The sequence below is a fragment of the Apium graveolens genome, chromosome 7 (genome assembly GCF_009905375.1).
Source record: "Apium graveolens cultivar Ventura chromosome 7, ASM990537v1, whole genome shotgun sequence".
In the NCBI taxonomy this organism is placed as follows: Eukaryota; Viridiplantae; Streptophyta; class Magnoliopsida; order Apiales; family Apiaceae; genus Apium; species Apium graveolens.
Window position 1 is genome coordinate 201,163,302 of NC_133653.1, and position 72,089 is coordinate 201,235,390.

Below are 72,089 nucleotides of genomic sequence, written 5' to 3' on the forward strand. Positions count from 1 at the left end.
TAAACGATCCCTACGTTTTTACCATGATTTATATGCTTTTATTTGGATTTTGTATGTGTAAAAGTGCTTTTACATGCCTCCGCTGCGATTAAAATCCAACATGAGGTGATAAGGAAATTGTTGTATTTCTTTCAAAATCATTTTTCCCTCAAATTTTATTTTCTGAATGAGACAAGCAGTGTTATGATGTGACACGTTGTTCAAATGATGAGGAGTTTGGTGGGACGCCACCTAATCATGTGTTGTATGGCATATATTATGAAAGACTGGCCATCTTGAGTACAAATATGGTTGTCTAACTCATATCCAAATCATCATTTATTCTTTCCAATTGTTTTCTTGTACTCTTATTCCTTACAAAAAGGGTTTCCAGTCAGAATCATATACACAAATTCCTTCATGTGTAAGGTCTATTCTTTGAATATTTTAAAAGGAAGTTAAATGAACCCGTATAGCAGATGGAGTTATGTGGATAATTGCAAGCCAATAAAGGGTGGACATTAATGTGCAAAGAAGAACCATTATGCTGATAATGTGTTTGTTATGAGGACATCAAATCAGAAGCGGAAATCTTTATACATGATACGTTGCAAGTATGAGATTTAGCGTGAATTGGAGTAATTAACTAATCGTATGAGGTAAATTAACTAGAAGAATAAGAAAGTGAAGCAGTGTATATCGGATAAGGCAAAGAATTGATTGGACAACGGAGCGAATGAAGAAATTCTTAATAATAACAAGATAATCGATTATTACATTATGAAAATGAAACATACATCAATCATGTGAGAGATATTTTTCATGAAGATTCAAGATCGAAGAAGTTCTAGTTACGAATAAACTTCAAGGGTATTCTTCAAGGAATGGTTGGGTTTTCCCACTAAAGTAAATGAGTTATGGAAAATTTGATACTCATAACCGAACCGGTGAAGGAAGTTCAGTATAAAAAGGCATAAGTGGAGATGAAGGTATGGTGGTTTAACTGTAATAATTTTTAAGAAATGATGCTTTAAAACCAAATAAATTCTTTTATAAGATCATGATAGGTGAGACCATGTGTTGGTTATCAAAAGTTGAACAAAGTTAACAAATAAGAATAAGTGTATGTTTTCAATGATGGATAAATTGTTAATTAGAAAGCTTGAATCGAAACACGAACTAGAAGGATTCTAGAATAATTTATAATTGTACTCACTAGTTAGATTTTGTTATAATCGGAAGATATGAGAAAAGGTATGGTATAATAAGAATTGTTCGCTATAATCTTAAGTTGAACTAAAGATATGAGTTATACGGGTTAGTAATATGTATGGTGGTGAAATGGTGAGTTTAGAAGGCGGAAGTTGATTGGTCTACTTCTGGGTTGATTGTTGGTTGTGTAATTGATTGTTGGTGTCAGTTTGAGTCCGACTTGTAGTCAATAATATAAAGGAGATACTACCCAAATTTTCATAAAATACCCTACTCTTAAAAATAGAAAGTATACTTCCATGTGTTATTGATATTCATGTTGATACTCCAAACAATTGTGATCTCGGCTCTTAAAAAAGGGTAGTTATAGCAAATCTGACTATATATAATTGGTCTTTGATTTCATTTAGCTAGTCATCACTTGGTGTAATTGATCAATTAAGTGAGATAATTGGCTAATTTTACCAATTAATGGTAAGTTAGATGGAAATCAATTCCAATTAGATTAAGTCAAATTTTGATATGACTTTCAAATTCGAAATCAAAGCAATGAGAAATTTGGAGAAAGTAAGGAACAAGTAGAATTCATACATTGCTGCAAGTGTGTGAAGCTTTACTTGAATGAATATTCCCTTATTAATGGACAAGAGAAATCAAAAGTTAGTTGAATCGACTAGTGAGAGAAATGTTCTCATGAACTAAAGGTTTAAAATAGAGCAAATAGAAGGAAGGAAGGAAGGAAAGGAAGAAGGGAGGTGGAATAAACAAGAGATTAATAACTACACCAATACGGATTTTATTAGACAATTAAAGAGATTTTATCATCTATAATAAAGTTTATTAAAGGACGTCATGTTTCTAAATTGTTTTGATAATCATACAATAAATGATTTACCAAGTATTTCTATTTTGGATAAAATGTGAGATACAGTTTTAATTCAGTTTCTTATTGATGTTGATACTTAGGTTGTTGTTAAATATCGAAAGTGGTATTAATATAGGTGATTGATGTTTACTCTAAAATTGGATATTGTGAGCATCAAAGTTTGTATTGATATCTAATTTAATATGACAAAATTTCACTAAGAGCGTACTGTGAAATTTAGAATTAAGTTTCGTTACACTTTATTTATTAAAGTAATCAAGTTCAAATGATTGAAAATTCTTAAAATTTTGGGTTTAACATTTTTTTCTAACCATTTTAACATATGCACAGTTGGATCATTCTCTATCTATTCCGAATAAGTGGACCTTTCACTACAAGTAACCCCATAATTGTGTTGCTATATATAGGACCAAAAAAAATGTTGTTAAAGACCCAAAAAGGGCTAAGGAAACCACAGAGCTATGTTGACTAGTAGCTAATTAATATAGATATCTATAGCAACATAGAAACTACTCTATTGCAACATACTAATCTCTGTTACAATAGATCTCAATAGAAACATATTTTGGACTCTATAGTAACGTACTTGGTGTGTTGCAAAAGATCTTAGAATTTCTTTCAGAATTGTGGGGCTCATAGGGGGCCTACTTGCGGGGCCTATTTGTGGGGCCCATATGTGTGACCTATATGTGCGGCCCACATATGGACCTAGTTATTTACCTATGGCAACACACCTGAAAAATAATTGAAATACACCTCCAGAGTATTGCATTTCCCAAAATAAATATCAAGCAATTTCAAGAAATATTCATTCATACAACCAGTTATACACATCAAATTCACTAGTACAAAATCAAACTTTAATGTCTCCTAATTTACGTCGCACATAGAAGAATCCGACGTATATAAGACTTCATACATCAGGTTTTTTAAAAAGGCGACGTATATTAACCTTCTGAAAGTACCATTTATGTTGGTTCAGTAAACAACCAATATATAAGGGTGACATATACGTAGTCTCTAAATTGATCTACGTATAAAAACTCATTTACGTCTGGTTCGGTTCACCATCGTATAAGATCATTACAAATACTTAGCATATACGTCGGTTTTTCAGCACTCGATATATATGTGATTGAATATACGTTGGTCGTCTCTAATCCGACGTAAAATCAATATTTTAATTATTAAAAAAATTGTTTAACTAAAACTTAATAGTGGTCGGGCCTATTTTAGTCTATTCTTCATTATTCTATCAGAGCAATTTCCTAAATTACATTTTTGGTATGAAGTATGTCAATACTTACGATTGAATATGTATACATAAATAACCATGTAACAAATTTTTTCTTGTTAATTTTCCGATCAGTTCTACCTAGACCTGGAAATTCAGATAACCAATTTGGTTTCGGATCGGATCAATTTTGGATCGGATCAATTTTGGATCGGATCTACTTTCAGATTATGATATATTTTAAGACCATTCGGATCGGATCGGATGTGATTCGATTCGGGTCTAATTCAGATTAAAATCGGATAAAATTTGGATTAAAATCAGATAAAATTATGTTCGGATTAAATTCAGTTCGGATATTTTCGGATCATAACTTATTTATTTTTTTAATTTTTAAGATTTAAAAAATATATTTTTTATTTAATTTAGTATTTTTAATATAATATAATGTACTTTTACAAAAGAATATGATTAAATAAGTATGTTATCATAAACATAAAATAGTTTAAAGTATAAATTTTGCTTATTTCGGGTCATATTCGGTTCGGGTAATATAATATTCGGTTTTAATCGGTTCCAAGTTATAATCAAATCTTGTATTTAGGATCATTTTCGGTTAAATTTTTGGTTCAGATATTTTTCGGATCGGTTAAAATCAGTTTTCGGATAATTATCGGATTGTATAATTCGGATCTCGGATCGGATCTCGGTTTCATGAATTTCGGTTCAGTTCTTCGGATCCAGACCCATTTTTCGAGGTCTACCTAATTGGGTTTGTTAACTTCTTTATCCCAGACAGTTGCACTCGTTGTTGGTAATCTCCCTTCCCCCTCTCTCCCACTCCCTCTCTCCCTTCTTTCTCTTCTCTGCTCTTTTTTTACCTTCCCATTCCCGTCCCTTTATTTTCCCGAATCTATTTATGTTACAAACAAATATATTTGGGTGTTTATTAAAATTTGATATGTAATCCTTATTATTTTGACACAATATGGAGTTGTAATATGGAGTTGTAAGAGTAAATAATAAATTTATTATTTAGTTGGATCATTCATTATCTATCGGGGACCTAGTTTCTACGGATATCAACTCCTAAATTCAATTTTGTATAAATAAATAATATTTGTATACTTAAATTAGTTGATTTTTTCGGGTAAACTCTTTACTTTTGAGAATAATCACATCCTTAAGGTTGGATTATTTTTTAAAAAAATTTAAAAATTCTAAATTCTAACTCTAATCCATACCCTAAATCCTAAATCCATAACTAGTAAATTATATATCTAAGAATACTAACTATTCATATGTACCCATTTAAGAACAACTTTATTATTAACTAAATAATTCTTTTCTAAAAAAATTATAGTGTATGAAGCACATAGATTTGAAACTCTAGAAATTTTTCTTAATTTTTATATTAAACAAATATTTAAACTTTAAAATGTTATCAAAATAAAATGAAAATTCTCCTATAATATATGATATTGTTTAACTTTTTAAGTTTTTCTGTGTTTTTTGTTCGCTAAATACAACCGCTTGCAATCACTTTTATTAATTCAACATATTTAGGTTGAAATCATTTTTTTACATTTGGCTGTTTCTTTTTTCCCATTTCAGCAAATTCAAACAAAATAGAAAATTGGGCATCTTAGGTTTAGTAGTTAGAGGCCCTACTCTAAAGACTACTACCTTCTCTTGTTGAGTTTAATTTTCATTTATTTTTACTTTCAATTTTTTTTATGAAACACTATTTTAGTAAATATACATATGGAGAAAACACAAGCAGGGTGGATGCACACATGTTTGCAAAGACTAAAAACATCTTATAAACAAACAAAATTTAAAAACATTTGTTTGAAAATGGTGTATCTTCTAAAGTTTGTTGGACATGCTGTATTTTGAAAAAAATGCTGAAAAATGATGTAATGAGATTATGTTGTATGGTTTTATGACAAATTAACTTTTGCTCTATTGATATTGACTTAGTATTTAAGTTATTATTTGTAGACACATGTTTTAGTACATTCTAAGTTCAATTTTTGACTAATTTTCAAAGGGGTTAAGCAAGGATTTAATGCTTGATCAACTATAACATATCAAATATTTGTCTATTTTTTTATTATCATGGCAGGGTGGAGTAAGCCATCTTATAATATAGCCAAAGTAAACCGTAAGGGTGTGTTTGATAGGAATAAAATGAGCTTCTATAGGTTGCGCGATGAGAAAAAGTCGAGGGGAATAAATTAAGGGAACTAGGTATGGTAGTGCCACTCTTTGTGGAACTTTGGTCCATATTTTTTGTGATAAGGTTGGCTTGGGAGATAAGTGATACAAAAACATGTTGTCGTACAATTTGGTTCTCAAAAGGCGGTAAATGAAATTAATAATATGAATCCAAAATTTTGCCTTGCGGAATTTGGTGGTGTTGATCAAAAATCTAGGGAATGAGGCTTGAGAGTCATGTCACATTAAGCATATTTCCAAAGCTAACAATGAGGTTATTACTACTCTTGTATGAGAATGCTCTCAACTTGATGTTAAAGGTGGAGTCATGGAGCCTGCTAGCTGTTGTCCCTGCTTTCATATAAAAACCATTTTTGTTGTTGATTTTGCTTTATTGCCCTACTTCTCCTTGTTTCTTCATGCCCTATTTGTTAGTTTACCTTTCATTCTAAGTCTCTGATATGGTGAAACAAGATTGGAGTGGTGTATTGTTAAATATAATCTATTACCATTTATGTTATTAAATAACTAAATCTATTCCACAGTGAAAGATACTCGTACAATTAACATGAAAATGGTTATAATATTAAGAGGAATGAACAATAGAAACATAATGCTTTATTTCTCAACAAGAGTAATGAACTAGATAATTTCATGTTTTTTAATAAATGTGTTAATGTGCACAAATGAGCATATTATAAAAATAAACAAGGAAATTACTCCTTTACACTTAGCCTATATATTTCATGGCTCAATCTTAGCCATTGAATCTTAACCGTTTCAATCTCCAACGTTCATTTCAAACGTGCCCTAAAAGAAGCTTCTTTTGGAACCCAAATCCATTTTGGGGGGCCTATGTAAAGAGTCACAGTACACAATTTTTTTGTTTTTATCATTTTTCCGCAACTAAACACAAACAACTTGTAACGCCCGAGAAAAATTCTAGGAAAAATATTGTTGATATAGTAATTGTTGATATAGTTAATTTGTTAGATAAGGGATCATCATCCCGCAACTAGTATGACCATTGGGTTTGAGTAATAAATAATGTTGTTTCCGATATTATTTAATCAGTCCACAATCTATTATTTTTACTTATGGGACTCAAATGAATATTCAACTAGTATGGTTAATTTGATAATTGACTAGTGCTATTTTAATAAATCCAATTGTTATGCTAATTGTTCTAATTTTTTTAGCTTTTGTGTAATAAAGGGTGTATATGTAATTATAATCAGTACTTTCTACATTTAAAATTTTAGTTGATATTCCCTTAAGTAGTAAATTAATTCTTTAAAGTGATAAGAAGTGTTACATTATTCTTTTGAGAAAAAGAATAATAGAGGAATAATTTGGCATAAGTATAGATACAAAATCTTGTCATCATTTTATTTTATTTTATTTTATTTCAACCTTTTTATTATCAAATTATTCAATTTTTTTTAAAAAATTAGTTTTCAAAAATTTATAAAGTTTTTATTTCATAAAAATATTTCCTAAATATATTGGGACTTTAGTTAATTTTCTTAAAAGGTGAGTATTTAATTATTTTCATAAATTGTATTTTCTTTTCTATTAAATGAGTAAATAGGAAATTATAGCTAAATTATAATTAATTAGAAAACTCTAGATTTATGTAGGGTGTTCTAGAGAATACTAACCTGTATGGTTAGCCATTAGATTAATGTTAACTATAGTTAAATTTGTGTGTAAAAATGTGGGACTCCATACCCATTTCACTTCTCTTATAATCAAATTTTAAAAAAAATTAGTAAAATAATTATCATAAGTAAAGTGCAGATTGGGTAAAAGAGAAGAAATAATTAAGTGAAGTGTTAGCTATTGTGTTGGGTGGTGAAATAGATTCTATAAGATCTTGATAATTCGTTCTTGTAAAGGTAATCCTAATCTCGTTGATTTCATTTTCGTTTGTTTTATTTATTTATTTTAGGTATTTATTTGTAGTAATTAAATCACCTGATTCACTACGACATAAGTGCAAATAGGCAACCCCTACTATACAGTTGCATAAGGCCTAAATTGTGTTGCATAAGGTAATAGGCAACACCAGGAAGGGGTTGCCAATGTGGACGTGGCCGTAGAGCCCTAAGGCAATGAATTATGCAACACCAAAAAGCGTTGCATTATGCGTCTTTTGCAATAGTAAAAGCTTACAATGACAACAACACTTAGTGTTATATAAAATGAAGCCACATCACCACTGTGTCCAATGTGGCAAGTGACACATCATTTTGCCACATCAGCAGTGGCCCTTACTTTGACACGTCAGCAAGGGGTCCCATATTTTCCAAATCATAAGTGGGTCCCACAATATGTAATGCAACACTGATTTTAGTCATTTGCAACACCATTTTTATTCATATGTAACATCATGTTTAGTCTTATACAATACCATATAGAGTCAAATGCAAAACTTCAAAAATTAAAAAAATTGATATAGTTATACTGCTTTTACATTATTCCTGCCAAACAAGGCATCCAACAATCAATACAACAAATAAGCAATGAAACTTAAAACTTACTAAACTGTTTCTAAAGTCTTATTAACAAGCATTTGGTTCTAACTATCTAAGTACCAACTTCTAACTTTAAATATGGGTTGAACAAATAACAGCAACAGCTGTAGAGCCAACAGCATCAGAAGCAACATGTTCAGTAATATGTTCCTCTGTATTAACATTATGCCAGTCGCATGCATAGACTCCTTCAACCTCCATATCAACTTTTCTGAAACATCTCAGAAAGGCGTTCTCCAACTGCTCCCGCTAATTATTCCCAACATCTTCACATTTTAAATGCTCTTTTGCAATATTAAACTCTGCCAATTACATGTGTTGCGATTTCCATCCCATCAACCTCATCATTTTTAATCAATCGAACAAAATATAATATAAACCGGAAGTTAATCACCTGCAGAAAGTTCAATAAGAATTATTGGTTATTAGATATAACTGAAAAAAATAATTACATAAAAAAGGCACATATATAGGAGTACAAACCAAAATATTTGAGTACAGACCAAAATAAAAATTTATGCTTTCCATTATCCTCTATTTTCAGATTTTCGAGCCATATTAAAATCTTGTTGTAGTTATCCGTTGTAGTAAAATACCAGAGAAGGGACTAAAGCAATGTTAGCTTCAAGTCCTGAAAGAGGGTAAAGTTTCTTGACTGCATCCATTTTAATGATCTGTCAAATTAAGTATCATATGATTGTAACGCCCTCCAGACCCGGGGTATAAGTCTGGGGGTTACTAGCTAATCACCAAACCTGTGCAATCTGTATAACAAATAATAAAAAAATGTATCTAAACCCCTTTAACACTAACCATGATCTTTTTTGGTTGAAGTATGAAAACAAGAACGACTAACTACTTTATTACAAACAAAATTCAAAATCTTACAAACTCTCTTTATTACAAACCATTGTCTAACCAGTTTTAAACTACTTTCATCTTTTATTCAAACACACACAGTAACTATCTACCCTCCACCTGTTCGGGCAACTCAAAGCTTTCTTCCTGGATTGGGATCAACACCTTGGATATGAGAGGATCCCGAGGCTTGACCCGCTTCTTTACCACTCGAGTCCTGATGGGTTTCATATTCCTTCTTAACTGCAAACAATAAGGTGAATAACAACAAAAAGGGGTGAGCCAAAAATTGCTCAACAAGTCCGCAAAATATAGACAGTATTAAAGCAGTATAAATGAATCTGTAATCTGGGTATATCTGCAAAGATATCACCCCGTGCGAATAGAAAGAAGGCCATTGCTGGCGAGTACAAACGAACTAACTGGACACAAGTTCGCATCTATACCCTGCTGATCAGCCAGGATACAGCGTAGATCTATATCCCACTATATAGATCCTGTCGGGCACCTAGGAACTATGACCCATCTCAAGGATCCGGTTATGTTTCGGTCCTTAGGTTTAAGTAAGCTTAGTCCCCAAAAATATCACTATCCAGTTCATGGAGTAGCAACCGGAACAATCGGTATGCTTTGATATATTCTAATCACCAGAATATACCAATGTATATGCGTATCAATTGAAATAAGGACAATGGATTCAAAGGAAAAGGCGAAATCAAGAATCGAAATAAAATATGAACAAGAAAATAACAAATGTGTATCAGTGTTTATGAACAAGAATTAAAAGAGTGCAGCGTGACAAGAATCTAAAGAAATATCACTATTCTGAAATTAGAATAGGGGAAAAACTTGCCTTCTGTGTGACTCAGTTCAATTATATCACCTTCGTCTATCACCGACTCAACCTGCCATGCTGGCTTAGCTTCTGTTAGAGAAATAGACTAGTTTAGTCAATTCGTACTTCAATTGCGTCTTGAATCGACTTCACATCGTTCCTATTGTCTACCCATACGCTTATGACTGACTCGTATATCATTTATTAAAAAGTAAGAGACGATTAACCACATAATACACATAAGCACATAAGCACATAATCATTTTTATAGTTAAAATAATTTTTAGAATTAAAATCGACTCGCTGATCGCTCAAATGATCAGATACTTATCATTATCTGACTCGTTTCATATTTTTCGGGATTTATCAGACTCTTCTCGGCACGCGAACCGGCTGATAATCAAACAAATAATTAGGTTTTAATATATTTTTTATGAAAATAATTTATTTTTCTGAGTCAAAGGGCTTTTATTTCGCTCGAATCGGACTAACGGTCTAATTATTATCAATTAAATATAGATAAATCAACTTATTATTCAATATAAATAATTATTACAAATTTTTAAACCAGAAAATAAATTTTAAATAATTGTTTAAGTAAAAATGAGAATTAAACATGATTTTTCTAAAAATTTTGGAATTAAAATGAATTTATTATGATTTATTGAAAATAATTTAATTAATTATCAAAATAATTAATCATTTTTAAATAATTATTAAATAATTAATAATTAATAAATAACTAATAATTAATAAAAATATATTAAATAATTGAGAAAATAATTAAATCTGATTTTTGGAAAATAATTCAGAATTATTTATAATATAAATCAATTAATTAAATAATTGATTAATTTATTTATAAAATAAATAAAACTGATTTTATAATTAAAATTAAAATTAAAATAAATTAAATTGCAGAAACATTTGTCAGAAATTAAATTCTGACAAAAACAGATCGAAAAAATATTACAGATCGGGTTGCAAATCGGGTTGCAACCGGGTCACCAAGAACATCTCGGGTCGGGGATGAACTCACCGGAAAATTCCAAGATTCCGGTGCGTTTCCCGGACTCCGGCGACCTCTGTTCCTGGCCAAACGAGCACAGTTTGGTACCGTTTTTGATCCCAAATTATTCCAAAATACTTCTCCAACTTCATTGAACTGAAAAACAATCAAAATCATCCCTGAACAACAATCTCTGATCAAACCGACTTAACTTTCCGGCCAAAATCCTATCTTTTGATTCTGTACATGAAACTTGATGATTTATAGTGCAAATCAAAGCTAAAGAACAGTATAATCAAACCCCAAACATATCACGAACCAAAGATTCACCAAAATCACGAAGCTATGTTTTGAAAATCAAGCATAAACCCTAGTAACTGAATATTACTATCCAAACATCGTTTATGCAATTAAACACCATAAATCGATTGCAAATAACATCAGGAAGCTATATCAATCATAAAAACAATATAATAACCCAAGAATAAAAAACGATGCATTAAATCATGAAATTGATGCTAGAAACAGAAAGAACACATCAAAAACTTTGATTTGGGTACTGGAATCACTTGATTTGATGCAGTAATCTGCTCAAAATCATCGGTTTAATTCTTGACCCGACCCTGTTCTTTCCGACCCGATTTGCAAAGAATTTTGTAATTTTTTGATTTTTAATTACTTAATTAATAATAATTAAATAAAAAATAGGCTATTTATAGTAGTAAAATTAATACTCCTAGTTAAAATTAAGGACTTAATTCTACATCTTTTAAAATTAATAAGCCCCTAATTTTATAATTTTTGAGTATTAAAATTTAATTTATAAATATTTTATATATAAACAATATATATGCCAAAATTTCCCAAAAATTGTGAACAATGCAAAAATACAAAGAAATGGTACAAATGAATGTCCTATAATTTTGTAAAAATAAAAATGTGAATTTTGTGGGGTTTTTAACACCCAATGGGGCCTGGAAAAGTCATTTTTTGCGAAACGAGAAAATTTGTAAAATATCTAGATTTCAGAATAACGCAATGGTAAAAGTCTTTTGATGAAAAATAGGGCCCATTATTTTATTTGAAATATCAGCTATAAAATAATGATTCGGGTCGTAAAACTTTTGAAATGAAAGCTATGAATGCAAAATAAAATATCTGAAAAATATCTTAAAAATACAGGGACCACACAGAATGAACAAAACATATAGCATAGCAATTAGGGTTTGACAGTTAATTACACATATATGACATATTAACACACATAATTCATTATAAACATGTTATAATAAAGACGTAATTTCCTAAACGTTACACATGATGCTGGTGAATATAACCATATAGTATCTACTCCTGCTCTGTTTATTCAGATTTCTTTATCATATACTTAAAAAATCAACCCAAAATTTCATGGCTGACATGACAAAACCTGACAAGGTGGCCTGATCTGTGTCGCATGTAGACATGCCACCTTGATATTCTTTATATATTAAGACGTGCTTGCCACTTGGCCAGATATGTGTTGTCCTTAAATTGATCATGCAGCAGATCTTATCAACACCACAAATGTGCCACCTTGCAGAGGTATTTACTACGCAAAACTATAGGGGTTTTATGTTTTCTGAACTCAGGAATCACAAATAGCCTTACTCGGAAGGAAGTGTGAACAAGTAACATTTTAGTGACCATCGAGAACATGGGTAATTATCACAAGCTTCAAATTTATGCAATTAATCATATTTTGAAGAAAATAGCTTACTAGAAACCATTCTTTCGTGGCAGGATCAGGACGGTCACGTCCTCCACTTGGTGTAATCCATTTGATTTTTAATCCACTCCTGCAATTTGAATTTAATAAGAACATGTCTTTGGAGTAAACCTTGGCACTGAATAAACTATTCCCTAATCTTTTTGTATGTTTAAGATCATGAATTCAGTAAGTAAATCTCGACCATTTCATCATTTATTAAACTGCAGCGTTTGTTGGAAAACCTTAGAGAAAAAAGACACCTACATTTTTGCAGAAAACTTGTACTGCTATATTTCTTGTTTTTCTTTTCCTCTTATAACTCAAGGTAAACTAGCCATTATATAGGTTTTACAAACATATTAAAACTAAATATTACTAAAACTAACCACTACTAATTAATGGGTAAATTACATGTCCATAATTTACTCCATAACTCCACTACCCCACTACTAAACAATTCTAAAATAATATTTTTCTCTAATAATTAATCTATTGCTAAATATCTAATAATTAAATAAACAAATAATTAATAACTAAATTTAAGATTATTCCAACATTCACCCCCATAATCTTAAATTTACGAAACACTTTCTCTTCGCCTGTGATGCACTTCTCACCACCATCAATTTTGATGCACTATCTCATCAAAAACACTTTGGAGCACTTTCTCTCCAAAAACACTTTGGAGCACTTTCTCTCCACAACTCTAAAGGAGTGGTTCTCCCTCGGTCAATTGTGCAATCCTTTCTTCATCATTCTGAAATCTACAATTCTTTGCCAGATGCCCATATTTTTTGCATTTGTAGCATTGTGGCTTCCTTTTGTACCAGCAGTCTTTTTCTTCATGTCCCATCTTATGACAATGGTTGCATTGAACTTTGTTACCTGTGTCTTTTGAGGATGAAGGTTTAGCTAATAGCAGTCCCTCATTTTTTCCTCCAATTTCTTCCTCCCTCATTGATCTCCTCTCAGGAAGAGTCACTAAAAGTTTGTCCACTACTCTTTGACTTGAGAAATCTCCACCAAGTAGTTTGATTTGGTTAACAATGGACATCAACCTACTCCCATATTCCTTGACGCCTTCATTATTTTTCATTCTCATCATCTCAAACTCTCTCTTGAGGTTCAGAATTTGCATCAGTTTGGTTTGTTGATTGCCTTCAAATTCTTCCTTAATTTTTGTCCATGCTTCTTTAGGAGTATCACAACTCATAATAGTTGTAAAGATCTCTTCCGACACAGCCGAATGTAGACATGAAAGTGTCTTTGCTTCTCTAGCCACTTCTTCATCACGTTTTTTGATTTGGGCTACTGTTGGATTTTGTGGAAGAAGGGTTGGCTCAACATCACTCTCGATTGCTTCCCACAAACTCATAACTTTCAAATATGATTTCATTTTGATAGCCCATGAATTATAATGATCTCCTTTGAATAATGGAATAGAGACGGAGAAATTGTTTGATACCATGAAAAATATTAAGGATAATATATATATATATATGTATATGTGTATTTTTATAAGAGTTTTATAAGTGCCGGATCATATGGCTCTGATGCCAATGTTGGAAAACCTTAGAGAAAAAAGATACCTACATTTTTGCAGAAAACTTGTACTGCTATATTTCTTGTTTTTCTTTTCCTCTTATAACTCAAGGTAAACTAGCCATTATATAGGTTTTACAAACATATTAAAACTAAATATTACTAAAACTAACCACTACTAATTAATGGGTAAATTACATGTCCATAATTTACTCCATAACTCCACTACCCCACTACTAAACAATTCTAAAATAATATTTTTCTCTAATAATTAATCTATTGCTAAATATCTAATAATTAAATAAACAAATAATTAATAACTAAATTTAAGATTATTCCAACAGCGTTCTTGTTGATATAATAAATTAATAATAAAAGTATGTAAGAACTACAGTTTGAAAGTAACAAAAACAAGAACGTACTCAAACTAATTGCCAACTGAAAGTACCAAAATACACTCTACTCCCCTAACCAACGGAAACTCCTGCTTATTATGCAGCACATGAGTAATCGCAGCAGCCGTCGGAATTCTAACAGTGTGCATTAATATAAGCAAACTAATACCAAGTAAAAGATAACAAACAAATAATAGTTAGTTTAGGACTCTACAAAAATACACACAAAGCAATATTATACAAAAAACTGTAAAGTATGTGCTAGTGTGAGTAGTTCTAGGTAATAAGAAAAGCACCTTGCTTTTCCCTCTTCTTTTCATCATTCTTGGCTACTTTCTCGACCTTGGCTTCTTCAACCGCCTTTTCAACATGAACAGCTTTTGAAATCTTTTCGAGCTTCTCAACCTTTCCGTTATCATCAACAAGTTTCCGTCCATCACCAAACCTCCATCCAGCCTAACACACCGCGTCGCGCCATCGACCGACTTCTCCACTGGTTCCAACAATCCCGGTTCAAGTGACGAGGTGGAGAAAATGGTTATGAACCCGAATTCCTCGAACGGGTCATCTTGTCGATGTCAGGTTCAGAGGGGCTTCATCGTATAGAAAAACAAAATATACACACGCACACTCTTGTATGTATATTACTTGAGAGAAGATAAACAAAAAAACTGCAAAAGTCTATCAACTTGAACGGTACAATACAGAATATAAAGATGATGTCCACACGGATAGGAACTACCCTGAACAACACTCCTAATACAACTCTACTGCTCCTATTTTATTGCAATGACTGAAAGACTAAATCAGATAATCCTAACAACTATATTTATTTAATAAAACATGTTTAGATTAAATATCCAACACATGCCCCCCTAATCTAAACATTTTCACCAGCTTGCAGAACTTGGCGTAAATGCAGCAAGATTCTCAACTCCAATCTTCTTTCTCATTTCTTCAAACTTAACTCGACCCAAAGCTTTAGTTAAAATATCTGCTCTCTGCTATAGTGTCACAACATACTTAACCACCAGCTTACCATGTTCAATGCATTCGCGAATGAAATGAAATCAGACATCTATGTGTTTGCTTCTTCCATGCAGAACCGGGTTTTTCATGAGTTCTATTGCCGATTTATTATCAACATGAAGCACTACAGGTCCAAGTCGTTGTCCCAGAATTTCTTCCAATAATCCTTGATTCCATATGCTTTGACAGGCGGCCGTAGTAGCCGACATGTACTCCGCTTCACAAGAAGATAGAGCTACCACCCTCTGTTTCTGCGATGCCCATGATATCAAGCTTTTGTTCAAGTAAAAGCACATCCCCCCAGTACTTCTTCTATCAATCACATCACCTGCTAAATCACTATCTGAGAATCCATACAATATATTTCTGTTCTTCTCATTCGCATACACTAAGCCGTAATGGACAGTACCCTTCACGTACCTTAATATATGTTTCACAGCGTGCTGGTGTTTTTCCGTGGGATTTTGCATAAACCTGCTCACTACACCCACGGCGTATGAAATATCCGGGCGAGTGTGAGTTAAGTAGCGTAAACTCCCCACAATGCATCTGTATTCAGTTGCATCTACCAATCTGCCCCCCTCATCCTTGTCCAATTGAAGTTTATGTTCCATTGGGCACTTTGTTGAGTTGCAACCCAACATATTAGCTTTTTCCAGCAATTTAATAACATATGCAGACTGCTTAAGAGTTGTGAACAGGCCTCCTTGATGCACTTCTATACCAAGATAAAAGGACAACAACCCCAAATTGCTCATCTCAAATTGTCTGTTCATTTGAATCTTAAAATCTTCGATTTCTTGCTTATTAGAGCCAGTCACCAAGAGATCGTCTACGTATACACCCACTATAATTATATTCACATTTACTGATCTTGTGTACACTGCTTGCTCGTGTAAACATTTTTTAAAACCCAATGTACATAAACATTTGTCAAGTCGTTCATTCCAGGCCCGGGGTGCTTGATGTAGCCCGTATAAAGCCTTTATCAGCCTATAAACCTTATTTTCTTCCCCTTCTTTCACAAACCCTTCAGGCTGCATAACGTATACCTCTTCATGAAGCTCCCCATTCAAAAATGTGGATTTAACGTCAAGATGGTGTACTAATCATCCCTCCTTGGCCGAAAGGGCTAACAACAATCTAACAGTATCCAGTCGGGCCACCGGAGCAAAAACCTCGTCGTAGTCTATTCCCTTACGCTGAACATAACCCTTCGCGACAAGACGCGCCATACATTTTATCACATTCCCTTCTGGATCCCTTTTTTGTTTATATACCCATTTCAAACCAATGGGCTTATGTCCTGGTGGAAGATCAGTAAGGACCCAAGTGTTATTCTTTTCTATTGTTTCAAACTCCAGTTTCATAGCCTCGTCCCACTCTCTTTCACCCGCTGCTTCCTTGAAACATATTGGCCCTTCAATCTTTAGCAGCATCAGTTCATCAATCAACTCTACTATCTCAGTTTCATTATAAATATCATTCAGCGATCTGAATCGCTTTGGTGTACTATTTTCTGCAGATGAGGCCTCTGTGACTTAAGTTGTTGAGGTTTCGCTGGGTACATTACTTGTTGTAGTTGACATTTCTGCATTACTCCTTTGTGAAATGAATGGTGAGACTGATGATTGCATAGGTGTTGCAGGCTCCTGGTCTGCATCTTGCACAGAATCTTCAACTTCTGGGAAGCTGGGCATCTCGACATAATTACCTGGAATGATCACATCCTTTTCTTCTCCTTGATCCCATGCCCAGAAAATATTTTCTTGAATCACCACATCCCGACTTACATGTACTCTTCCAGTTTTGGGGTCAAACAGTCGATTTCCTTTTGTTCCTGGTTCTTTACCCAGGTACACTACCAGTTTACCACGATCATCTAGCTTCTTAATGTGTACAGCAGGAAATTTCATGTAAGCCGTACTTCCAAATACTTTCATGTGTCTCAGATTTGGTTTGTCTCCACTCCACGCCTCATATGGTGTTCTCCCATTTAAGATACGGGTTGGCAATCGATTTAGGATATAAACCGAGTGGCGTACTGCCTCCCCCCATAGAAATGCTGGTAGTTTTGCCTCCTTTAACAAACTTCTTGTCATTACAACAACAGTACGATTCCTACGCTCCACCACCCCATTTTGTTGTGGGGTGTATGGCGCAATATAGTGCCTCTGAATCCCTGCCTGCTCACAATACACATTAAAATCATTTGAACAAAATTCTCTTCCCCGATCCGTTCTCAAAATCTTTATCTTATTTTCAGTTCCATTTTCCACGAACGCCTTGAATTTTTTAAATATTTCAAATGCACTGCTTTTATCTTTCAACATATATACCCACATTTTCCTACTAAAATCATCGACAAATAGAAGAAAATATCGATTACCTCCGGGAGTCACGGGAGATATTGGCCCACAAATATCTGCATAAATGATCTCCAATGTCTTTCTCGAAATGAATTTAGCCTGCACTAGAAACGGTTTCCTGGACTGCTTCGACATAAGGCAACCATCACATCGTGTTAATGGCTGCATTAACTTCGGGAGTCCATATGCCATCTTATCCTTGGACATGAGTTCTAACGCCTGGAAATTAACATGGCCGAGTCGGGCGTGCCACAGCCAAGTATCCTCCTCCACTTTGGTGATAAAACACGTTGGTTTGCTCTCCTCAAGACTGATTTTATATAATCGGTTCTCTGTTCACTTTACTTTCATTAGTAACCTGCCACTCCACTCATACACCCACAGGTAATCATCCTCTAGTATTACTTTGTTTCCAATTTCCGAAAGTTGACCCAAGCTAATGATCTTGTTACACAAACTCGGAATATAATACACATCTGTTAGAGTTCTCTCTTCTCCGTTTTTGCACTGAAATGACACCGTTCCTTTTCCTTTTATTGATACAGTGGACCCATCCCCAAATTTTACATTTCCCGTAATTTGTTCGTCTAGTTCCTTGAATTTTCCACGCTGCCCAGTCATATGGTTGCTAGCGCCATTATCCAAATACCATATATGTGACTCCCTTTGTGCTCCTGTGTTTGCACATAATTGTGGAATCATCATGTCTTCTTTCAACAATACAGAAAGAGTTTCTGACTTTTCGACTTCAGCTATCAGTAACGTTGGTTCATCCTCATGTGTCTTGGAGAGGTTTACTTCCTTCGGGTTTGCCTCCCTTTCCCTGCGGGGCCTGCCGCATTCTGCTGCAAAATGTCCAAGACCCTGGCAATTAAAACACCGCACTCTGCTCCTGTCCCGCACTGCACGATACCCTTCCTTTGCCCGATATTCTCCATTTCCTCGAGCCCCATCTCTGTTTGTTCTCTTTAGCCATTCATCATGCGTCAACAATAGCTGACCCTCATTATTTTCCTTCTTCCTCCATTCCTCCTCGGTTAGAAGTAATTGTCCATGGCTAGTCTCAGTTCCCCCCTTCAGCCTCTCTTCGTGAGCTGTGAGTGACCCAATGACCTCTTCAACCGACATGGCCTCGAGATTCCCAAATTGCTCGATGGCCGATGCTATTTGCAGAAATTTTGAAGGAACCGCTCTGAGAAGTTTTTTAACCACATAAGCTTCCTCAACCGTTTCTCCCAATGCTCTAATATTGGTAACCAAGCTATTTAATTTCAGATAAAATTCATCCAGCTGCTCATTCTCCTTCATACGTATTGATTCAAATTCACATTTGAGTGTCTGTGCTTTAGCCATCTTGACCTTTTCAGCTCCCAAGGACATTGTTTTGATTGCATTCCAGGCCTCCATAGAAGTCTTCTTTTCTGCGATTGACAAAAGTATATCTTCTGGAATGCCTTGATAAATTACTGCCAAGGCACGTTTGTCCATCTTTTCGTCAATGGCAGCTTTAGGATCCTTTGGAGCGATAGCATCCCATACACCGTGAGCTTGCATGAACACCCTCATCTTTAAAGCCCAAGCAGTATAGTTTGATTTGGACAACATCGGATAGCTCAAGCCGAAAGATCCTTCCTTAGTCTTGTTATTGTCCATGATGGTGCACAAGAATCGTAGTTGTAAGCTCTGATACCAAGTATAGAAAAACAAAATATACACACGCACACTCTTGTATGTATATTACTTGAGAGAAGATAAACAAAAAAACTGCAAAAGTCTATCAACTTGAACGGTACAATACAGAATATAAAGATGATGTCCACACGGATAGGAACTACCCTGAACAACACTCCTAATACAACTCTACTGCTCCTATTTTATTGCAATGACTGAAAGACTAAATCAGATAATCCTAACAACTATATTTATTTAATAAAACATGTTTAGATTAAATATCCAACATCGTCAACAATCAGATCAAACTGAATGGTATCCTGTTTGGGTTTGAAAAGAGAATCTCGTATTTAGGAAAAGGCGAAAAACTTGATTGTAACAGTGGGTTTATTGTAACAGTGGGTCGGTAAACAGGTATATGAACCAACAGTCAACATTTCCCCAAATTGTGCTTCTTTAAACGGATTAGATGGTCTAGATTAAAAGTGAAAGGGGTGATCGGCGTGATGCATTTATAATCCAATACTCTTCTGCCACTTAACGAGCTAAGGGGCTGATTTTCTATTTTATATTTACTAAATTAAGGACTAATTAAAAATCAATATAAAATAGCTAGAAAGTTTTAAAAATTCCATAAAAAATACTATATACTTAAAAAATTGGCTAGATAATTATAAAAATTAAAATCATATTTTTATTTTTTTTAACCATTATTTCAAAATCTGTCAAAAAATGTAATATATAATTTAAACATTTAGAAAATAAATATTACATAAATAGAAATAGTTAAATATAAAAAATGAACTTATTACGAAATAAAAATAGGTCTTAACAATTTAGGGGGAAATATACCGCCTATATTTTAATTTGGGAGGAATATGTTGCCTATATTTTTATACAAAATTTTCGTTTTTAATATATTTACTACATTCTTTTTTGTTATGATACGACACTAACCGGGAATTATATTTTTTTTATTATTTTTTCCCAACACTAGAAGGCTATTTAATATCATATGTACGGTTGGATTGTCAAAAAATCATTTAAAAAATTAGAATCACCACCAGGGACAAGACTTGGTTATAGGAACCAGTGTTGACCATAATTTGACTATAATAAAATATATGTTATAAAATATATTTTTTTTAAAAAAAATTTGCACATCTCTAAAATTAGTAGATAACATCATCCGTATGGTTGGATCATCGAACAAGAATTTTAAAAAAATAGAATTACCATTCGGGACAAGAGTTGGTAATAGGAATCCATGTTGAACGGAATTTGACTATTAATAAAACACGTGCTATAAAATCTATTTTTTTAAAAAAATTACAAATCTCTAAAATTGGTAGGTATTATCATTCATACGGTTGGATCGTTGAACTAAAATCACCACTCGGGGAAAGACTTGGTTAGAGGAACCCGTGTTGACCCTAATTTAACTATTATAAAAACACAAGATATAAATATATTTTGTAAAAAAAAATTAGACATCTCTAAAAAATAGTTAGTATCATCATCCGTACGGTTGGATCGTTGAACAAAATTTTTTAAAAAAAATAGAATCATCACTCAGGACAAGACTTGGTTATAGGAACCCGTGTTGACCGTAATTTGACTATTATAAAAATACATGAAAAAATTTAGACATCTCTAAAATTAGTAGGTATTATCATCCGTATGGTCGGATTATTGAACAAAAATTTTAAAAAAGTAGAATCACCACCGTGAACAAGACTACGTAATGTGAACCCGTGTGCGCCAGGGTTTGATTATTAAAAATGCAGGTGATATAAAATTTTTTTTTTTAAAAAAAAATTACACATCTCTAAAACTAGTAGGAAACAACAACCGTACGTTTGGATCAATTAAAAATTATTTTAAAAAAATTAGAACACGAATATAACAAATAAATTTTAGGAATAGTACAATAATTAACACAACACTAAATAACCTACTAAAACACCAGAAAGCAAATGCAATGCCTAAAGTGCCACGTCAGCGTCCACGTCAGTAACTGGCCCCTTGTGTGCCACGTCAGCATGCCATGTCACCATTTTGGGCCCAACAAATGGGACCCACTAGTGCCACGTCAGCATGCTGGCATGCCACGTCACCAGTGGGTCCCACACGTGGGGCCCAAAATGCTGACGTGGCATGACACGTCAGCATGCCAAGTCAGCACCCGTGGGTCCCCAACATGCCACCTCAGATTTATTTTTCACGTTAGCATTTATTAAATTAAAAAAATATCTAATGTACCTCTACTGTTGCATGCTGCGCAACACTAACAGTTATTAGCAATGGTAGCTTCAATGTAATGCAACGTTTTCACCACTCTGTTGTAATAAACTGAAAATTTTGTAGATAATGCAACGCATTTCGTGCAACGATGGATAAAAAACGTTGCACATACCTATGTGCACTTATGGCGTAGTGATTGTTGAGTTGTATTAATATTTCTAATCGATGCAATGTTTATTAAATATGTAATTAGGAACTCATGAATATGTAATTATCATGACTATTTTTTTGTTAATTATTGGATCTTAGTATTTTCTTAACATGATTTTTGGTAATTAGCAATTATTGAGAGAATTGGTACTTGTATTTGGAGTTCTTCCAACAAAAAGAGGTCCAATCCAAGATCCATAAATACATATATGTGTAAGTAGAATAATAAAAATAGAAATAGTAATTGATTTAATTGGGGTTTGATTGAATTGGGTGAAAATATGAAGTTGGCGGTTTTTGATTATTGATTGTTGGATGGGAATTAAGGAGTAAACATGTGGGCGTGTGTGTGTGATGTGTTGGGGAGGGGGAGGAGCCACCACCGGAGGCGGTGGTGGTGGTGATCGGCGAAGGCGAGAGAGAGAGGAGAGAGAAAGAGGGACGAGAAAGAGGACATAAAGAGAGGAGAGAAAGATGAGAGAAACAAGAGAGAGTGAGAGAGAGGGGAGAGGCCGATAGAGAGATAGAGAAACGGGGAGAGGGAAAGACTGACCGGAGTTTGGCCGGAAAACCAACTTCGGGGTTGCGATTTCGAAATGGTTTGGATAGTATTATAGATCGGAAAATAGGGATTAAAATGAAGGAAGAAAAATTAAATTCCGACACCCATTGGAAACCACCATCGGGCGGTAGCCGCCGCCGGTGCTGCCATGGCAATGGTCGTGGTGAGGAAGAAGAAGAAGAAGAAGGGGGTATTTTGGTAATTCAGTAAATTGAATAATTTTTTTAAAATTTTAAAAGAAGTGAGTATTATTGGATTAATAAGTAAAAGATAAATTATAATAAGGATAAGTTGTTGATTTAAAAATAGTGAATTAAATTATGAAAGAGTGATATATGGGATTTAATTAAATTTTTAATGGGAGATATTAAAAAGAGTATGTATACTTATATAATTAGAAGAGAGAGCTAATACTATTGGGGTGAGATTGGAGTTGATCAAGTGAGGTTTCAAAGTTTGATCATCAAAGAGAACCGTAAAATCACTAGTATGTAGTTTATGGTGATATTTCAACTAATTGGTGACTTTATAATGTTAATTAATTGTTTAAGTCTACAATCTTATATTTTATTAGTTTGTGGTAAATATATTTTTATGAGATTTTGCTTGACAGTGTAAGAATTAATTTTTGGTTGAAAGATAAAACTATTAATAATACGAGTACATAATAAAATTGGTAAGAGTAGGGAAGTAAATTGGGAGTGGCTAAAAAAATACCCTAATTGAAAATATGGGTTAGGATTTGTAATCATAAAAGTGGGGTTTTTTTATGTAATGGAATGGGAAGAGTTCGGGGATGATGCGACGATCGAATTAAAAATGGTCAAAACGGAAATAACGACCTCCGCCCGTCGCAGACAATGTGACGAAGGTGGCTGGCAGCGATGGATGGGTGAAACAAAGGGGAAAATACGGGGAAATGATTGGGTTTGATTTAAAGATCATTTTAACGGTTGTTTGCGGCTAAATGAGTGAGAGATGAGGGTGGTCGGAGAGGAAGAGTGAGTGGTGGCGACAGAAAGAGGTTTGATGAGGGAGAGATTAGAGGAAGAGAGGCCGAGAATTAAGGAAGTGAGGGTGGTCTCCGACGCTTTTGCTGGTCAGTGGTTCGCCTGAAAGAATGGTGAGGGAGGAGTGAGGTGTCGAAGAAGATGGTTGGGGAAGATGAGGGTATTGTGGTAATTTGTTAATTAATAAAAAATAGATATTGTCGAGATTTAAAATAATGTAAAAGGTTATATTTGGGAATGTATTGGAAAGGTATTTTGTTTTATTAAAATTGGTGTTGTTGGCATAATTTATGTATACATATTGTGTTTAGAGGGTATTCTAGAAAATATTGAAATATGACATAAGAGTGTTGGTGGGTTAATTTGAAATTTGTCAGTGAGTAGTAAATAGCGGAAAATCATATTAGTTTTAGGATAAATTAATTGCATTACTCGAAAGTAGAGTAAAATTTAATTGCAAAGTGAATCGAAGATATGGTATCGAAAAGGATAGATATTATTTAATAAAGCTATTTTATAAGCACAAATATAAATTGATAATTAGAATTAATTTTAAATCAGTTAATATGGAAAATGATTAATATACGCTAAAGGAACATTATTAAATTTTATTAAAATATGAAGTGAAATGTTTGTTCAATTTCTGTAATAATTTTTCAAAGTGTAATTATTGATCTAGTAGTCAATATTTAAGAATTATTAAACTATTAAATAAAAATAGTATAAGAATTCGTGGTTTAATTAATTTTATACTGAATTATTTTGTGTGGATTATTATTTTCAGAATTTCTCCGCGCGAGAAGTATTTAAGTAGGAAAATGTGAGATTTCTTAAGCACTGAGCTAATAAACTGAAATATGGCAAGTTTAATCTCCTCCCTTTCCTAATTTTGATGTTGGTAATTGTTGTTCCAGTTTTAATTTAAAATTTACAAGTTTATTATTTGAGCTTTATTCGCGATTATATTTAACTCGAAACATGTTCCCTCGTTCGAGACACCCGGTTAAAAAGCCTTATTTATATTGACCAAATAAATTTATTTTCTTACGTGACTATCCCTATTGTTCACGACAATTTTTTTATTTCCTATTGATGGACATAAATTTCTATGTTCGTCTAATTTATTTCAAAGTCTTGAATCGATTTATTTTCTGGATCAATTTTTCAATTTCTGTCAAGTTTTGAAATAAGAATTTATCGATTCATTAACCCTTCCAAGACTCATGATTCATAAATCGATTACTTATTCTACCTTTATTTTTTCACATATATATATATATATATATATATATATATATATACTGGTCAACGTGGGGTTTGACCTCCGATTATATATAAATATGATTAAAGTTCTATGGATTCCACCGTTTAATTGGAGTCATCTACGTCCATCTATATTTTGCAAATAAAATATTTTTTAAAACATGATATCTTGCAAAACATGTTTCACAAATATCATTATTTCAATAAAATTATACAAATCTCATACATTTACAAGTATAATATATTTATTCTGCAACATTACCATTTATGTTCTACAAACTGAACGTATTTTGTAAAATAATATATTTTGTAATATTATACTTGTAAAATGTATACACTGTGCAAGATTTTCAAACAGTCACTACTAGAAATAGTACCCACGACATAACCCCTTTAACATCGGTCAGAAATATCACCGATGTTAAAAGCAGTTTTAACATCGGTTACTTTAAAACCGATGTTAAAGGTGTTGTAAGACATCAGTATCTAAACCAACCGATGTCTATAATCATTTTTAAAAAAAAATGCCCGCTTCTTTCTTTCCACACTGTCTTACTTCTCTCTTCTCTCTCATCTCTCACTATCTCTCTTCTCACTCACTCTCTTTAACCTAAAACCCCTAAAATTTATATGAATTAATAAACTCGATTAATTCATAAATTGAGGTCGATTGGTGCTGAAGAGCCTTGAAGGAAGTTTGGACTACTCGATTAGTGTGTGAAAAGTATGTTTTTTCGAATTTAATTTCAAATTTTATGTTTTTGTTTTAATCGAGTTTGTTTTTCTATTTTATATTTTTTCAAGTTTGATTTTAGGTCTCTGGAGCTCGGTTTGGTTAAACTTGAAATGGGTTTGCTCGATTAGGTAAGATTTCACATGCATTTATATATTTTGTTACTTTAATAGATGCATGTGTTCCTCTTTATTCTTGGTTTAATTTTAATAGATGCATGTGTATGGATCCTGTTTAGTTTATGTTGTGTATGTTCTTGTTCTTGTTATGTTTAGTTTATGTTGTGTTCCTCACTGTATGTTCTTGTTCTTGTTCTTGTGGAATTGTATATGTGTAAACATGTGTAGTTGTAATAATTAATTTATATGTTTAATTATGCGTGTTACAAGCATTCATATTACAAGCTTGACGAGGACGATATGTATTATATTTTACTGTTATATATCTGATTTGGCATATATCATTTGACAAATTTTGTGTGACAGGAGTGCTTACTGGGTCTTCCGGTGTCTAAGACTGTGATTTATGTAACTCACCAAGTTGAGTTTCTACCTACGGTAGACCTCATCCTGGTGAGCTAGACTTCTTTCTTTGTCTCCTTCATCATTATATATGATGATATATTTTGAGATAATTCCATTTTATTAGGTTATGAAAGATGGCCGAATTACACAATCCGGAAAATATGGCAAATTACTTGATTTAGGGAATGACTTTATCGAACTTGTGGGTGCACATAAGACAGCTTTATCTGCACTTATCTCTTTAGACACTGGGCCAACTTCTAAATCTTCTAATATCGGTGAGAATAGCAGTACAGGGAATTTTCATTCCTCATAACAGACTGTAGATATTCAGAGCGCTGAACTACCAGATGAAACAGTAGAAACGAAAGGACAGCTTGTTAATGAAGAAGAAAGGGAGAAAGGGAGAGTTGGTTTCTTAGTCTACTGGAAATATGTGACAACAGAATATCGGGGTGCACTCATACCCATTATTCTGTTGTCACAAGTTTTTTTTCAAGTACTTCAGATTGGAAGCAATTACTGGATGGCCTGGGAAACTCCTGTGTCAAGGAGTGTGGCTGCTGTAGTTAAAGTTTCTACTTTAATAATATTTTATGTAGCCTTAGCAATCAGAAGTTCTTTTTGCATACTTGGAAGATCCCTATCTCTTACAATCATTGGATACTAGTCAGTAACCCTGCTCTTCTACAAAATGCATGCTTGCATTTTTCGTGCTCCAATGTCTTTCTTTGATTCTACTCCAAGTGGACGCATCATAAATATAGTAAGTGTATTGAACAGATGGTACATTTAATACAAAAAAGGATGTCTGTATAATTAACTTTTTTTTCAGGCATCTACAGACCAGAGCACGGTTGATTTGGACATGCCCAATCAAGTTGGTACATTTGCCTTTTGAGTTATACAACTTCTGGGGATTATTGCAGTAATGTCGCAGGTGGCATGGCAGGTCTTCCCTAATTTTCATTCCCGTTATTGTAATTTGCATTTGGTTACAAGTACATTTCTGTCCCTTTTCTTAGTACTTGTTATCCGTTATTGCTGTAAGGATATTTGGTTGAGCGTTATAAAAGAAAGAAAAATAAAATGATGTGAGCAATTCACCTCTAATCATAGTTCTATGTTTTTCATATCTCCTTGTGTAAACTTGAGTGTTGGTATAGAAAATATTCAGAAGCATACAAGTTTCGAGCACAATTAAATTTTCCATAGTAACTTGTCCTTTATCCTGAGCTGAATGTCATATTTTTATACTGCAACAATATTATCTACCTTCAGTACGTGAGCTGGCTTGTTTAGTTGGAGTACGTCAAGCTCCAGTTATACAAATTTTTTCCGAAACAATCTCAGGATCAACCACGAGTAGGAGTTTTGATCAAGAAAGCAGATTTCGGGAAACAAATATGAAACTAATCGATGGAAGCTCCCGACCAAAGTTTCACAGTTTTAGTGTAAGGGAGTGGCTGACCTTTCACTTGGATATATTGTCTTCTCTAACATTTGCATTCTCGTTAGTTTTCCTGATATCTGTTCCTCATGGAACAATAGATCCAAGTATGTGGTTTGATTTTTGGTACTTCTCCATTGCACATAATTCTTATTTTGCATCTGATTTTGCTCGTCCACATTCTAAGTTTTTTCGCCAACGTTGGTGACATATTGGTTTGCAGGCTTAGCAGTTACTTATGGCCTCAACCTAAACCAGTTACAAGCTTGGGTAATATGGAGCCTCTGTAATCTCGAGAATATAATTATATCAGTTGAAAGGATGTTCCAATACACTTCCATCCCAAGTGAGCCTCCTCTTATCTTAGAATCAAATATGCCAGTTGATCACTGGCCATTGTATGGTAAAGTTGATGTCTACAACCCACTACGCCATAGATGGCCTATAGCAACAACAAGAAAATGTTACAATAGACCCAAAAAAAATGTTACCACAGCCAACAAAAGCCCTAAGGTAACATAAAAATTAAGTTGTTTTTTTTCGAGTTACCTTTGGCCCCTAAGGTAACATTCTTTTGCCCTGTTGCAACCTTGAATTTTGTGTTACAATAGGCTTCAAAGGTAACATCAAAGTATGTGTATAGTATCACACTATACATGTTAGCTTTGCACTTAGAATTTGCAAAAAAATAGGCCCCATATGTAAGGCCAATGTGGACCCCACATTTGGGTCACCAAATCATTATAACAGTTTTTTCCCTGCTGTAACAGTTTTATAATAATTTGTATTATATTATACTAATTTTTTTGTAATATTGAAGTAACTAATGTAACATATTTCTCAAAAAAAAATTGACATAATTTGTTTGTAAATTGAACATGCCATAAAACTGTTTTTCATACAAGTCAACAAAATAAACAATTCAAACCACCAAACTTCAAATCAGTTTTCACAAACCTCCACCAAATACTACTTCAGTTTTCACACAATTCACCAACTCCACGTACTCCAAAAAACAGTTACTTAGTCTATAGTCTAGGATGTTAAATAAACATCTGAAATCAATAAAACTTGATACTAGTATGTAAAAGAAGATATGTAAAATGATGCACATCTGAAATCTAAAGGTAACTGGTGTGAGGTTAATCGTAGTCGACAAAGCACACCTTCCCACCTTCCCTGTATGCATTTAAGTTTTGGCTTGCTGTATCCAAAGGTCTCGTGTAGTTCATATAGTTTTCCCTTTGAAGTAGCAATGCTTTGAAGTAGCAATGCTTCCAACTGCCATTACTGAATGAAGGGGATGTTAGAATTTTGACAAAGGCAGATTTAGCAAATAAAATATAATTTGTTTAATACAAATTTTTCCACAACCCAAACTTAAAATAGGTCAGACAAATTTTTCCACAACCCAATTCTAGTAAAGCAAGGGCTAGGAGGTAGTGCACTACAGCATTCCAGAAGAACCTACCAGTTGCCACTGAGTAAAGATCCTATCTCATACTGAAGCTAAATATAAATAGCCATGAGACCGTAAGAAAACAGATGTTCAGAATGTGCAATACATATAACAGTGAAAGAAAACTTGCACATCATTAATCACTAGAGGATCAATGAAAACCTACAAGTAACTTAGATAGATGAGTAACTGTAAAAATAATTGAAAATGACAATTGATGTAAATATTTTCATTAGAAATTGATGAAACAAAAACTTAAGGACTGATATATTTAAGTAGGTATGTATACATGGGAAATAAACTGGGAACAAATACTTGTTTTATTTCTACATCATAAAATGAACTACATGCACGATATATATATCCACTACGTACACCCACACTCCTAGTAAGGCAGAACAACCGGAGAGACTAGGTCCAAGCTGTAGACACGGACTCAATTTCACAGACTTGGTTACAACAATAACTAAAACTAAGCTAATAAATAAATAAAACAAAGCTAAGTTTAGATTAAAAATCCCAACAGAAATATAATCCATGTATGTACTATTTACAATCATATATATATATATTTTTATTATTATTTAATTTAACTAAATCATGTTTAGATGTCTGTTTTTTTATAACATCGAGTACTTAAACCTCTGCATATGCAGAACTTCAGTCCAGTATTTTTACCTCGTCTCATTGTGATTTAAAGTACCAGTTGATAGCAACAGCCAACAGGTATGGACACAGGCAGCAGACATAATGAAATGGATCAGAAGTGATTGCTTAACAATCAATGTACGGGTAAATGAATCATAGAGATATCTGATGTCAAGTGATATATTGACAATTGACAGTGTCAGCCTAACAATAAAAATAAAAAATAAAAGGAAAAAAGTGGTGGAACTGTGCAGAATGTTCTAGAAAAGAAATGGAAAGTTTTAGAATATGATATATATAACTGAATCAATTGTAGCTTAGCGGGGCATTAATCTAAAAAGGTTCCCATTTAGTCATGTATTCATGTAATCACCTTACTATATATTGATTGATATGAATGCAAAAAATTGAGAGCGACCAAACAACTATATCAATTTTTTTTAAAAAAACATTTAGATGATAAGAGAACTTACAAAATTTGGGAAGAAGCTAAACACATAAGGAAAATGTCTTCATGAGCCCATGTAAGTGGTTTGCACATGTTCCCAAATCTCTTGCTCTTTATTCCACATGGGGAAGCTAGGACAGGAGCACGCATTAAAATGTAAATTTCCAAGCTTGTATGTTCAGTTTCTAATCCAGTTAGAAGCATTGAAGGTCCAACTATTGCCCCTGCTAGCAAAGCTCTCCACCATGCTTTCCTAAACAAAAAATAAAATATTTACCAAATATAGAATTAATCATGAGACCATAAATGTTCTATTTGAAAGAAAAAACTACTATTACAATTTAGTAGGAATAAGTTGACAGAATGGATATTAGAAGTACCATTCTAATTGTTTATTTAGTATAAATTATGGTGGTACTCACTTAAATCTAGAGATTTACTTTGATTTAACTTCCATATTAGGGTTTGGTCTCCACAAATTAGCCGAGCTTGTTTTCTACATTAGGCACTGTTCTCAATCAATTAGCAGTTAAGCCTATCAATTAGCATTAGGCATTGATTTAACACAATCTATATTACATTTTCTCTTTTATTCAACTATTTCACACAATAACCTGCACAGCCCTATTGTCCTCAATCAATTGGCAGTCAAGCCTGCCAAGAAAATCCAGCACAGAAACAACGTTGTTCAACCCCGGGACCCATTAAGTAATCTTGATGTGCAGATCATTTATTTTGGTCAAGCCTAGAGAAACCAATAATAGCTTAACATACGGCCATCGATTGTATATGAAAATCTAAATATCTAATCCTAGTTCCACAACACTTTCAAATAAAATTTGAGAAGATCAAGATGGAACCATGCACGAGTCTAACAATTTGTACCCAGAACTATACTTGTGTCACTAACATCCCAAAACTCAAAAAAGTGGGTGCTAGTAGAAGACCACTTTAATGACATAACCAGATACTAGTACCATAAACTCATGACAAACTAATTTTATATTTGCTGCAATACACTAAGATTAACAATACTAAAAGTTTGACTATCCATAGAATATCCATTTGTATCATGCATAATTGACTAAAACTCAAATTCTCAATCCAAATACAAAACAAAATTAATTAGATTAATAAATATACAAGACAGGAAGGTTCCCTGTGATGGCCTCCAATAGCAGCAATAAGCTCCTCTACTGAAACAAAAGTCCCAGCATAAGTTCGGAGCAATAGACCATATCTCAAAGTCTCCAACAGCAGCAATAAGCTCATCTACTGAAACAAAAGTCCCAGCATAAGTTCCGAGGAATAGACCATATCTCAAAGTCTCTTTAGTTGCCAAAATAATATTAGCCATTTCAACCTTCCTACACTCCCACAAACACAACACCGAATTATTCATTTAATAGTAACTAAACCAGAGGAAGGAGAGAGAGGAGTAGTACATACATACACACACAAAATTGAAGAGAAGTAGTAACTTAAGGTAGAACAACAAGCTAAACCCAAGCTGATTCGACCCCAAAATTAGCAGTGAAACAAAGAGAAAACCCAAATTAGCTTTGGAACAAAGAGAATTTAACAGAAAAGAACTAAAAAACAAAAAACCCCAATTCGAATATATACCCTAGTTTCGTCTTATGCTCGAATCGGTTCAAGCAGTCCTCATCTCCATAGATCTGTAAAAGTTTAGTTCTAAATTGAAAGTATAGCTTTAATTTACTGTTCAATTGAAAGTAAAGCTGGAATATAGAGAGGGTGAGAGTTGGGAGCAGAGAGAAAGAGAGAGACTGGGAGGGAGATATTTAGAGAAGATCGGTGGAGTTATGATTAAAAAGAGTGAATTTTAACTTGTTTGTAATTTTAACTCGCTTGTCTAAAATTTCCTGGTTACTCCAAACATTTTGAGCATGTTTTAGCCGCCTGATTGACACCCCAACTGAATTCTCCCTCTATTTCTTTTTAATAATCATTTGACTTTTTTGCACTCATTTATAAGTGTTTTGTCCGAATAGTTAAAATAATAATTTTTAAATTTTTTTCATTTTGAATAAAAATATACAACTTAAATTTTTATTTACAAAATGAAAATTTTAAAAAAGATAAATTTTGTACTTTATTGAGATGTGTGCAGAAAAGTCAAGCTACCCATCAAATGAAACAGAGGGAGTATTTAATATTGCTAAGTTTACTTTATTTTTATTTTTCTAATAAACTTATAATAACAAATAGTGTTCAAAATTTTTATTAATAAAATATCAGTTACTTTAAATAATTTATAAACATAAAGAACGATTTTATTTCATCAAAATTAGCTAATTTTAATATTTTTGCTTATTATATTATCAAAATTAATTAATTTTGAAGTCAAATATTATATGTATTTTGTTTTTTGTAAAATTTTTCTTTTTTTCAATTAATACTCTATTGTAACATAAGTTTCCAAATGTTACCATATGTAACACTTTATATATATAGTAACATGTTGTAAAAGCTTTGGTAACATCAAAAGTACTAGGTTGCGGTAGGCTAAGATGAGTGTAGCTAATGTAACATAAATTTGTAACACGCGTGATCAAACTCACTACAAGAAAAACGCAATCAGACAACACCGATCAGACAACACTCGACCAAAAAAGTGTTGCCCGAATTTTTCATACAACGGTTTTTCTGCAACCAAAAAACTGGTGTTGTCTGACGTTGATTACTACAAGCAATTAAAAAATGTTGTCTAGTAAAACAAATCAGACAAGTGTTTTCGAAATCAAGGTGTTGTGCGAATGGGAAGGCTTTAACATTAATACAACGCTTTAAAATCCATTGTCTAGTTGATGGAGACAGACAATCCTTTCTAAAGTGATGTTGTGCAAATGAGTAAATTTGCACAACGAGTTTTAGAATGCATTGTGTGAAAATGATTGAGATAACGTCTAGTTTAACAGTTGTGGAAATGAGACAAGTGTTTTTTCTATTGGTTATTTAAGCTTGAATCGCACAATGTACAAATTAGATGTTGTCTAAATGATACCTCATAGACAAGTATTTTACCTATATTGTATACCACCTATATCAGACAATGGTCAAATTCTTAAAACAGTTGTCTTTCTTACCAAATTTAAAAACATGTTGCATAACAAAATGTTCAAATAAACCGTTGTCTGATTTATTACAATAAAAATAGTAAACAATTTAAAAAACAATTCCAAACAATTAATTTTAATTTTTTTTAAAACTACAAATTCTAATTAAATCCACTTTCATCCAGATTAAATATTTAAATTTTATATTTCAAAATAGTTTAATTATCTACTTTATAATTACAAAAAAAAATAATCACAAGTACTTCAAATTTATATTGTTAATTGTTCAATTCAAACAAGTGTTTTTCGACAAAACACGTTGTATTAATCTAACTTATACAAGTTTTTTTTAAAATAAAACACTTGTAACAGTCAGACAACCGTTATCGATATTTATAATCTGTTGTAAAATTTATAATACTGCAACAATCTTAAAGAAAAAATCGTTGTACAATTCCAACAACGTTATTTCCTAAAAAATGCTTATGTAAAGTAACTTACCACAACAAGATTTTAGGAAAAACCGTTGTCTATACTTTTACTAGTTTTCATTTTTTTTTCGGAATAATTATATGCCACCGTTTATTAATTTATACGAGTAACCAATAACTTACACCAAATTAATTTGTGTTTATTAAGATTTGAAATCACCTTTTTCATAGAATTTTGAATTCTTTTACCTATTAGTATTAGACATTAGACGAATATTAATAGCGTCAACAGATAATCACATTGATGAGGACATAACGTGTAGATTAAGTTAAAAATATAACTCATAATATCTATTTGTTGGTTTTGTGGACTTCGTACGGACGTTAATTGCGTTAACTTACGAATATTACTCATAATAACATAAAGCAGCACATAATCTACATACTAACTTACAGATATAAGTCATAATAACGATATTAGGATTTAGTTGACATTATCTACGAATGTTAATAGTGCTACTTTTCAGATATAACTCGTTATAATATTATTCGGCGTATCATATGTGTGCTAACCTACAAATATACCTAATAATTACACTTCAAATTTACATTGTTAATTGTTCAATTCACACAAGTATTTTTCGAAAAAGTACGTTATATTAATCTACCTTATACAAGTATTTTTAAAATAAAACACTTGTAACATTTAGACAACCGTTATCGATATTTATAATCTGTTGTAAAATTTATAATACTACAACAATCTTAAAGAAAAAACCGTTGTAGAATTCCAACAACGGTATTTCCGAAAAAACACTTATGTAAAGTAACTTACCACAACATGATTTTAGAAAAAACCGTTGTCTATACTTTTACTAGTTTTTAATTTTTTTTCGGAATAGTTATATGCCACCGTTTATTAATTTATACGAGTAACCAATAATTTAAGGATTGCAATGGATACTTAATGTGATTGGTCTAACGGTTGTGTCCGCAGAAAATCATTAGATTGTTCGACTGGAGAAGGATTTATGAAATACTCGGGTATGAAGTTGCCTGACACAAGATATGCCTGGTATCACATGAAAATAAACCTTGAGGAATGCGAGAAGTTGTGCTTAAAGAACTGCTCATGTACAGCATATGCGAAGGCAGACATTAGAAAAGGTGGACGTGGATGCTACTTATGGTTTAATGACTTGATCGACATCGAAGGATACTCTGAAGATGGGCCAGATATTTACATAAGAATGGCAGCATCTGAATTAGGTAACTCCCTGCTCTGTATATTAAGGGTCTTCACTTTTTACTGATAACAGTGAAGTTTCTTGAAGTTTTCTTTTAACTATCTGGCTGCACAGAGAAAACAGGGGGAACCAGATTACACAGGCAAGTATGGATAATTGTAGTCTCTGTAGTACTATTTGTACTACTTGCTGTGATACTTGTGTTCTTATTAAAGAACAAAAGGCTGAAGAGAGAAGGTACAAATTTTAATTAAAATTACTTTAAAAAGACGAAAATACATTCAAAGAATGAACTGACTTTTGGCCAGTAAAGAACTAAACTACCTTCTATATTAATCTTATTCTTTTTTGCAGAAAGGTTGAAATTCAGTTCAGAAAGTATTGCCCTAACCAAGATTGAGAGCGAAGAGTTGGAACTGCCACTAATTAGCTTTGATTAACTGAAAAGGCGACAAATTCATTCTCCCACAACAATAAGCTTGGAGAGGGAGGTTTTGGACCTGTCTTCAAGGTAATAATATGAAACATAAACAACATATGAAGGATTCATGTTAACTGATATTCATCCATTAGTTTTATATTACTTGGATATACAGATTATTAAGTAAGAGGTGAATGCTGATAATGAATGCACAGGCCGACGAGAGTGATTGCAAAAGAATAATAGATTTAGAATACCACCTCAATGCTCTATTTCTTTTGATATATGGTTACTGCTGTATGTTTTTTCTTTTGAAATTCTAGTGTTTTCTGGTTGCAAGTGCTAGAAAAATTAGGGATTGCAATGGATACTTAATGTGATTGTGAGGCATTCTTTTTAAAGCACTCGTTATAACCAGAGAAATCAGTTATAATGGGCATACACTAAATGAGTTTGTTGCCCAAAGGACTTCTGCATATGTCAGTCAACGGGATCGGCACACTGCTGAAATGACAGAGAGGGAAACTCTTGAACTTTCAGGACGGTGTCAAGGATTTGGATTCAAGCAAGGTAAGCCTAAAGAAAATGGTGTAGATTTTGAATATATATTTATCTTTTATCTGTCGATTAGTTTCATTTTGTAAATTTTAGATCATGAATCTAACCATATAGAATTTGATACAGATATGCTAATGGAACTTTTGAGAAGAGAAAAGGATCTTGGAATAGAACTTGATGATGATCTTGATACTTTCGTGAAGGTTTGTATTAACGGTCGAAAGTTTCTTAATTAGATACTGTAGTTTCTTGTTTAAGTATATACGGTTTCTCTGACACGGTGACACCACTGTAATATTTCTTCTAGTCAATTGCATTGGGAGACCATAGAACAGGTCTAGTTATGGATTACATTATGAAGGTAAGTAAGCCTGAATCATTTTGTTTTATATACATGCATAGATTAACCAAGTTATCAAGAACTAGACATTGGACTCAAACTGCATTCAATCACTGACTAGACTACTGCTTGGTTAGTGACTGAACTAATGACTTTTATGCTAACAGTTACGAGAAATTATAGCAACCATTGCTAGTTTCTAGAAAACATTTTGTAGAGCCGTGTTTAAGGGTTTTTGAAACTATTTTTAGGTAATCAGCTAGCTACAAAGCAGCTGAACTATTTATGAAAAAAGAAGCATAATTATGGATTACTTTACAAATCTATGTGCCCTGGTTTACAAATTGCCTTCTGTATATGTTTGTGGCCTCCTTTTATTTGGAAATTTTGAGAACCTAGCATGTAGTTTGTCAATCTTATTTTAAGTGAATTTTATGTGTACTTCGACTTTCTCTACAAATTGTCGGGATAGATGATTTGAAAAAGGAGGTTGACAAAAGAGGAAAAGATGAAGCTGTTACAAGCAGGACCTCCCAATCTTCACCAAGATCAACTGCGAGGAAAGGTTGTATCTTTAGAAAGCAGGACATTGACAGTCTCTTCATGGAAGTGAGCCAGGTGACACTATGGGCATTTGTTTATTTTGTATTATGTCTTGGTTTGATTTCACTTTATATTAAGAGATCCAGTTCTTTGTTTTTCTTATAATGCAGGAAGGAAAAGAATATTAACTTAAGAGTGGTTGTCGATTTATTTTGAAGATTGTTTGTTTTCTCCAGATTGGGAAATTGCCTATCACATACTGTAATAATATTGCAAGGACAACATAACTCTTGCGGAAGACGTGAAGAGAAGCTGAAAAGGCCAAGTGAGCTCTGAGTAGCCAACATAAAATCCTTGTAGACTCTATATTTTCTTTAATTTGTAGTAGAAATCTTAGACTCATGAATGCAGTGATATCAATATGCTTTTAGCTTTTGTATAACTATGTTGTTGTGATTTTCGATCACGGATTAACTTTAGAACTTTTGTTTAGATTTGCAAAGTTAATTTCATTTGATTACTTGTTATATTTTGTGTAAGACAACGCTTTTAAGAACCAAGCTTCATTAAAATATCATGTCTTTAATACTAAAACAATGCTTTCGAACACAAAACTTTGGTGCAAAATTAACTCTCACAACACTAGTAAACCATTGTCTATATAATATTAAGATATTGTATCAAAGGTATTCAATCAATATATTTGGACAAATAAATAGTTGTATGTTTCTGATCATGCCATACATTAAAATCCAAAACTGTTGTGTGTAGAAATTTATTACAAGAGTTCTACGAGCTCAATTTCATTTTTATTGTCTATCTGAATACACAACAACGTTTATACAAAAATAAGTGTTATAGGATTGGTTTTAATGTTATACCTTACACAACGGTTTTCTGAGTTTGTGAGAACCCTTCAGTAATGTCGCTTGTTACGACGAAAACAAGCAAAAAACGTTATCTTTTCTGGATGTAATATAACGGGCTTAATCCATAATCATTGTCTGTATAATCTCAGACAATGTTTTTTAGCCGTTGTCTGATCCAACTAACAGACGGCGGCTCAATAGTCAACGGAAAAATAGGGTATCAGACAACGGACATAAACCGTTGTTGAAGCTTGTTTTCCTTGTAGTGGCTATTGCGATAGGCCATCTATGGCATAGTGACCTACATGTATTTTTTTAATCTTTTACACCAACTTTTATGAATGCAATATGTGCATACTGGATCTTTTTAAAAGTAATGGTCTTTTCATGGCTACAGGTTCGATATGCTCCTCATATACCCCTCGTTTTGAGAGGTCTTACTTGCACCTTTGAAGGAGGGAGGAAGACTGGAATTGTAGGGAGAACCGAAAGTGATATCAACATATGTTTGATCGGATTACATGATTTACGATCTAGATTAAGCATCATTCCTCAAGATCCAACTATGTTTGAGGGAACACTCCGGAGCAACCTGGATCCTCTTGGAGACTATATCGATGAACAAATTTGGGAGGTGGGTTGGTGGCAAGTATTAATGTATTGCTAGCATGGTCTACGTTAAAAATTCGATTATGTACAATACAATGCATATTAATTTCTGTAGTTCATAAAAAATTTCAGGTTCTCAACAAGTGTCAATTAGGAGACGAAGCAAGCAAGAAGGAAGGCAAGCTTGACTCAACACGTCAGCTTCATATGACCCCTACAACATTATTTTTTCTAACTCATAAGCAGGCATAAGTTGATAATGATTATTAGCCTAATGCTTGCAGTTTCGGAAAATGGGGAGAACTTGAGTGTATGTCAGAGGAAGTTGGTATGTCTTGGTCATGTTCTACTTAAGAAAAGCAAAGTATTAGTTCTTGATGAGGCTACTGCATCGGTTGTTACATCTAGTGATAATATGATACGACAAACCCTGAGGGAACACTTCTCAGATTCTACAGTCTTAGCTATAGCACATAGAATAACATCGGTGCTTGAGAGTGATATGGTCCTTGTGTTAAGTAATGGTTAGTTTGATCTGCACTACTAGAAATAGTGGACGACCAAGACCCGTTTATTTTATACGACGGAGGAGCTGGACGAGGTACGAATGGAGGCTGCAGAATATGTCCAGGAGTTGATATGAAGTTTTTAATGACTTGATTTTTGCAAACTATTAAGGGAACCATATGTTTTTGCAAACTTTAGTGGTCTCTTATGTTGGTAAATTTTAGACGTATATTAAGTTGTATAAATTTTAGTTGGAATAAGAAGATGAATATGGATGGGTGGATTGGTTTTTGGTTGTAGATATGGATGTTGGTTGTTTTTTGGACGTCAGAATGATTAGATGTAGTTATCGGAGAATGCGGTTAGATTTTGGTTGTAGACATGCAAGTTGATTTAGTATATAATTTGGTTGTTTGTTGGATGTTCATTTGGTATTTTTTCTTTTTCTGGGTTTATGCACAAATGGGTATGCTTATTTAAAAAACATATGAACTCAAACATCGGTTCTTGTTATAAAACTCATGTGAATCAACTAAATACACATCATCTACTCAAACTAAAACTGATGTCTAAACCAACATAATAAATCGAATTATTAAAAAGAAAATGATATCTAAAATATTAAAACACATCGCTTTGTACAAGTATATAAAAGTAAAACGAAAGAAAACCACGTTAAAGTAGAAGTTTCACATCACTTCCTCAAACAAAACTGATGTTATAATACATGTCTAACATCAGTTTAGCAAATGAACCGATGTAGAATACAGACTAAGACATCGATTTGTTTAAGATATGATGTCAATCAATTAAAAGTGCTTCCATGTTATATGTTTGAAGTGCTATTTAACCTCCTAAATACCATTTTTGACAATCTACTTTTAACATTTTATTCAAAAAAAGGGGCTAATTATACATCAGTTTGCTAAAAAAACCGATGTCTGTGTACTTCTTTAACATCGGTTAAAAACCGATGTTAAATACCCCTACCTTTCTCTACACATGCAAAAACATTAGTTTTAAAAAAAAGACATTTTTCTAGTATTGAGTGGACTGCATATAACTTTACTTTCTTTCTCTCTATATATATGAGTGATATAACCTTTATTTATGATCAAAATTATTTTATTTTATTTACAGTTTTAACAGTCAAGAATCGGTTTGACTAGTACCGCTTACTAGTGTTTAGTCAATTGATATTTTAATTTTTTGTAAATATTTATCATTGATCCAACCGTATGGATATCAATATATATGTATGTATATATATATAAATATATACATATATATAAATATATACATATATATATATTAGTGGTATAACCAAAGTTTCAGATCAAAATTATTTTATTTGGTTTGTCTTTTTAACATTCAAATATGAGCTTGATTAATACCACTAACTAGTGCTAAGTCCCATATTGATGTTTCGATTTCCATAAAAATATTTATGAATGATTCAACAGTTTAGATGTCAAGATCCATATATATAGTGATACGACAAAATTTTCAGAAAAAAATAAATTAAATTGGTTTCTATTTTACCAGTCAACCAGTGGTGACAAGTACATTTCACTACTAGAAAAAAGTCAATAGACATCACCCTTTTAACATCAGTCGGAAAAAACCCGATGTAAAAATCATGTTTAAGATTGGTTATTTTCAACCCGATGTTAAAGATATGTTTTTACATAATATTTTTAAATAACCGATTTCTAATAGTATTTTTTTTAAAAATATAACCCTATGTTTTGCATCGGTTGTGTTTAATTAACTTATGTTAAATACTAACTTTCACATCAGTCGTTTAACAACCGTTGTGAAAGTTTAGTATTCGCATCAGTCCTTAACTAACCGATGTCTATGTTAAAATTTAAAAAAATAAAAAAATAGAAGGTCGGGAATAATTCCTCCTCTTTTGTACTTTTCCAAATATTTTCCCTGTTTCCCACCTATGCCCCCATTTCTTTTTCTCTATTTCCCCGCTGTTTTTCTCTCATCTCACCAGATATACATCTATCTCCCCCCTCTTCTCTCTATCTCATCCCTTAACATCACTCCCTATCTATTTCCATCTCTGTTACCATCAATCAAACCTTAATCGAGCAATCGAGTTTTAATATGTTCTACATACAACCCTAAATGGAGCAGAATCGAGCCCTAATCAAGCTGTAATCAAGTCAACCAATAGAGCCCTGATTTGTAACTATTTATCATATTTGTTTTTCTTTTTTGTTTTTGTTTTTTAATTGAGCCCTAATTTATAAGTATTTTTCAGATCTTGTTTCTCATCTCGGTGTACCCGTTTCTCATCTCCTTCTCAGATTGTGTAAGTCTTCGATTTCACTTTTCGTTTAATCAATTTTTTCATGTATTTTCTGAATATATTTTTTGAATTTTTAAGCATGGTTGCAGTACAATACATGAATGTATTTTACTTGTATGTATTTTTAAGGGGTTAAGATTAAAATTATACTTCATCTTTTAAGGGGTTTAGTACGACTTTGTATGTTTTACTCGTTTATGATATTGTAGATAAAGGAAAAAGATGGAAGTTATCTACGCTGGATGTGACACTTACACATTGGTGGAATGAAGCTTCACTTAGAGTTTCAGAAGCTCTTAGAGTGATTGCTACTGTTTTATACCAAGAAAGTTAGTGTGAATTAATTTTACTGAAGCTTTGTGTTCTAATGATACATGTTTTCAGTGTCTCTTGTAGGGACGATTTAATTTCCAAGGGATTCAAACTATAGCTGTAAGGTACTTCGTGAATTAACATCTGAATGAATACGATAACAATATAGACACTTTTTTTAATTCTATTACAGTTGCCCAAGTTTATTTAGCAGCCACATTTTTGTTGAAAATTTAATACATAGGATGCTATGTGGCGACCTATTTTTATTGAAGTGTTCAGTCCTGTAGGTTTGTGAACCATTAAACTTTTCGATAAACCACAACTAGTTTTTTATTAATCACTTGTTCACTAATAATGTATCCAACCTAATTAATTTGTGTTTACACCTCATGTACTTGTTGGACTTTTTCAATATGCCTGATAGTATCTTAAACTCTTATACACCACTTCTCTTGAGCAGAATATACTTGCATCACAATGCTAAATGCCTATAATTAAATGTGTTAATTGCATCAGATAAGACATTGTTGAGGCCAAATCACCAATACCTGATTTCGTAAAAGAGACAATACTAGCAATAACATGAGGCGCACCATTTCCCAATGGAAGCAGAGTAGTACCAGCTATAGTTGGAGAAAGAATAAGAATTTTCGACAGATTTTCGACGGAAGGACAGAAGTACTCAGAAGCTGTATTAGCAAGTAAATAAAACAAAAAAACAAGCCAGAGGAGAAGAAGGGAATAGCCCAACACACGGAACTACCCACAGCTGCAGTAAAAGATTTCAAGGCAGTTTATATAACCTTTTGGCTTGCATGATTTGTTTGATCTAATGTATACACACTTGGACTGATAGTCAGTATAGTTGTGTAGACCAGAGCAGCCATCATCTTGGACTAGGAGATTTGAAAATTGTGTGAGAACTGCCGGTAGAGATGCACCAAAAGACCGGGCCCAAAAATCTGGCCCGGCCCGATCCGGTCAAAGCCCGGTCAAGCACGGCCCGGTCAAAGCCCGGCCCGGTCCCGGCCCAGGCGTTGGGCCTCAACGGGCCCTAGGCAAAGCCCGGCCCGGCCCGTCTCGAATAAAAGCCCGAAAAAGCCGCGTTATAATATGATTATTCTAATATATTTTCTTATATATTTAAAAATTCATATTTACTATAAATATAAATAATACTTTAAACACACATATATATATATAGATATTTGTGATTAATAAATTATTTATATATTTTGTTGCATAAATAATGAAAGAAGATATAATAAGTACACTATATATATTTGGATATCATTGTTATCATAACAATGATAAAACATATTATTTTTTAAACATATTTATTTTTTGCCGAACTTAAATATTTTCAACCAAATAATGTTTTCATAAAATATTCCATGTAAACTAATACATTTTTACGATGATCTAGTTGCAGTCTACAGGTGATGTTTAATTGGAAAAAGCATATAAGTTGGTAGTTAAATAAGAGGACAATAATAAAATGAAGTATGTGTTAGAGAAGACGGGAAGTTTCATGGTATTGATGAGACAAAAAATTAAAGTGCTAAAGTTAGGATTTAAAGCAGTCCATGGATTATGGAAAATAACTTAGTGTCCTTTGGGAAGTATTAATTTTGATAGTGTCTCAAATCTTAATCATGTTCATAGAATTATTGTACAATAAGACAAAGTAGATGAGGGAGGTGCAAAGAATTTAAAGGTGGCATCAAAATCCAACTTGAATTTTTTGGCATTTGGCATTTTTAATTGCACTGAGACCTGGAGGTGTATTTTGTAATATGGCAAAAGTATGTGGTTGCATTAATGCCTTGTTGTATTAGCTAGATTTTCTTTTTAACATATACTAGTCAACTCTTTTTAATGAGTTCCTCTGTTAGTAAACAGCATCTATACATTTATGGTTTGATACAAATCAGAATATTTATTTCTTCATGGTTTTATTATTAAATATGACTTCTTTATGGCAGTGCAGTGGTGTAATTGGATTTTTGATCCGTTCAACTGAAGGCACATCTATGGATTTTAGGAACCCTACACACCTTATTGAGATGTTAGATGGAGCCCTTAATTATAGGTGGGAACTTAGGTTCTACAATTCTGAGGTAATAACATCCTTGGCTCAGATCTTCTGTCTGGTTTATCTTGTTCAATATTTTTCTAAACTCTTATACTACTAGTTCATATATTCCGGCAAGTTATTTTGCTTTGCCCATTATTCTTCAGTTGGAAAATTTTAAATAGTAAACTATGCAGGGGCAGGACATTACTTTGAAACAGTTCTTTTAATCTTTTCCCCTCATTTTAGTCGTCATAAATATCCAAATACACGTTGAAACATTAGTCTGTAGCTTAGGCTGATGTACTTGTTTACCACTATTTGTTTAAGCCAATGTCAGGCTACTGCCCCTCCAAATTTTGCTCTAAAATGTCTGGTTTCAACATTCCTAGATGTCATGATTTGCAATACTAAAGGAGTGTTAGATTAATGTTTGCTATAAGTTTTATGCCTCAGATTTAACAGTATATGGGAGCTGTTACTTTGTGCCATCTTTACCAGATTCAAAAACTCAGGTGTTAAACTTATTTTTAGCCGAACTAGTGGTTATCCTATCCGGTGATGATATTCAGGTACACACTTAAGCTTCCTCATAGTCACTGTGTTGTGTAAGTGCATATTCAGGTTAAAAGTTCTTTCTAATCTCCTCTACTAAGCATTTTATTTAAGCCATTTGGGCTAGCAAAGCTGCTGCACTCAAAAGAACTTGCTTCTTCGGGATCTACTTTAAAATCTACTTTAAACAACCCATTTAGACTAATAGTAACTCCTCATAACAGCTTTCATAATTTTTTTAATCAGTATATTATTCTTTTATCTCAATACATACATGACTATTTTACTAAATTTGGCAGGATGAAGCCAATGTAAGAGCAACACATGATGGTGGATTAAGGACATCATGAGTAAATGGTGCCCTGTTTCTGTATATACTAGCTGCAATAGGTTTGATAATTTAGTAGTTTTGGAAAATCATGTTTTTTATTTTCTTGCTGTATACTAAAATTCTTTGGATTGTTTTGTTAATGATAAATAATGTATTTCAATTTGTTTTGTAATGATAATTAATCTTTTAGTTATTTAAATATGATAACATTTATTGGTTTTTGGTTTTAACATTTTTTGGTATGTATATTGTTAGACCATGTAAATATTTAACATTAGTGTATATAAATGTGAATAATGTCCAAAATGTCTATTTACATTATAAACTTTTTTTAAAAACCGATGTAAAAATCTCAATCTCTACCCCCACGAACACATCAATATTAAATTAATCAAACATCAGTGTATAGCTCATGTCTATATAATGAGATATCGTCTAAAACTGATGTCTATGTACATATTAGACATCAGTGTTTTCATGCAGCTGATGTCTGGGGTGACTTTTGACAACAGTTTTCAACGGATGTGAAAAAGAAAATACTTTTCTCTCACTACGCCATAAGTGCACAAAGGCAACCCCTACTATACAATTGCATAAGGCCTAAATGGTGTTGCATAAGGTAATAGGCAACACCAGGCAGGGTTGCCAATGTGGATGTGGTCGTAGAGCCTTAAGAAAATGAATTCTGCAACACCAGAAAGCGTTGCATTATGCGTCCTTTGCAACAGTAAAAGCGTACAATGACAACAACAGTTAGTGTTGTATAAAATGAAGCCACATCACCACTGTGTCCTACGTGGCAAGTGACATGTCATATTGCCACGTCAGCAGTGACCCTATTTGACACGTCAGCAAGGGGTCCCACATTTGCCACATCAGCAGTGGGCCCCACTTTTGCCATGTCAATAGTGGGTCCCACAATATGTAATGGAACACTGATTTTAGTCATTCGCAACACCATTTTTATTCATATGTAACATCATTTTTAGTCTTATGCAACATCATATAGTGTCAAATGCAACACTTCAAAAATTAAAAAAATTGACATAGTTATTCTGCTTTTACATTATTACTGCCAAACAAGGCATCCAACAATCATTACAACAAACATCGAATGAAATTTAAAACTTACTAAACTATCAAAGTACCAAATCCTAACTTCAAAGGAACAAATGAGCAATTTTTTTCTTTTCTTTTCTAAATAATGTCACCTACTCATCTTAACTATAGCCTTATAACTCATTTTGACGTTGTAAAGCAGAATGTGTTTGTTTCCAGCCAGGTAGAGAACTTCCAGTCGATGTGATCCAGAGACAAAAATGCCTGTGTTTGAGATGGCTTTAAACAGCATTAGGAAAGGCATCCTTGTAGATTTACGCTTCTTTGTTGAGTTCGAACCAATATCTTTAGCAATTCCTGAAAGCAACCATTTTACTAGATAATAATCAGATAGTCGAGTGAATACTGTCAAACAAAACAAAAATTTATAAGAAAAACCATGCTCCGGCTTAGGGCATTATAGGCAAACCTATACTGAGATAACATTGCACATTATTCTGGTACAAACTAAATAAATAGTATGCATGGACATACATTTAATTGTAGGATCGCGACAAGCAACCAAAACAAGAAAATACTGACATATTAGTCTTCTATCCAAAAAAATTGCTTTGCACATAATTTCACCATATTATCTAAGACAACCATGCCCCTCTTTCACAGTCATTATTAAGATTATCGATATTCTTTCCAGAGACATGAAATGGGCCTTTCTCTGGATTTTGAATTCGGATCCTTTCGAAGTCATCCTTAACAGCCTAAAAGAGATTAGGAGAGATATAAGAAAAACTGAAATATTTCATTAAAGAAAGGATGAGATAAGACCACAAGAAACACAACAAACTATTATCATGTCACAGCTGGTTAGAAGCTATTAAATTTCACTCTCTTAAATATTCACTTATCACTTTCTTACATGTTTTCATGAAAGACAACGAAATAAATATATGCTTCAACTTTGGGATTCCATATTTTACTATTATAAAAGTTGACGTGAAATTTGGCTTTTAGTTCTAAAAACTGAAAAGTAAAGCTGAGAAGATTTTTGAAAAGAATACGAAACATAAGGAATTTTAAAGATTTCGGAGAGGAACAGAGGATAGCAAAGAACTAGATAAAAGTTGTAAGAGTATTCAAGGAGAATATAGCAAGATACATATATTACATTTCCAGCCAACTCTTAGCCAATATTTTATAAACCAACTTTGTGAATTATTTTTGAACATCCTAGTACAACCTAGCTCTTTAGCACATAGCCACCATGATACACATTGACCAACTACTTTAATTATAAATTTCTCCTGAAAACTAAAACTCATCCCTACAATAGCCACTGCTAAACTACTTCCGGAAAGGAGCTTCAGAATGCTAGCTTATAAAGCAAAAGTTGTTGGTAGATAGAGTATAGACCATACACAAAGTAATGAAGCAGATGGTCTTTGTGATAGTGTAGACTATGGAATGAAGAGGAATCCAATGAAACAAAGTCTAATAGTGCCAATTTCTGAAAGAGGATCTTAAATTTGGTCATCAGGTCCCGTAGTTCGATATTAGATGAAGACACATATGTATATGTATAGAAAGTCAAAAAACATAATTGAATTGAACTTGAAAATGTTACTGTAAATAAAATGATTAATCCGTAATTAAAGATTCATAATCCACTAAACAAAGATCAGCACGTAATCTTACTCCAGCAGATAGCAGGAACAACAAAAGATCTACTGGCGGTTCGGTGGGCGGTTGTTGGCAGCAGAGACCCTAGATCCCCACTCGAGCAGCTCTTTTCTTGTATCATCCTTGTGACATATCACTTCAATGAAGCAAAGATAATCTTTTTTTCTCCCATTCCTGTCTCCATTGCTTTAACAAGATCTTTCTCACAATGGATCTGAACAATTCAAGAAATATCGGTGTCAACAATACTTTTTTTTTTTAAAATAAGCTTCACTGCTCTAACTTGTAAGTAAATGATAAATTATGTATAAAGTTTTCTCGACTTACCTTAGTCGTCCAGCATTTGCCTTCACCATTATGAATCGCATCAACCAGTGCAGTGTAGTTCCAGTTCTTGATCACATTTTATGGTCCATTATGGATCTCAATGGTATAACCATCATTATTTATCGGGAAAATGATTTGATTATGACAGCATCGCAATTTTGTCGACACATCTTGAGCAGTAACCTGCAAGGGATATAGAATTTGTGAAATAAAGAAGGAATGATTCTGATAAAAATGTCGGGATTTCCAACAGTTAACACCATGTATGGTCCATACTGTGCATACCCTAGAGTTGCACCAACTGACCACCCAATGGATCCATACTGCATTTGGAACTCATACCTGTATTATTGTACTTATATTAATATATAAAAACACATTATATACCTTAGGAAATTATATTGAAAGGGATGCTCACCCACATCCTTTTGGCAATTTCATCTTCTGGAAATTGAACCAGGAATCCCCTGTCTCAGCAATTATATTGATAGTCATGTGGAATTTGTTTAATTTGCTTGTTACAGACTATCTCCTTACCAGGAGCCCTTTGTTCACAGACAACCATCATTAATGAGTCATTCATGCTTGTTTCATCATTTGCATATGACGTGTTTCCACCTGAGGTTGATGCATCAGCGTCTCTAAGTTGAGAGGGACATAGATCTTCTTGGTATGAATTGCTCCTAACTGCCGCATCTTCCAGCATCAGATGTTCACTAGAACTTTGGGTTGTAATTCCAAGACACCGAATTCTTCACAAAAATCACACCAAAAACACGAAACCCGCTATCCGGAAACTCCATACACCCTCCATAAAGCAAAATCAACACATTACAAACAACAACATCAAATGCACACCATTTTCGGAACCAACCCGTGAACTTGCAATCCAAGTCCAACACCCCTACTTCCAAGCTTATAACACCCTCTCAAAACACTCCCAATAGCATAACTATTCTGAACATACCCAGAAACCAAACAAGCCCAGGACACCATATTTCTCTCATACATATCATCAAACACCAACCTTGCACAACCCAGATCACCCAATTTAACATACAAATTAATATGGGTATTCGACAAAAACATATCCGTAAACAACCCGTCTTTAATCATACATAAATGAATCTTTTTAGCCTCTTCAATATTAAAACAATTGTTGCACTGAAAAATTATTGCTAAATGGATTCGACCCCTTAGGCTTAACAGCACCCACAACACCCCCATTGCACCTACTTATCAATCGGCACCTTTCTCGTCCCTCTTCTTTCCCCAGCCCTCGTCCCTCTCGAACCCTCCCCTCTCCTCTCCCTCAAACAATCGAAAGCCCCAAACATTCTCCACTCGATCGGTATTAGCCATGGTTGGATTTCACAAAGGATTAAAAGAAATGATTTTTATCTGAATTGTTTTGTTAGCGGAAAAGTTGGAAGATTCACAGGAAACGGGGAAGAACTGATGAGCGTAGGAAAAACTGATGAGCGTAAGAAAGTTGTACACTGCTATAGGTTTTGGAGTTTATATGAACCAGCGATCAGGATTTATCTAAATTGTGTTTTTTTAAATTGATTGGATGGTCCTGATGAAAAGTGAAGTTGCTGATCCGCGTGATGCATTCACCATCCAATACTCTTCTTCCACGTAGCGATCAAGTGGCTGATTTTCTATTTACTGAATTAAAGACTAATTAAAAATTAATATTAAATAGCTAGGAAATTTTTAAAAATTTACCAAAATTACTATACACTCAAACAATTGTCTAGATAATTATAAAAATAAAACATCATATTTTTATTATATTTCCCCATTTTTCAATATCTATAAAAATTAATATAAAATCTAATTTTTTTTAAAAAAATGTGTACATCTCTAAAATTAGTAGGTAACATCATCCGAAGGTTGGATCATCGAACAAGAATTTTAAAAAAATAGAATCACCACTCGGGACAAGACTTGGTTATAGGAACCCGTGTTGACCGTAATTTGACTCTTATAAAAACACACGATATAAAATCTAATTTTTTTTAAAAAATTATACATCTCTAAATTTAGTAGGTATCATCATCCGTACAGTTGGATCGTTGAACAAGAATTTTAAAAAAATAGGCTCACCACTCGGGACAAGATTTGGTTATAGGAACTCGTGTTGACCGTAATTTGTCTATTATAAAAACACACGATATAAAATCTATTCTTTTAAAAAAAATATTATACATCTTTAAAATTAGTAGAAAACATCATCCGTACAGTTGGATCGTCAAAAAAGAATTTTAAAAAAATAGAATCACCACTGAGGACAAGACTTGGTTATAGGAACCTGTGTTGACCGTAATTTGTCTATTATAAAAACACACGATATAAAATCTATTCTTTTAAAAAAATATTATACATCTCTAAAATTAGTAGATAACATCATCCGTACGGTTGGATCATTAAACAAGAATTTTAAAATAATAGAATCACCACTCGGGACAAGACTTGGTTATAGGAACCGGTGTTGACCGTAATTTGACTAATTAAGAAACACACGATATAAAATCTAATTTTTTTTAAAAAAATAGAATCTCTAAAATTAGTAGGTATCATCATCCGTACGGTGGATCGTTGAACAAAAATTTTAAAAAAATAGAATCATCATTCGGGACAAGATTGGGTTATAGGAACCCATGTTCACCGTAATTTGACTATTATAAAAACAAACGCTATAAAATCTAAATTTTTTAAAAAACATTTAGACATCTCTAAATTTAGTAGGTATCATCATAAAAGAACGTGTCCACTGTGGTTTGACTATTATAAAAGCACGTGATATAAAATCTATTTTTTAAAAAAAATTATGCATCTCTAAAACTAGTAGGAAACAACATCCGTACTATTGGATCAATTAAAAATTATTTAAAAAAAATTAGAACATGAATATAACAAATAAATTTTAAGAATAGTACAATAACTAAGGCAACACTAAATCACCTACTGCAACACCAGAAAGCAAATACAACGCCTGAAGTGCCACGTCAGCTCACCACGTCAGCATTTTGGGTCCCCATGTGGGTCCCACGACAGCATGCCACGTCACCGGTGGGTCCCACATATGGGGCCCAAATGCTGACGTGGCATGACAGGTCAACATGCCACATCATGCACGTCTGCATGCCACGTCATCAACTATGGGTCCCAAATATGCCACCTCAGATTTATTTTCCATGTCAGCATTTATTAAATAAAAAAAATATCTAATGCAATGCTGTGACCTCTACTGTTGCATGTTGCGCAACGCTAAAAGTTATTACCAACGGTAGCTTCAATGTACTGCAACGCCTTCTCCACTGTGTTGCAAAAATTGAAAATTTTGTAGATAATGCAACGCTTTTCGTACAACGCTGGATAAAAACCATTGCCTATGTGCACTTATGGTGTAGTTTCTACACCCACGAAGACATCGGTTTTGAACAAAATAGACATTAGTGAACTGAGGTCTATTGACCTTTTTCTAGTAGTGAATTTAATCGGTATTTAGTTCCATATTGATGTTTCAATTTTTTTTAAAAAAAATACTTATGAATGATTCAACCATAAAGATTTTACCATCTATAAATTTTAGTGATATGACAAAATTTCACTAAAAGCGTACGGACTTTATTTATTAAAGTAATCAAGTTCAAATGATTAAAAATTCTTGAAATTTTGGGTTTAACATTTTTTTGTAACCATTTTAACATATGTATAGTTGGATTATTTTTTATCTCTTCTGAATAAGTGGACCTTTCACTACACCATAGATTGCTTTAAGCAACTCCATAACTCTGTTGCTATATATAGGACCAAAAAAATATTGCTAAAGACCCGAAAAGTACTAAGGCAACAACAAAGCTATGTTGACTCGTAGCTAGTTAGTATAGATATCTATAGCAGCATAAAAACTACTCTATTGCAACATACCAATCTCTATTACAATAGATCTCAATAATAATATATTTTGGACTATATAGGAACATACTTAGTGTGTTGCAAAAGATCTTAGAATTTTTTTCAAAATTGTGGGGCTCATAGGGGCCCCACATGCGGGGCCTATCTGTGGGGCCCATACGTGGGACCTATATGTGGGGCCCACATATGGACCTAGTTGTTTACCTATGGCAACATACCTGTAGCAACATCTTTTATCTTAAAAAAGGTTAATTATTTACAACAGATTTAGTACATGCTGCAACATAGTTTTAGCCTAAAAAATAATTGAAATACACATCCTGAATATTGCATTTCCCTAAATAAATACCAGGCAATTCCAAGGAATATTCATTCATACAACCAGTCATAGACATCAAATTTACTGGTACAAAATAAAACTTTTATGTCGCCTAATTTACGATGCACATAGAAGAATTCGATGTATATAAGACTTCATACATCGGGTTTTTTTAAAAAGGCGACATATATTAACCTTCTGAAAGTACCATTTACGTCGGTTCAGTAAATAACCAATGTATAAGGGTGACATATACGTCGTCTCTAAATTGGTCGACGTATAAAAACTTATTTTACGTCAGGTCTGGTTCACCATCTTATAAGATTACTACAAATACTCAGCATATACATCAATTTTTCAGCACTCGATATATATGTGATTGTATATACGTTGGTTGTCTTTAATACGATGTAAAATAAATTTTTTATTTATTAAAAAAATAGTTTAACTGAAACTTAATAGTGGTCGGGCCAATTTTAGTCTATTCTTCCCCAAAACAAACTCTGTCCATTATAACATCGCTCGATGGAAACATTGGTCCTGGAAACCATCACACCTCATTCATCTATCCGAGCAATTTCCTAACTTATATTTCTGGTATGAAGTATGTCAATACTAACGATTGAATATGTATACATAAATAGTCATGTAACATATTTTTTCTTGTTAATTTTCCCATCACTTCTACCTAATTGGGTTTGTTAACTTCTTCGATCCTAGACTGTTGCATTCGTCATTGGTAATCTCCCTCCCCCCTCTCTATCCCACCCCTCTCTCCCTTCTTTCCCTTCCCTGCTTCATGTTCTCTTTCTTTACCTTCCCATTCCCGTCACTTTATTTTCCCGAATCTAATTATGTTACAAAAAAATATATTTGGGTGTTGATTAAAATTTGATATGTAATCTTTATTAATTTGACACATAATTTTATATTTTATTATGAAACATAATCAGAGTAGAATTACTAATTATATGGTTTATTCTCTGGTCAATAGTGTGTCTACTGCTGTAAATTGGGTTGCAATGAATGTCAATGGTGTAAATATAAAGTACACATTCGGTTTATGGAATTATTTCTTTTGAGCATCTTTAACGTAATAATTTTTCGCCGTGTTAGTGATGAATTCACGTGCTTGTATAATGATTATTTGTTTCGTATGTTCGAGATGCTAACTACTAGCATATTCGATGATATGAAATAAAGTATAATAAGGTAATTTTTTTAAATATGTTAACCAGTGGATCGATTAATATACTTCTCTGCTCTTTTTTGTATCTAGATATTTAGTTAACAATTTTTTTGAATTTAGTCATCTTTTTTGAAAGATTTAAATTACAAAAAGAAAAAAAAATATATGGGTTCCAATATATATTGCACACATATGGGTTCGACTTGTTGGGGCTTTTAATTTGCTCATCTTTTGTATATACAATAACTTCAAATAAAAGTTCATTTTAAAACTAAAGTTAAAGTTCTGCTCAAACAACATGTGTGGTACTTATTGTCAATATATTTATATTAACTGAATTATATGAATCTAAGAAAACAAAAACATAGCTTGCCAGAAAAACACATTTTCTTATTTCTGCAAATTGAGGCAATATAAAAGAAATACAAGGAAACTACGAAACCGAAAATGCTAAAAAACAGGACACGATCACCTGCCTAGAACCTACACTAACTCTACTGCCTTGACTCAATCAAAACTCCTAAAATAACGGACCTGAAAACAAACACTACACAAAATAGACGTTGACAACTCTTTATTTGAAAATAACATATAACCAAAGTTTAAGATGTCCACTTTCTGGTTTTCACTACTCATATGCTCCAGAACAATGTCTCCCCTCTTAATACATTCCCTTATGAAGTGATACCTGATATGTATGTGTTTTTTCCTGCCATGAAATACATAATTCTTTGCTAAATCTATAGATGATTTATTATAGATAGACAATACAACTGGTCCAGTATAGTATGATGTTATCTGACTTAAAACATTACGAATCCAGATAGCCTGGGAAGCTGTTGCAGTTGCAGCCATAAACTCCACCTCACAAGATGATAAAGCAACACACCTTTGTTTCAGGGACATCGAGATGGTGAACTTCTAATTTGTTCTTAGCATCCAAAGCTAATAGAAAATGAACCATTTCAGGCCTTTTCACAGGAGCAAAGACTTCGTCAAAATCAACTATACGCTCTTGAACATAACCTTTGGGTACTAATCTTGGTTTATGCTTCACAATTCTTCCCTCAACATCCTTTTTTAACTTAAATATCCATTTCAGCCGTATAACTTTCTTCCTAGGTGGCAGTTTAGACAATTTCCAAGTCTGATTATTGTGTATCTGTTATGAACTTGATGATTTCATTAAAAAACACACCTTAGTAGATTTAACTGAGTGAATTTTGTAGCAATCGACGGATAAAGAATATAGTCCCAACGGATGACTCAATATAGTCCCGACGAATGATAATTTGTTATTCATCGAGTGAGTAGCTTATGTAATAATAAGTCATGAAGCACATTTCTGCAAACACCTTTGTTTAGATTCTGTAGTAGCATATAAGTCATGTTGACTTTAATTAGATATGCAGAATATGTTGATTAATTATACATGGATGATGTCTTATAATTCTGAATAAATGAAATGAAGTCAACAAAGCTACCCGACGAATGATCAACAAGGCAACTCGACGGATAATCAATTTGAATATCTGTTGACAGTGACAACACAGTCACATGCATCGTGTGTATGTAAAAGGAATGTGGAAGCCTATTCAACTGGGTTTTTGAGAACAAAGAAGCATTGTCATTTCTATGCTAATATGAAGATATTCAAAGATGCCGAAATAGAGTAATGAAGCAACATAGTATTAGACTTGATAGGTTTTGTTTTATTATCTTGTTTTATTACTGTGTAATCTTGGTGATATATAAACCAAGTGTAGCAATTAGAACAACAGAGAGACTAAGCAAGTATTTTCTCAGAGAAACATTTGTAAGCTGTATCCTTAGCATTTTTCTTTAAGTTTAGTTGTTCTTATTTGTAAGCAGCTGTGAGTTATTCAAGCTTCATAGAGTTCTATATATATATATCTGGTGGATACATTCAAATCCACCAGAAATTTTTAAAGACTTGCATTTTTATTAGTTTGTGTTTTGATTCATATTTTACTTGTTATTCCGCAATTTGCAAATCAAAACACTGTCATATATATATATATATCTTAAGTTAGAACATTTTATAATTCAGAAAAAGGTTCAAGAATTTCATTCAACCCCCGCTTCTGTAATTCTTGTTGCATTGTTAGGGACTAACAATTGGTATCAGAGCAATCTCTTAAAGAACAAAGAGTTTAAAGATCACAAAAAACAACAAGATGAACAAGAAGGATGTTGGAGTCAAGATTCCTTTTCTGGACAGAGACAATTACCATCACTAGAAGGTAAAGATGCATCTTCATTTAGTTTCTCAAGATGAGGCCTATGTAGATTGCATAGAGAGAGGCCCTCATGTACCAATGAGAGCTGCAACTGGAAATGAACCATCAGTTCCCAAGCCAAGGCATGAATGGTCAGATCCTGATATTGAACAAGTCGGGAAGGACAAGAAGGCCATGATATTCTGTTGAATGGAGTTAATTGTGACATATTTGACAACATCATCAATTGCAAAATTGCAAAGGAAGTTTAGGATACAATTTAGATAATCTGTGATGGTACTGAACAAGTTAGAGAAAACAAGATGCAGCTACTAATTCAGCAATATGAGAATTTCTCCCTTGAAGAAGGTGAAACTCTCACTGATATCTTTAGTAGATTTCAAAAACTACTAAATGCTCTAAAGCTGCATGGAAGAGTCTACCAAACCAAAGATCCTAACCTTAAATTTATGAGATCCCTACCAAAAGAATGGAAACCAATGACAGTCTCCTTGAGAAACTCACAAGAATACAAGGAGTTTACACTAAAGAGACTGTATGGCATTCTAAAGACTTATGAGCTTGAAATAGAGCAAGATGAAAGAATAGAGAAAGGGAGAAAGAAAGGAGGGTCCGTTGCACTGGTTGCTGAGTTAGAGAAAGAGAAGGAGATGAAGATAGAAGCTGTTGAATCTACTTCAAAGGTCTGTGAAAATAAGGGCAAGGGGCTTGTAGCAGAAAATGAAGATTCTTTGAGCCAAGATGATATGGATGACATTGATGAACATCTAGCATTTCTTTCTTGAAGATTTTCCAAGCTCAAGTTCAAGAAGAACTTTGGAGCAGCTAAGCCAAATAGAAACATGGTGGATAAATGAAAATTCAAATGTTTTAAATGTGGCTTGGCTTGCACTTTGCCAGTGAGTGTAGAAAGTCAAATTCCAGAAAGAAAAACTTTGAGCCTGTTGATTATAAACATAAATATTTTGAGTTTCTCAAACAAAAGGAAAGGGCTTTCATTACACAAGAAAATGACTGGGTAGCAGATGGTCTGGATAAGGATGAGGATGTCAGCTATGTCAATCTAGCCCTAATGGCCAAGTCTGATGAAACAGAGATAAGTGAGAGGAATCTAGTTCACTTAAACAGAGATAATAAGGTAATCACCACTAACTTGCACATTTATCTAAAGCTGAGTGTAATGATGCAATAAATGACATGTCTACAGAATTATATCATTTGTGTGTTACACTTAAGTCTATTACTAAAGAACATGCTAAAATCAAAGAAAACAATTTATTTTTAAGTGAGAGGAATAATGTGCTAGAATCTCAGTTTATTGAATTTGAAAAATTGAGAATTGAGTGTAAAATTGCTAAGGATGAATTAACTGAGTCCTTGAAGAAAGAAGAGATCTTGAAGAAGCAGCTTGAATGAGAACAGGAGGTGATTAAGGCATGGAAAACATCTAGATATGTTCATGCTCAAATTACCAAAATTCAAGGTATTGAGTCCTTTTGTGATGCAGCCTAGAAGAATAACAAGGAGAAGCCGGAATCCAATTTGGTTGAAGGATTGCTAACAAATGTGGACTCGACGGATGATGAGAGTCATCCGTCGGATAACCAAAAGGATTATTCGTCGAGTGACATAAATCCTCATCTGTCGGCTGTGATCAAACCTGTGAGTATAGCCAAACTTGTCAAGTTAAATGAAAAGTATGGATCAGTTTCCAAAAACTTCATTTCAGGAGAATCTAGTCAAGTGAGGAAGGAGAAGAAAGTGAATGTTGGTCATCTGTCTTTCAAGCAATTGAATGACAGACTAGATAATATTGAGGTTAAAATAGAGGCTAAAAGGAAAAACAATAGAAATGGTAAAGTAGGGATTAACAAGCATAATAACTACACACCTGATAAGTATGCTCCAAGAAAAATCTTTGTTAAGTGTGGTAGTCTAAATCATCTGTCTGTTAATTACAAAAATGCCATGCCTACTTCCTTATCTGTGCCACCTCCTTTTCCCAACATAAATGCCATGCCTTCTATGCCTATGAATGCTATTTCTACATAGAATATAAATGCACAATTTGCTAATATGCCATTTGCACCTAATCCTTATTATGCTGCATTTAGTATGCCTCAAATGCCATTTAGCATGCCCTACTGGAATAACATGTTTACTAATAGCAGGCCATTTCCTGTTAATCAAAATGTGCATGATAATTCTGTTATAATGAATGGTTTCAAAGGTCCAACTCAAATGACTAAGGATTAAGCTTATATCCCCAAGTCAAATGAGATCAAACCTAAGAAACAAAAAAAGAAAGCTAACAAGGCAGGACCCAAGGAAACTTGGGTACCAAATTAACTTGATTTGATTTTAATGTGTGCAGGGAAATAGAAAGAATCTATGGTACTTGGACAGTGGTTGTTCAAGACACATAACTGGTGATTCTACTCTGCTCACAGAATTTAAGGAAAGAGTTGGCCCAAGTATTACTTTTGGAGATGACAGCAAGGGTTATACTGTGGGATATGGCTTAATTTGAAAAGACAATGTTATCATTGATGAGGTTGCCTTAGTGGATGGTCTCAAGCACAATTTGTTGAGCATCAGCCAGCTATGTGACAAAGGAAATTCAGTAACCTTCAACTCAGAAGCCTGTGTTGTGACAAACAAGAGGATCAAGAAAGTGGCTCTCACTGGAGTGAGAAAAGGAAATGTGTACTTAGTTGACTTTAACTCATCAAATGCATAATATTTTACTTGCCTTCTCAGTAAAGCAAGTCAAGATGAAAGTTGGCTATGGCACAAAAAGCTATCCCATCTAAACTTCAAGACCATGAATGAACTTGTAAAGAAAGAACTGGTTAGAGGCATTCCTCAAGTGGAGTTTTCTACACATGGATTTGTTTAAAGAACCTTTACAACTGCTACACATGGATTTGTTTGGACCAGTCAATGTGTTGTCCATCTCAAGGAAAAGATTTTTCCAAGTAATTGTAGATGATTTCTCAAAGTTCTCTTGGACATATTTACTTAAGTCCAAAGATGAGGCTAGTGAAAGCATCATCAATCACATAAGGAAAGTCAACAATCATCCTGATTTCAAAGTTAGAAGAATCATGAGTGACAAAGGAACTGAGTTTAAAAATTCTGTCATGAGAGTATTCTGTGAAGAAAGTGGGATTTTGCATGAGTTCTCAGCAGCAAGAACTCCTCAGCAAAATGGAGTAGTATAAAGAAAGAACAGATCACTTATTGAAGCTGCAAGAACAATGCTTTAAGAGTCTAAGTTACCAACATATTTCTGGGTTGAAGTTGTCAATACTGCATGCTACACTCAGAATATTTCTCTGGTTAATCAAGAAAAATGCATGACTCCCTATCAATTGTTCAAGAACAAGATGCCAACTCTAAATTTTCTTCATGTCTTTGGCTGCAAATGCTATTTCTTGAGAAATCAAACTGATCATAATGGGAAGTTTGATGCTAAAGTAGATGAAGAAATATTTGTTGGATATATTATTGGTAAAGCATATAGAGTCTACAATCTGAGAACTTATATTGTTGTGGAATCAATACATATTGTGTTTGATGATAAAAAGATTGAAGAACTGTACCATGAGAGCCTCAAATTTGATAATGTGGAGATGGTTAGTGATGACAGTGATGATGAAAGTTATCAAGAAACAGTATCAAAGGATAATGCAGAAAAATCCACTACCAATGAAGCACAAAATTCAACATCTGTCGAGTTGCAAAATGCTTCATCTATCGGGAGACAATCTGCTTTATCCGTCGGGAGACAACTAGCTTCATCCGTCGGTACTCAAAATTAACCATCCGTCAGGGCATCAAAAAAACTGGAAGTCAGAATAGATCACTTACAGAAAGTTCCCCTTTCTCAAATCAAAGATCCATTAATTCAGGGGGGGAGTTTCTAACAATCAAAACTCAATGACACATCAAGACAACAATGAGGACTCTTCATCTAGAGCTAATCTACCTCAACCAAGGAAATGGACAAAGGATCACCCCTTTGAGCTCATCATTGGTCATGTATCTTCTAGAGTTCAAATAAGAAGAGCAACTCAAGAAGAATGTCTAAATAGAAGTTTCCTCTCTAAGGAAAAACCAAAGAAGGTAGAAGAAGCTTTGTTGGATCCTGATTGGATTTTAGCTATGCAGGAGGAGCTAAATCAGTTTGAAAGAAATAAAGTATGGAAGCTGGTACCCAAGCCTAAAAAAATAATCCAATAGACACTAAATGGGTAATCAGAAACAAGATGGATGAAAATGGCATAGTAGTCAGGAACAAAGTAAGATTGGTTGTTAAGGGCTATTGTCAACAAGAAGGAATATATTTTGATGAAACCTTTGCTCCTGTTGTAAGACATTAAGCCATCATAATTTTCTTAGCCTATGCAGCCCATGCTAATTTCAAAGTCTATCAAATGGATCTCAATAGTGCATTTCTAAATGGAGATTTGGAGGAGGAAGTCTATGTTAGTCAGCCTCCTAGTTTTGAAAATCCAAATTTTCCAGAATATGTTTACTATCTTTTGAAAGCACTTTATGGACTGAAGCAAGCACCTAGAGCCTGGTATGACACTTTGTCAAAGTTTCTTTTAGAGAATCACTTCACTAGAGGTATTGTAGATAAAACTTTATTCTTTAGAAATGTTAATGGCTCTAGCATACTTGTTCAAATTTATGTAAATGACATTATTTTTGGCTCTACAAATGAATAAGTTTGTAAAAAGTTTGCCAAATTGATGCAAAGTAAGTATGAAATGAGCATGATGGGAGAACTAACTTACTTTCTTGGTTTGCAAGTTAAGCAAGTTAGTGATGGAATATTCATTAGTCAAACTAAATACATTTATGATCTTTTAAAGAAGTTTGTTCTAATGGATTGCACATCTGCAAAAACTCCCATGGCCACTGCAACTAAGCTTGAATTAAACACTACCGAAAAATTTATTGATATTTCAAGTTATAGGGGCATGATTGTCTCACTTCTGTACTTCACAGCTAGTAGGCCAGATATAATGTTTGCTACATGTCTTTGTGCTAGATTTCAGGCTGATCCTAGAGAATCTCATTTAGTAGCTATTAAGAGAATTTTCAGATATCTCAAGGGAACACCAAAACTTGGCATTTGGTACCCTAGAGATTCTGGTTTTGATCTAACTGGTTATTCAGATGCAGATTATGCAGGTTGTAGAATTGATAGAAAAACTATAACAGGAACCTGTCAATTTCTGGGAAACAAGCTTGTGTCCTGGTTCAGTAAAAAGAAAAATTTAGTCTCTACTTCTACAGATGAAGCTAAATATATTATCGTTGGCAGTTTCTATGCAATATTTTATGGATGAAAAACCAATTGTTAGATTATGGTCTGCAAGTGGAAAGAATTCCTATTTTTCGTGACAACACAAGTGCAATTGCCATCACTGAAAATAAAGTACAGCAATCAAGAACAAATCACATAGACATCAAGTACCACTTCATAAGGGAACATGTAATGAATGGTACTATGGAACTACATTTTGTTCCAAGTGAAAAGCAGCTTGCAGATATATTTACCAAACCACTGGATGAATCCACCTTTTCAAGGTTGGTAAGTGAGTTAGGTATGCTTAATTACTCTTTAATCTTTTCAGATAATTTGCAAGTTGTAATGTAGCCCGAAATCTAATTGACTTTTCAGTCTTGGATGAAATTTTGGCTATGTCAAAATTTACATCTCGACGGATGATCATTATCCATCGAGTTTGATCATCCGTCGGTATACAATTTGTTAATAAAATCAATTATTTTTCTGGAATATTTTATGACTCGACGGATAACTGATTTATCCTCATCCGTCAAATTGTCTTATTTTTAGCCGTTGATTCTCTGAACATTATCCATCGAGTATACTAACCGTTTGTAAGCATAACACGACGGATAATTCATGTAATTTTTACAGTTTATTTTTTTAACGGCTATTTTGGGAAATTCTTATTGGTCACTTTATTTTATTTTATTATTATTGATAGTTATTTTTGAGATAGTATAAAAGCATAATTCATTTTCATTGCTTTTCTTTTATCATTCTCAAATCATCTGCTCTAACTTCTCTCTTTCTCAAAAGCACTTACTCTCTATCTGCAAGTTTTTACTCTCTAACAATGGCACCAGTCGTCAAGATAATGTCTCAAACTGGATTTATCTATAAGAAGAACAACTTCACTACTCTTGTGAACAAGGGGATTTAACAGTCTGACGACTACCACAAGATGATGGATTTTGTGAAGAACTGCAAACTCAACTATGCCATGCTGGAATCACCCACCATATACTGTAAAGTTGTTGAAGAGATGTGGACGACTGCAACATACAACTCAGCTGATAAGACTATCACTTTCACTATTAAAGGTAAGGAATTATGTATTCATAGTGACATTGTTAAAGCATGTTTCAAAATTCCTGATAATACTGTAACTTCACCACACACAGACACTGATATTGTTACTATGCTTAATTCTTTGGGCTATGCACTCTCTACTTCCAAATTAAGTGAAATTAGGAGGTTGGGTCTTAGGAAGGAATGGAGTTATTTATGTGATGTAGTTACAAAGGTATTTTCTGGTAAAATTAGTAATTTTGATTCAGTTAATATCTTTGTGCTTAACATGCTTTACATGCTTGTAACTGATAAAATTTTCAACTTTAGTGATCTTGTTATAATTGAGTTGGGGTTTAAGTAAGGGGAGCTAAATAAGAGGGGTAAAAATGTTTACTATGCTTGATTTTTAATAATGATGCCATTATTATAGAAAGAGGTGCCACTCTTCTATTTTCCTGTTATGGAAAAGTGAGGTAAGTTCATATATCTCTACTCTTCCAGTCTCACATACTTCTTTGCATTCCAGTGTATCCATGGCAACTGTGTCATTGACCCAACAGTTGCCTACCCAAGCTACCAAACCCAAAATTTCAAAATCAAAGTCAGAGAAAGCCCCCTCTCGAGTCTCTCAAAAGATGCCAGTTGTATAATCCACCAAACCAAAAGAGGGGAGTGTGAAGGTGGGTAAGAAAGGAGAGGAACAGGGGAGAGTGAGTGTTTCCCAGCCAAGCCACACTGTAGTTTCCCAACAAACTGCAGTGCTTAATAAGGATATAAGCTCATTACTAGTTGCATCCTCCCAAAAGGATGTGACTATTGAACAAAGCTCTAGGCCAGGAGCACACCCCAAACGTACACTAGAAAGAAGAAATCAAAGACCCTTGGGGATGCACAGGGTTCACACTATGCAAACTGGTGCTAAAGACACAGTCACTACACCTTCTCAAAGTCAGGTTGATGTGGCTCCAATAAATGTGGAGTCACAGCCAAAATATCTAACAATTGAAGCCCCTGAAACACCAAATTCCCCCACACACTCTTTGGATGTTGACATGATAAACACATCACTTCCAAATTCTACATCTTTAAGTCTCTTGGAGAAGCCAAAAATCCAAGCAAGTGAGCATCATCTTTTAGATGATTTGTTGGCTCACTTGCTATTTCTTTCTGAGACTGTTGAGACATCTATGCCTAAATTTTAATCAATCTGTACAGAATCTATAATAGTCTCCACTCCAAACTCATTTATTTCTACTCTCTCGATGGATAGTGTTCATCCGTTGAGTGGTGATTGTATCCCGACGGATAAGTTTAACAGCAGTTATCCGTCGGATAGTCAAACTGCTAACCCGACGGATATCCCTTACCCGTCGAGTGTCTCTGCACAACTTCAAATTTCATCAATTATCATAAGTGTAGAAGACTTAGTGGTAGTGCAATCACTCCTAGTATTGAGGGAAGGGAGTGAAATGAGTGAGAGTCTGGGTTGCTCCCACGAAAAAGGAGAGAAAAGATTGAACAAATGCAATCCATTTCTTCAGGATCGGAAAAAGTTAGTGTGAGGAGTCCCACCTTAGATGGTAAAGGTGAGGGTGTGAGGGTGGGGAGCCAAGGTAAGACCTTGATGCAACAAAAGAGAGATCAAGAGAGAAATGCAGGTACATGAGTGATAAGGGTGGAAACCATTGCAAATGAGTCAATGAATGTCAATGATGCAGAAAGGGAAAGGCTATTTCAGCAAGAATATCAAGCTATTATAGATTATATTTCCCTGGATGCTGAGACATTTACTCACCCTGTGACAGCTTACCAAACTCTAGCTGTACAGGGCAATGAGGAGGCTGAAAGATTGCTGAACTTGGTGCATATAACACAATATTTGCAAAGATCAAAGGATGCAATCACTACTATGCCTTCCAACATTGGTAGTGATTTGGAACTGAATGAGACTTCTTTTAGGGATGATGGTGGTGATGATGAGGAAGATAGCATGGACATAGGGGGAGATGTAGATATTCCTGCCTGGATGTTCACAAAAGAATGCTCCTACTCACATCTCCAATCAACACTTTTCAAGCTGCTTCATGACACCCAAGCAGCCATTCAGGCATCTTCCAATGCTAGCATACATCAACTACTCAAAGAACATCTTGAAGCACTCCGGCTGCATAAGATTCAAGCCCTCCAACACAGTCAGAGTGTGGATGCCATCAAGCAAGAAATTTCTGAAGTCAAGAAGGATGTTATAAAAAGGAAGGATGCTAGACTCCCTGCAACCACCATGACTGAAATTACTTACAAACTTAGGAAGGAGGCTGATCTAAACAGGAAAGTTGAGGCCATGGGCTCAAGACTATTTGCTGTAGAGAAGTCAATGGCCAAGATACTAAACAATCAAGAAGCTCAGACTGCATTACTCCAACAATTGGTGGTAGCTGAGAAATTGTGCCTACAATTACTTTCACCAAGCCACCAACAATAAACAGTATTGATCTAATAAAAGAAGCAGCTGCCATATTGAGAGCAGCTGAGAAGAAACAATTGAGTCCAATCAACTGGGAGAAAATTTATGAGGATATACAAAAAAGATTTGGGTTAGTAAAGAAGCTAGAAAAATCAGCCATTCATCACTCTCAAGTCAGGCAAATATCTGTGAATAAAATGAGCATGAAGAATCTGGAAAAAGGACAACCATCTTGTATCAAATCTCCAAAAGCTAAGCTAGTTTTGAAGCCAAGGGTGAACTATCCAAAATCTTCACTAAAGAACCCCTTGGACACAGTGTATGAGACACCAAAGCTTGATGAAAAGAAGCTGTTGGCCAGGTCCATAACATTCTACAAGGATCCAGCTGATTCAGCATTGAAAAGAAGAATTACTAAAGTTTTCAGGAATGGTAAAGAAATTTGCTGGACACCCTCAATTTGCTGAAGCAAAGAGAGAAGAAAAGGCAAGATTAAAGCAAGAAAAGAAGCATGAAATGAAGCAAGCTGCTCTAGATGCTAAAAAGGTCAAACAAAAGAAGGAGTAAGCTGCTATCTTGGACAAGATACAAGGTGTGAAACCTACACAACAAGTTTCTGTACAACCATCTGAAACAGTTGAATCTCAAGATCAAGTAATGCAAAATAAACCTCCACAGACAAAGAAGCCAAGGTACAAGCAAATAATAAAGAGAAAATTGGATTTCGGTGATGAGGAGACGGAAGGATACTTTCCCAAAGAGTCTATTTCTACAACAACACAAACATCTATGACCTTTATGGCACATGAAGAATTAAAGATAGATCCATCCAAGGATTTTCATGGTGAACCTATCATTCCAAAGGATGAGCCAATAGGCTGGAATAGTCTACCAATACCTGAACTCAATCTACCTCACTTCATGAAGCCAAAGAAGATAAAGACAAGAGCAGTCAAGAAAGTGAAGCCATCAACTCTCAATATCCAAGTCTCTATTCAAAGCTCAAACCAAAGTCAACAAGGGAGACATCATGTACATCTGTGACATTAAGGAATTCTCAAACTTAAACCTCTATCTAGATGAACTGGAAGAAGTTAGAAGGATTGATGCTTACAGGAATTTACCTGAAAGGCTAGTATTCAAGTACAAGGGAAGAAAAAAAATACAGTGGTCACTTTACAGGATCCTTCAAGAAAGTCAATCTGTGCTGATAAAGGTTTATTCATCCTTCAAGAAGAACTTTGGATTCAGTGTGACAACTAGAAGACTTGTTCTAAAGAAGATTGAAGAACTGAGGAGTATTAGAGCTGAAGATGCACTTTCAAAGACTCTAACTATTCCTTACACAGGATGTAGAGTGCATCTGAGGCTCTACTGGCTGATGGAATTCATGGATGATAAAGGAGTTAGAAGATTCTTCATATTAGAAGACCAATTGAGCATCTCTAGTAATGAGACTCTTTTGGAAATGCAAGAAATGCTAAATCTCCCATAATCTTATAAACTGGAATTCCACAGACAGCTCCAAAATCAGATAGAAGAAAACAACAGAAAGCTTGGAAAGAGATCTAGATCTTCAAGGAAATAGATTAATCTGCTCAGGCTAGAGGAGCATCTTGAAAATGACTGTGAGCAAATCCTTGTACATTTTGTTAATTGCAGCACTTTACAGTTTTATATACTTCCATTTAAATTTGTATTTTTAGGGTGTTTTGTTATCATCAAGTTTCTCTTAATTTATGGCTACAATTCTAGTAGACATTATAAATTTGGGGAGATTATTGTGTATATGTTTTGAACTTGATGATTTCATTAATAAAACACCTTAATAGATTTAACTTAGTGAATTTTGTAGCACTCGACGGATAAAGAATATAGTCTCGACGGATGACTCAATATAGTCCCAATGGATGATAATTTGTTATACATCGAGTGAGTAGCTTATGTAATAATAAGTCATGAAGCACATTTCTGCAAATACCTTTGTTTAGATTTTGTAGTAGCATATAAGTCATGTTGACTTTAATTAGATATGTAGAATAGGTTGATTAATTGTATATAGATGATGTCTTGTAATTCTGCATAAATGGAATGAAGTCAAGTGCCAAATAGCTACCCGACGGATGATCAACAAAGCTACCCGACGGATGATCAACAAAGCTACCCGACCGATGATCAACAAGGCAACCCGACGGATGATCATGTACCCGACGGATAATTAATTTGAACATTTGTTGAAATTACAACGCAGTGACATGCGTCGAGTGTATTCAAAAGGAATGTGGAAGCCTATTCATCTGGGGTTTTGAGAACAAAGAAGCATTGCCATTTCTATGCTAATATGAAGATATTCAAAGATGTTGGAATAGATTAATGAAGAAGCGTAGTATTAGACTTGATAGGTTTTGTTATATTATCTTGTCTTATTACTGTGTAATCTAGGTGATATATAAACCAAGAGTAGCAATTAGAACAACAGAGAGACTAAGCAATTATTTTCTCAGAGAAACATTTATAAGCTGTATCCTTAGCATTTCTCTGTAAGTTTAGATGTTCTTATTTGTAAGCAGCTGTAAGCTATTCAAGCTTCAGAGAGTTCTCTTGATATATATATATATATATATATATATATATATATATATATATATATATATATCTCAGGTGGATACATTCGAATACACCAGAAAGTTTTAAAGACTTGCATTTCTATTACTTTCTGTTTTGATTCATATTTAACTTGTTATTCCGCAATTTGCAGATCAAAATATTGTCATATATATATATATATATCTTAAGTTAGAAAATTTTATAATTCAGAAAAAGGTTCAAGAATTCCATTCAACCCCCCTTCTGTAATTCTTGTTTCATTGTTAGGGACTAACACTGATTTTCTTCAATTGACTGCATCTCTTTCTTCATGACTAATTTCCAATTTATGTCCTTAGCTGCCTGTACAAAATTCATAGGTTCCTTAATTCCCATAAGGTATAACTCCTCGTCCAGTTGCTGCTCCTCGGTCTCAATATAAATTTCACTCAGATTTATGATTCCCTTTAGTTCTGCACTATCATCGTAATTCTCTGGGTTCAGTTGTTGCACGGGTGATTGTAGTATTGGAGACTCTGCCTACTTGTTGCTTCCAATGTCACTTTCACCGAAATTAGAATTAACAATTCATGATTCCCTTCCTTTTACCTCAGCCATACCCTCAATTATAAACATGGCAGCTTTGCTAACATCATTTGTCTCCCAAGGCCACGACTTATTTTCCTCAAATATAACATCTCGGCTAACATAAACCTTGTCACTATTGGGATCATTAAGGCAATAATCCTTAGTTCCCGGTTCTTTACCCAGATTCACCACTGGTTTACTCCTGTCATCCAGTTTGCTCATTTTCTGACTTGGAATTCTCATGTAAGAAATACACCCAAAGACCCTGATATGTCCAACTTGTGGCTTTTTCTCATTTTATGCCTCATATGAAGTTATTCCTACCAGAGCTCTCATTGGAAGCTTGTTCAGCAAATACACGGAGTGTCAAACAGCTTCACCCCACATAAATGAAGGGAGTTTCATCTCTTTTAAACAAATCTTGGCCATCTCCATAACAGTCCTATTTCGACATTCCATAACACCATTCTGCTGTGGCGTATATGGTGCAGTGTAATGTCGTGTTATTCCATCATTTTCATAAAACTTCTTAAATTCGTTAAACCCAAATTCACCACCCCGATCAGTTATCATGACTCTAACCTTTCTTTTTGGACCTGTTTCAACCAAAGCATAAAAGATTTTGAAAGCCTCCAATATTTCATCTTTGTTTTTCAAAAAATATACCCACATATATCGACTAAAATCGTCCATGGGAGGAAAAAAACCTCTTACGAGATGCAATTTCAAGATGAAATGGGCCACAAAGATCCCCATGAATCAGTTCCAGAACTTTTATTAAATTATTACTTGCCTTCGAGGGAAATTGCTTTCTAGTTTGCTTCGACATCAGACAACCCTTACACACCTCCTCTGGATGATTGATCTTAGGCATTCTGTTCATCATTCGATCCTTGTTCATTAGTGCCAAAGCATGATAATTTACGTGTCCCAAACACATATGCTACAATTTTGATAACTCATCTTATTTTGATAGTAAGCACTTCGAATTGGCAGTATTAAGAACAATTTTAAAGAGTCTATTTTGAGATCACTTTACCTTCATGATGAGTGAGTCTGTTTTGAGATCATTTTACCTTCATGAGGAGCTATTTTATTTCCCTCCTCCGACCGTTGTCCAAGACTTATTACATTATTTCGAAGAGTAGGGATATGTTATACATCGTCAAGGATTCGAGCTTCTCTATTTTTGCAAGTGAAAGATAAGAACCCTTTACCTCTATCTTCATAGTAGAACCATCCCAAAAACTCACCTATCCAGTAATATTCTCATTCAATTCTGTGAATTTTTATTTGAAACCCGTCATATGACTACTTGTTCCGTTATCCAAATACCAAATATTCAATTAATTTTGAAATTTTATAATTTGAGAGGGCATTACCTACTTTTCGCATAGGCGGGTAGCAGCTGTATCGTCATACTTTTCCAAGAGAAGAGTCGATTCCTCATCTTCATTGGCCTTGGCCATTTTAAAACTTCCTTTAAATCTCTTGTACGCCTTGGTTTGCGATAATAAGCAGCAAAGTGACCATAGGCAGAACAATTGTAACACTTCAAATCACTTTTATCACGACCTCCATGATTTATAAAACTTGACGATGAGTTATATGTATTGCTACGATTAGTTATTTTTATCCAATATTCATGAGTCAGCAATAATTTCCCATCACTAATCTCACATTTCTGCCATTCTTCCTCGGTGAGCATGAGTTGTCCTCCATTTGATTCACCTTTCTCACCCCATTTCATTCGTTCTTCATGATCTTTCAGATATCCTACTACCTCTTCCACATATAGAGTTTCTAAATTTCTAAAATGCTCCAAAGTTGAAACAATTTGTAGTAATTTGGTTGGCGTTGCATGAAGCAGTTTTTTGACCACATAGGATTCTTTTATTTCTTCACTGAGTGCTCTTATATTGGTCACCAACCCATTCAACCGTAGGTTGAAGTGATCGAGCTGTTCGCTGTCTTTCATGCACATTGATTCAAACTCTATTCTCAATGTGTGAACCTTAGCCTTCTTCACGCGTTCTGCACCATGACACATAGTTTTCAAGGAATCTCAGGCCTCTTTTGCTGCTCCTTTTTCCGTAATTAAGGTAACATATTATCTGGCCGACCCTGATACAACCTGGCTAATGTAACTTTTTCTGTCTTTTCTTTCACAGGCGCCTTCACATCACTTGTATACACCTTAATTTTTAGTTCCCAAGTTGTGTAGTTATTCTTGGCCAGTGTTGGATAGCTCAAACCTATCGACCCTCCTCGTTTGGATTTGTTTATATCCATTACTGATGTTTATGACTTTCACCGAGAAATCCTAAGCTCTGATACCAAATATTGTCAATATATTTATATTAACAGAATGATATAAAACTAAGAAAACAGCTTTCCAGAAAAATACACCTTCTTATTTCTGCAAACTGAGGCAATATAAAAGAAATACACTAGGAAACTGAAAATGCTTAAAAATAGGGCACGATCACCTGCCCACAACCTACACTAACTCTACTTCCTTTACTTAATCAAAACTCCTAAAACAACAGACCTGATAACAAACACTACACAAAATAGACATTGGTAACTCTTTATTCGAAAATAACGTACAACCCAAAGTTTAAGATTCACCAACACTACTTTCATCCTATGAAATTCTATCTAAAGAGCTAAGCTTTAGTTATAATTTTTTTTCTTGTGGAAAATAATTTTTGGTAAAATAGTAATATTGTTCTAATATACTTAGTATCCAGTACTCATTTAGGTTTTTACTCTTCTAATTTACTTAGTTTTCAGCACTCATTAAGTATTTTAGAAGTAGAAGGAACTGGATTTTGGATGTGAGTTACAACTAACTTGTTCTAATTTCATGTTTGTTTGGGTTATTTTTGTTATAGTATCATGCCTTGAAGCATCCGACATCATTTAGACTTTGCATCATATACCCACCCTAAAACAGTTTGCTCTCTGTACTATAGGCTAATCACGCTTTTCTGATGGGGATATTCGAATTTATGTATACATAGTTTATTTTTCCTTTATATGTGTATTCTAATGGCTTACAATTTCTGAAAGAAATCCATGCTTATAACCATCAAAGACAATCCTAATATGTGCACGTTCTTTTTTATATGATAACATTAAACATAATGTATTATATAAATAGTTAATTATGGGATATAAAGCTGAACCCATATCTAATATACTTTTCATTTACCTGCCATGTTTAATCCTAACACCATAGTGGTACTTGTAAGTATATTTGAGATACCAGGAGATTGTTGGTACCCTTAAACCCCCCTCTCCCTCTCTCTCATCTTATAATTTTTTTATGTTTTTTCTTAAATTCAATTGTGATGAAAAACTACGTACATTTGGGTATTGTTTCTAATTTTTTACTATATCTGTTTTAATTTGATGCAATCTAGTTATATGTCTCTATATATAAATTTGTTGGTTTTTTATAATTTTTATGACTTTATTTGTTATGTAAATTTGTGTATACCCTCTAAAATATGTTTCTTTGTTTTTTAGGACTACATAATGTGTCAAATTTACAATTTTTAAAGATATTAGAATATGCAGAATTAAAGTGGATGATCCACACTATGAATGGTTGGATAGTGCTAAAGAGAAGACTCATCTTGTTTCGGATGTTGCTAGTAAAACTGCTTCACTAGCAGCTTCTACTCCTTAAGAAAGTACTAACTCTTTCTATATATTAGTATATCTTTATATATACTTATACTTGTGTATTCGTCTCCTTATTTCCTTGAAGACTCATTATATATGCAAACTTTGCACATAGTTAAGGTAATAGACAGGGTTGAAGCCACTTTTATTAAGCATTTTTTAAATTCTAATAGAAAGAAAGGGCTTAGCATTCTAAGACCAAAAGCTAGGAAGGAAAGACATAGAGTAACTTTCTCTTTAGGTACATGTATATTTCTAATTTTTTCTTTTACATTTTTCTATATGTACTAGTTTCCTTGTGACAGTTTTATGCCTTGGTATATAATAATAAATAATTCATCTCCATACAACTATAACTACAGGTTTCTTTGTCGGGTGCACAAAAATGTTCATTTCTGCTCTTGTTTTTCTCATTGATGCTCATCATCTTCTAAACAAATAAGTCCAAGTACAGTATATGATAACAATGTTTCCTTTGTATAGGTCAATTAGAGCTCAATTCCCTAGTGTTAATCTCATCTTATTATGCTACCAAGTCGCTGTAACTAACAAATATATTTGTTTACTTTCTTCCTCTGGAGCTTGATTTTGTCATATCTCATATCGTTCGAGCTGCTTATCATACTTACATGTGCATTTCATCGCATCAACTAACTATTTAACCGACGTAAAATATCAGTTTTGTACTAGTGAAACCACATCAACTAACTAGAAAATATTGCTTAAGCATACAAGTCTTCCGAATAAGTTAAAGAGTAATCTACTACAAAGCATGGTCTTTCTGTAACCAACCATATAATAATGTCTTAAGCTGGATAGCAAAAGCTAAACTGGGATTATCATCAGCTCTGTGTCCTTGAATAGGAGTAATTTGCTCTCGTGTTGGGGAAATATTTTTGGGGTTTCATCGGGAGAGACAAAGAAAGGGATGCTTTTTAAGAAAACAAGAGGCTCTACACCTTTATTAAGGATAAAAGAGGCTTTATAAGGGGAAGGGAAGGAGGGCTAGGACAGGGGTAGAAGGAGGTTAGGAGAAGAATGCGGCACTTTAAACTTTAATAAAAGGTATAGATTAAAACCCTAATTTAATAAATGGCCTAGGCTAAATAACTTAAAAAATCCCTAATTCCAATGGCTGATTAAAATCCTAATTAAAATTTACACCTCACATATGTAACAAATTCACTCGTCCATCATATTCACTAAATCAAAAAAATTTCAATTATATCATATTTCTGCAATTAAAATTTTAAATCATGAAAAATAATTAATAAATACTAGAACATTTTGTACCACGTAAATATTATATTTTTTAGTAAATATTATATTTAAGAGACTGC

The 72,089-nt window shown here is 33.6% G+C and overlaps 1 protein-coding gene, 3 long non-coding RNA genes and 1 pseudogene across 9 annotated transcripts; 2 read left to right on the top strand and 3 right to left on the bottom strand.

The window, feature by feature from the left end:
* Positions 1–18,191: 18,191 nt before the first annotated feature.
* LOC141674364 (uncharacterized) lies at positions 18,192–19,508 on the bottom strand. Its single transcript, XM_074481083.1, has one exon. The coding sequence runs from the start codon at positions 19,506–19,508 to the stop codon at positions 18,192–18,194; it is 1,317 nt and encodes a 438-aa protein (XP_074337184.1).
* A 3,808-nt stretch (positions 19,509–23,316) lies between these two features.
* Positions 23,317–38,704, top strand: LOC141674365 (ABC transporter C family member 3-like; annotated as a pseudogene).
* On the bottom strand, positions 28,372–31,933 carry LOC141672832 (uncharacterized). The gene is made up of 4 exons (XR_012555716.1): positions 31,704–31,933; positions 31,527–31,587; positions 30,103–31,444; positions 28,372–28,812 (listed from the first exon to the last, which is right to left on the bottom strand). It is a non-coding gene; the product is annotated as an uncharacterized LOC141672832 (long non-coding RNA).
* A 1,964-nt stretch (positions 38,705–40,668) lies between the features above and the next one.
* LOC141672971 (uncharacterized) lies at positions 40,669–42,420 on the top strand. Of its 2 annotated transcripts, XR_012555754.1 has the most exons (4): positions 40,669–40,881; positions 40,958–41,008; positions 41,215–41,442; positions 41,837–42,420. It is a non-coding gene; the product is annotated as an uncharacterized LOC141672971 (long non-coding RNA). The 2 variants fall into 2 exon arrangements; XR_012555753.1 differs by having other exon boundaries at positions 41,215–42,420.
* Positions 42,421–45,333: 2,913 nt separating this feature from the next.
* LOC141670944 (uncharacterized) lies at positions 45,334–48,861 on the bottom strand. Of its 5 annotated transcripts, none has more exons than XR_012554842.1 (4): positions 47,731–48,861; positions 47,344–47,526; positions 47,032–47,230; positions 45,334–45,696 (listed from the first exon to the last, which is right to left on the bottom strand). It is a non-coding gene; the product is annotated as an uncharacterized LOC141670944 (long non-coding RNA). The 5 variants fall into 5 exon arrangements; XR_012554844.1 differs by having other exon boundaries at positions 45,334–46,097; XR_012554843.1 differs by having other exon boundaries at positions 45,334–47,230; positions 47,762–48,861.
* Positions 48,862–72,089: the final 23,228 nt, after the last annotated feature.

Bases quoted from the DNA above. Each gene is read 5' to 3' on its own strand.
- LOC141674364 (XM_074481083.1), bottom strand. From the start codon at position 19,508: ATGGACAATAACAAGACTAAGGAAGGATCTTTCGGCTTGAGCTATCCG.